The following is a 72,089-nucleotide window of genomic DNA, read 5'->3' as shown; positions in this document are numbered from 1 at the left end:
TCCTTTGTTATGACATCTACCAAAAAATGAAGGGCTCCACCGTCAAACGCCCAACGCAGACACCCCTCCTAATTTCCAACAAACCATTATAATGTGTGTACTTGTACCATTGTTGTCCCCTAACACCTGACAGTGCCTACAAATGCATCTTAGTCGCTGTTGACTCATGCTCCAGATTTCTATGGGTGTGGCCACAATGCTCGGCTGACGCTTGGACTGTTATTAAAGATTTGCAAGTCTTTATCGGTACATATGCAGTTGCGGCTTTCCACTCGGACCAGGGCCCTGCTTTTGCCTCAAGGGCTTCATTAGGGGTTCAACTCCATTACTCGTCTCCATTTCATCCTGAGGGAAATAGTGTTGTGGAGCGATGAAACCGTAATTTAAAGCAGTCCTTAACAGCCAGAGTCTTAGGTACGGGTGGTAGTTGGCTTAATCACCTGTATGGAGTCCAGGGAGCACTTAACAATCTGCCTAGAAGGTCCCTGGGTGGTCGTACTTCATACGAGTGCCTGTTTGGAACTGGAATGTATGTTCCAATCTTGATGGTCCTGGCGTGGATGCGGCAGAAACACCTTTTGACATAAATGAACGTGTCACTGTCTTGAAGGAATTATAACAGTTCTGTGACAACAACGCTTCTGCCAGTGCTGCCTCCACAGGAATTAAGGATGTACTGATTACACCTACCAGCTGGATTCCTAAAGTTGGAGATCTGGTAGGTGAAAAAAAGAGTTTGGTCCTTCTTATTGTGCACCGGTCCCAGTCTTGGGAATACACAGTACCAGAACTGTCATTCTACCACCGTTGGCTGTTGCTAAGGAAAATGTCAAGTTACACCATGTGGCTGATCCTGCACAGCAGACCAAGAGGAGCAGCCAGTAGTTCCTGAATCCCTCTCGCTACTGGTCAAGAAGTCCGTCTACAAGTTTTGAGCAGCAATGCTGACACTTCTCCGAGCTTGGGGAGGATGGAAAATGATCTTGCATTAGTTACACTAACATCTGTTACAACAAACAATACTGAAAGTACTGATCGATTTGACACAACTTCAACACAGATGGATGGCGTCATTTACTATGAACCACCACGGGAGATGCTTACCATTTCTCCTACAAATACGGCTCCAGCTTTTGCACAAAGTGCTTCTGGATACTTTCCCGATGTCAACGACACTTTCTTGGGCTCATTTGCCTCTTCTACATCTGAACTGCCAAAAACACGAAAGCTGATAAACTGGCTTAAAACAAATTACTTTATTTCCCCATGGATCTATCTGTGGCTTTCTTTGACTGTATTAGCTTTCCTCCTTTGGATTGGTTTTGTCATAACATTCTTTCTATTAATACATGGTAATTTTCTTCCTGAAAGATCAACAGTTGAACTGGTGGATGAGGTACTTAAACCCCATTTTCCTTCTCACAATGTCAGCAGAGACTTGTCTTTCGTGAACACTTCCACTATACCAATTCCTGATGGGATTGTTTGGGATAAAGTCACATTTGATATATACGGCCCTACGGAGGTCATTCAAATTACATATGTGTTTAAACTTTCAATGAACGATGTAACAATACTTGGAGTTGTTTCTGATGACTGGGATATGAAAACATTTGATTCTATGATGACTGAATTGCAGTACTTCACTGTATTCGAAAGTGAAGATGTTTATCAATTATGTTTTGCTATATTTATTATGGACACCATTTCATTCACAGATCAAGTACCCCAATGACTGTTTTTAATTATACATAATGGGAACATTGTCCAACTCCACCACAAGGGAGTTCTAAAACATATTCTGAAAAGTTTGGATGTTTTCTGGGCACAATGTTAAAAATGCTGAGCCATATTATTATAAATTGCCACCAATGGAAAATGTACACATATTATTGACAGATATGAAATTCATTTATTTGGATTCATTTGTTTCCCAGTTGGCTATAGAAGGCTATGAACATTGGCTGAAGGCAATTGACTTAAAAAGTGTGTCTGGAACTAGAAAATGGCAAAAAAGGGGAAGAAAGCTTTATTTAGAGCATGCCTGATACCTGTTCAAATTATATTTTTAAATGAAACAGTATAACAAACTAGTTGTTAAGGCTTAGCAAATATTAAGGATTTGAATGCGCCCAGTATTCCTGTCCCCGCAAAATTTTACAAATGGCAAAAATATGTAAATGCAAATGAAGATCAGCTCAATGTATGGTTCCAGAATAGCACATTTAATGCTTCACTGTCACGTGTTGGCAGGTGGTTATTGTGGCCAATAGATACCAATGGGTGTCATAAAAGTCTTATAAACTCCACGGGGTTTTTAAAACTAGTAGGCCAGACCCTCGCTATGTGTCATCTGAACATGCGGGTATAGTAACAACATACAGTGTAGGGAAACTATGCCAACAATGGTTGAAGAGTTCCTCACTAGATGCTGTTAGAGAACACCTCAGTCTCCTGTCTAATAACATTGACTTACAAGACTTCCTGTTAGGCCCCAGAAAACAACGCAGAAAACGCTGCTTATAAGCAGTATGTAATGACATTTGGAAGCTTTCCCAACATGAAGCTGCTGTCCAGCTAAGGCAAATAGATCAGGAAAACTTACAGAAAGCATTAGCTGTTGTAGATAATGGGATTAATACCCTGTCCGACCGAATATACACCTTAAACAACATCGTCTCTTCTGCAATAGACATAATGCAAAGTTATATGTCTTCTTTACACCATGGACAGAGTCAACTATGGTCCATTATGCAGTTGGGTTGGATACTTCAAACATTGAAGGCAGGTCGCGTTTCTTGGCAACACGTTAGCGCAATGGACATATTTTCCACATTTAATTTAATGCGACAACCACAACTAATGGCTAAGAAAGAAGCAACTTATGTCACATTAAATATTGAAAAGTTAGAAAAGTTGCCTTTTACTGTGGCTGAAATGCCATCTGCTGAGTGGTTAATACATGGGGTCATTAATCTTCCTGTTTCAACACTACAATTCACGTCCTGTTTAAAACACATTCCAGTGGGCAGATATGAAAGGCTAGGAGATAGTTACATCCATGAGGTGTGGGAGCTACCCCTCTCGTACAAATGTCTCAGTGGCATGAGAGAGGTCTTTCTTAGCGGTAGTGAATGCAAGACTTCTGTCAGCCATTCAATGGTTTGTAAACAGCTGTTCTTGCAAGGGGCGTGTAGCTAACTTGGTTTGTTATCTGAAGGGAGTTCCATTCCCCTTGATTAGACCTGCGTTCCAGGTGCTTTCAAATGGCAGCTATGTTCTCCTCAATAGTGAAAACTGTTGTGGGATGCGAGCCGGAATAGTTTATGTTGTTTTGTTCTCTAAGATTGTTACATGCTGGGGGAACGTACTTTTTCCTCCCACAAGACAGAGGAAAGAAGCTGAGATTTGGCCCCATATATCTTCTTCCAATGTGAATTTTGACAAGTTGAGCAGACTCAAGGCTTTATTGTTACAAAAACGTGTGGCGTTCACATCTGCACATGAGACCTACGCACTTCAGGTGGCAAGGTCATCAGCAGAGATACATTCCCTTTTAAGTACTAACTTTCCGAGACACTTTGGTGAGCTCACAGGAAGAATATTTAATGCATCCAGTACTACTGGAATTGCAAATTTCTTGAAGGCTGTTGGCTCTGGTTTCTCCTCTGTATTCAGCTTGAGACAATCAGCCATCCACTCAATATTCTCCAGTATTTTCGGGTGATTTCCGATAACTTTGGCTATAGTAGGTGGCATCTTGCTATTGCTACTTTTTCTGCGCAATGGCTGTCCCCCTGCAACAAGGAGGACTGAAAGCGCTCCCACCAGCGCAGCTGTGTTGTGAACGAATGATGCAGTACTTTGGAGCAACACTCCTGGAGCAATTGGAGTGTGACACAGGTTTCGCATTGTGTGCAGCCCATTTTTCGGTGCCTCTGGTAGTCGTCCTAACAAGCACTGAAAGTTTGCCTTTCTATGCAGCGCTTACTTTCATTGGACGCTGATCTGTTGATGTTCTTGCTGAGAGCTTATTACCAGACATGCACATTGAGGGTGCATTCGCTACGGGAAGCTGCTTATGAGTTGCCCTTCTGGAGGATGCAGCTCTAAACTCATTATTGTTCACACAACGGAATGCTGCTGCCTTGATTGACGCTGAGGCTTTGAAACACAAATGCTCCTTGGTCCTTCTTCGCGATGAGTTTCCTACTTCCACCTGCCGAAGTGGAAGATTTCCTGTCTTCAATTATCCCAGATTCAATTGGCAACTTCCAAAATGACTCTGACTCTTGAAATTCAGCCTTTTTTATGCCACAAGTTAATATTTTTAAATTGTCCTCTTATATATGCTCAAGTGTCTTTTAACTTATCATTATTGACATTTTTGTGTATATCTTAGGTTGAATTGTGGTGGTGTTTTATTATTATATATATAATTAGGATTTTAACCACCTTTGAACTGGCAGGGGGGGGTGTTGTGTAGCCGTGTTAGTTATAGCTCCATGCACGTTATTTTAGCACACTAGGCCTGCCACTGTGCACTTTAACCTAGATATATTTTATTCAGCTTCGTTTATTATTTTAACAATAGCCACATTTGCGGTCTTGTTTTATTTCTCTCTATCTAGCTATTCTTTGCCTAGGCCAGCACTGCGTTCTTAAACAAGACATTTCTTTCACTCTGTGCTTTTCTCAATCTGCAGCTGTCTCTGGTATTTATAGAAACATACACATCCTTACGTAGTGACATTTCTCAGAACATCAGCTGTTTCATTATAAAAACACTTCTCTGTCCCATACACGTTAGAGGGAGATTCCAGACAGATGACCACGACTGTATGCTGATTGCTGAATGCTTTGCTACAGCTCCTTATGCAGACTTTAGGCCTCTTGCTCAGGTATGAGGGATGATGTCTTCCCAGGGGAACCTGAAAGGCATAACTAGAGCTTAACATGCTGTGCTCTAACATAGCCTAGGTAGGAATTATTTTAATGACTCTAGTGACAACATGGTTGCGTTATTTTTATGCTTTACTCTCCTTGTCACAATTTTAATCCTGTCATGCTTCATGATCCTGGTTATTGCAGTACATGCTCTATTGTCTAAGATGCAGTATGCTTCATTAAAACCTTATTGAAACATATACTGCCTCTGACTGTATTGCATATGTGAGACTAATGTAAATGAGGGAAATGGATGCGATCTGAGTGATCACGATTTCCCTGAGGAGTCAATTGTGTCATGCGCTCAGCTGCCCAATCATACCTACTCTTGGGTGGAGATGAGGCACTGCTAGTTAGCCGGAGCAAACCCCGGATTAGGCTGACAGGTGTGACCAGTAGTGGGTTGGACTCAGTCCCCCAAACCGCAGGCGATTCTGCCGCTCAAATACAGGAGTCTCACTAGAATAATGAGGGCCTATGCGGCAATAGAACATCTCAGCACAAGGAATCTAGGGCCAGATGTAGGTACAAACCAATTTGCGACTTGCAAATTGCGAGTCCTTCCGACTCGCAATTTGCAACTCGCAACTCGCAAACTGGTATGCAGAAAGGTGTCTCAGACACCTTCTGCGACTCGCTATGGGGTCGCAAAGACCCACCTGATAAATATTTATGAGGTGGGTCGCAAAGACCCACCTGATAAATATTTATGAGGTGGGTCACAGTTTGCGACCCCATAGCGAGTCTAGGCACTCACGGGGATGGTGGCCTGCTGGAGACAGCAGACCACCATGTCCGTGACTGCTTTTAAATAAAGCAGTTTTTTTTCTTTTTGCAGCCTGTTTTCCTTAAAGGAAAACGAGCTGCAAATAGAAAAAAATACCGAAACCTTTTTGTTTCGTTTTTTTCAGAGTAGGCAGTGGTCCATAGGAGCACTGCCTGCTCTGAAAAAATATTTTTGTGAGCATTCACAAAGGGGAAGGGGTCCCCTGGGGACCCCTTCCCGTTTGCGAATGAGTTACCATCCACTTCAAGTGGATGGTAACTGCGAGTTGTATTGCGACCGCTTTCGCGGTCACAAATCAACTCTACATCGCAATGCGGTCGCAAATAGGAAGGGAACACCCCTTCCTATTTGCGAGTCGGAAACACATTTTGCGAGTCGGTACCGACTCGCAAAATGTGTTTCAGCATCGCGTGAGGCATTTTGCGCCATGCAAATGGCGTTTTTCGCCGTTTGCGAGGCGCAAAAAGCTACCTACATCTGGCCCCTAATGCCTTTTTCATGTCAGTAGAGAGTACAGTTGTGTGGGGGTCTCTGTTTCAAAAGCGCTCTAATATGCATGTTATTCTGTGGATATTTAGAATTGTTTTCCATCCCAGAATTAATTTTTTTTTTGTCCTCATGTATAATTCAAGTCATACATGTTAAGGGTCTGCCCATCAGTATCTTGCTAAGGACTTTGTAGTATACATTGAGAATTTAAATTGGCATCTCTGTCTTGTTTGGAAAGAGCTACCATGATTGCCATGAAGCAGAACGAGGCAATCTATGCTCCTGCTTCGCAGCTAGAATGTCATAGTAGTCCTTAACAAAAGTAGCTAACCACCTCTGTGATGTTCTGTAGTTCTAACACAGTGAGTGATACAAATATTGATTCCAAAATATTGTGCAAATTAAATAATGTGTCAAAAATATTAGGCCTCATTATGAGTTTGGCGGTCTGGCTGCTAGACTCCCACGGTGGCCACCACCAAAAGACCGCCGTATTAGGAGTTACACAGCCAAGACTGCCGAAAGACAGCCAATATCTGACACCCATGGGACTCTGGAGGGAGGGAAATAGGCGGACCAATCACAGGCACCACCAGCCCGTCAACCAACCACCCAACCTGTTACGCCTCACAAATCACAATGGTGGTTCTTCCATGGCGGTTTTCCAATGGTGTCGCGAACCGCGGTTGTCACCGGTCATCACAGTAATACAGAACACATTGGATGGATTCAAAATCCACACAGCTGACACATATCTACACACCAGACACACCTAGAAACTGCACTATAAAATACATCTCTTCACACACCACAATCCTTTGCATCAACAACGCCACACATAGAAGCCAAAGCTCAAAATCAGAGTCACAGTACTATAGATTAGGCCCCCCTCCAACTTTCACTTAGCACGTATACCACACCCGCACAACACACCCACCACACAAAATAACACCTCTTCACATCATCTATTAACCGTCACCCCCTCACTACACAGCACCTGCACCCCAGCATCCTATTTTTGTGTTGACTAACATCACCATGTCACCACAAAGACAACCCCATTTCACAGATGAGTTAAGAGTCATGGTGGATGAAATTATCAAAGTAGAGACAAACTTATTTGGAGCCCAAGTCCAGCAGACTACAATTGCGAGGAAAATGGAAATGTGGCAACGAATAGTCAACAGGAGGAATTCTGTAGGCAGCTATCCGCGCACAATGGGCAATATCAGGAAGAGGGGGAACAACCTCAAGGGGAAGGTGTGGACCATGTCTTCCAGGCACCAACTGGTGGTCCTCAATACTGGCTGGGGTTCCCCTCCCCTCCCCCACAGTTCACATCATGGGAGGAGAAGGTGTTGGCCATTCTGCATCCTGAGGTCTTGACAGGAATATCGGAGGGAGTCGACTCAGGTAAGTACCTACATCAGTAATGCTACCAAAATGTATTGTCCTGCATGCTCATTGAACACCTTTTGCCACCTTTGTGTCCAACTGTCCGAATAGCCCTGTCTGACATCACACATGTGAAGTTAACTCACCTGGGGGTACAGTATCTGTGAATGGTGTGGGTAGTACACGTATTAACAGCACTACAACTCCCAGCAAGCACTGTTCTACCATTAAGAAAAACAGAAAAGTGTATCAAATTGAAATAGCCTTGCATGTAAACTAAATAATGCTGTATATTCACCTAAATGGTCCACAGTTTCATAGTTTGTGGGAATGACAGCAATGCTATGGACATCTGCTAGTACAATACCACTAACACATACAACTATGTCCTCTGCTACTCTGTCCATTCCACCTCCCATCACCTATAGTACTGTACTCACCTAAGGAGATAACAATTGTATAGTCTGTTGGCATAGGACACCTATTGACAGGAATGCCAAGGACATGTGCCATTGACATACTGTTCACACACAGCTACAACTATTAGACCTTTCTTACCTGGGTGGATCTCACATCTATGCATTGTGCTGTTATTTGTCACATTTGGCTAGGTAGAATGGTTACTCCAAATCTGATGGGCAGGTCAGTGTGCACCTGATATTGTGCAGCTGTCTGTTAACTCAACAATAAAGTATTGCCAGCTCGGAGGTACCATAAAACCTATTATGCCACACTGCTGCCAAGATATGAGTCAATGAACAGACATCCAAATGCCAAGATACTCTAACATCCTGTAGCAAGGTGACTTAAAAAGGAATTGTCTGTACCCCAAATTTCATCTCTTCCTAATTAAAAGCAGGCGTCACTGTCACAGAAGGGGATCAAACAATGTCAATCTGAATATGGCCCAAAGCATATCTACCTGTTAAAATTGGTGCTTCATGTCACATTACAAACTGCAACTGTCTGTTTCACATCTTCAACAGGTCTACCTGCTACTGGGACCATGGAAAACACTCCGGAGACAGCCACTTTCCCCCTGGATGAAGCCCTCAATGAGGATAGCACTCCTGGATGTGTGGCCAGTGGGGATGGCTCTGGCTCGTCTGGGCAACCTGACGACAACTGTCAGCCTCACCCTACCCACATCAACTCCTCCCAGCTCTGTTGCATCTACATCTCAGGCAACCAGTCACCCCCAAACCTTTGCCCCAAGGACAGTAACAACCATCATGTACCCCTAGGTACCGGAGTTGCAACTCGAAAACCCTGACAATGATGGACCTGGCACCAGTGGCAGGGGGCAGACTGTGCAGAGGATGCAGGCACATGGGAGTATGATGCATGGGAGGGATGGTGTGGGCCAGTGGCAAGAGGCTGCTCGGGATAGTTCTGGCCAGGACACAATCTCACAAATCTTGGGAGCATACCAACAATCACACGGCGTGATGGGCAAGGTACTAGCTATGATGGGGGAGATCAGGCAGCTGCAGAGGGACAACCACCAGGAGGTCGCGCTACAGTGGGGGCCCACAGTGTCCAAATAGTCTCCCTAACAGGGGTGCTGAGAGACATCAACACCTCCCTGAGAATGGAATGTCCACAACACCAGACCCCTTCCATTGGCCAAGTTACACCAGCCCCTTCAATATCTGTAGCAACCAATGGAATGGGGGAACCTTTCAGCCGGAGGACATGCCTCAGACACCCCTGCCTCTGTAGCGTAGCTGAAGAACCCCCATGCAAATGTGGGCATTCACCCAAACAACCAGGAGATGCAGATGGGAAGACTACAACCACTACCAGGAAGTAACCCCAAACTGATTGAATCACTTTGTTGCCTCAGATGCACCCTGTTGACTTTTCTACACCAAGGGGCTTATTTATACTCCGTCTGCGCCGATTGTGCGTCAAAAATGTTGATGCACAATCAGCGCAAACGTTGCCCCGTATTTAAACTTTGACGCCCGAGGACGACAAAATTCCGCAGTGTGCGTCATTTTTTGGATGCGGCAACCCGCCTTGCGTTAATTATATGCAAGGTAGGCGTTCCCGTCCCAAAAATGGCTCAAACGGCCGTGCATCGTATTTATGCTTTCGGGCAAAAATGACGCACGGCCGGGAGGCGGAGCCAGAAAATGATGCACAGCCCAATTTGCGTCAAAAATTAATGCCTGGGTCAGGGCAGGCGTTAAAATGGGGCAAACACACCTGTATTTAATCAGAACACACAGAACAAACAGCAGAGCAGCAACAGGGAGCCATGGAGGTGATTCTAATCCAGCGTGCACGCCGACGCAGAGCCCAGCAGCAACAAAAGCAGCTACAACAACACCAGCAGGGAACCCAAAGGCAGCGCAGAAAGCAGGAGAGGATATTCCACCCAAGAACAACCCTTCAGGGCCTCAGGGAACACAACATCATCCAGAGATACCGGTTGAACTGGCAGACCATTCAGCAGCTGCTGCGCAACATTGAACCGCAGTTGGCCCCCACTTTGGTGACACCCCGCACCATCCCAACAGAAACCAAGCTGCTTGCCGTACTTCACATCCTGGCAAGTGGCTCTTTCCAAACAACTGGTGCCCTGGTTGGCGGAATATCACAACCATCATTCTCTGCCTTTTTGCCCAAAGTACTGGATGCCATCATTGGACTGACACCCCGCCACATCTGCTTCCCTAAAACACTGCAGAAGCAGCAGGAAACAAAACAGGGGTTCTACCTCATCAGTGGCTTCCCACACGTCCTTGGTGCAATCGACTGCACACATGTACGCCTTGTGCCACATGCTGCAACTGAACACCTCTACCGCAACAGGAAGCACACACATTCCATCAACGTGCAGGCCATAGTCGATCACCAGGGATTGATCACCAACATCGTGGCTAAATATCCTGGAAGTGTCCATGACTCATACATCTTCCGTCACTGCACCATCAATGAACACTTCCAGGATGGACGGTATGGCAATGGACTACTTGTTGGTAAGTACAGAAACTTACTTATATACACACTGCACAGCAACCCTCTAGGACACACAACACATACACCACAACCGCGACATGTGGACAGGAACACACTGAGGTTGTGACATTGCTAGCCATGTTTCTTAGCTCACCATTGAACCTGTCACACATCAGAAATTACTGTACAGCCTAATGTTAAGACGTCAAAGATCACAGCGTGTGGAGTGGGTTGCCAAAATGTCACCTTGCAAAATGTAAGTGTCCCAATGACCTTTACATTAATCCATTGCCTAAGTCTAAAGGTATGGGATGTCCAGGGTACATTGATATGAACGTGTTAACAACACTGTCAATTTTAACTGTGCATGGAACTATCATCTCACCCCCAGTGAAGACACACGGACACCTGTATCACAAGTCACAATGCTAGGGAGGGCACACTGTACTGCAAATCACAAAACATACTGCTGACAAACGGTTAGCAGACAAACACTTGTTCTGCCAAGGAAACAACACAATGCAGATGGTACATCCTACAAGCATAGGATGCCACATCATTACACAAAGGAGTCACAGATAACACAAGACAACTACTGCCATGAAAGGTCATGAAAGGTCATTTCAATAGTGCCAGCTACATCAACATGATCCCAATCATTTTCTCTTGCAGCTGATCAGGGGTATGGCATCCAGCCATGGATTATGACACCATTTGGCAACCCAAGTACTGCTGCAGAGCGTGCCTACAACGACGCCCATAGGAGGACACGCAGCATTGTCGAGAGGACCTTCGGCATCCTCAATTCAAGGTTCCGGTGCCTCGACATCACTGGTGGTAGCCTCCTATATTCCCCAGAGATGGTCTGTAGGATCATCCTAACATGTGCAATATTGCACAACATTTGCATCAAAAGAAACATTCCCCTCCTAGAACCAGAGCCACACATGCCTGAAGAGGAGGAAGAGGAGGATGCTGGCCTGCAACAGGAGGGGGAACTACAGAACACGGCCGCTGGTATGCGCAGGCGGCAACAGATCGTCAACAATTTCTTTTGAATATGATCACCTTCACCACTTTAGTTAACAAATTTAAATAAACACCTATTCTAATCACCATATCATGGTCTGAATATTCCTTTTGCACACCTTCATCTCTACTTATCAGAATAAGAGTGTTGCCTCATGGAGCATTGCTGATATACTGAGTAGGACACTGAACATCCCAGAGCTAATGTGATACCTAACATACAATGGTCACATACACACACACTCTTAATGACATATATCATGTACATTTCTCCTTTGAAGGCCAATAGCAGAGGACCACAACTATTTCACACATACATGTTGAAATCAAGGTCCAACGAAGCATATGGCACACAACTAAGACACCATCACTCAATAAGGGGAAAACAAGCCTCATACATGAGGCAGTCAATGTGCTTTGGCATCAGTAACAGGAATGCCTGACCAGACCCTTGACAGCAGTAAGTCCAACTGCATACAATATTTGCAAGGAATATCTGTGACCAGAGTCCCATAGAAGCAGAACAGAGACAGCACAAGTGCCACACATATGAGCAGCATTGCACACATGACATTCCATGTACATATCAGCCCATTTCCTAACTCCTTACACACCCATTCACCTGGTCACAACCCACCTGTTGGAAGAGGTCCCTGGAATACTAAGATGTGTACCCTGATATTCCCACCTCTACAAACACAGACCAACATTAGCAAACCAGTGTGCTACACCCTTTCCTATGGTATGCCATTGTCATAGAACATCTGACTACAAGGACGCCAGGTCAATTTATACACTGTCTTCTAGTTTCAAAGCCCTGTTAGCACATGTAGATAGCTTCCCCTGTGAAAATGTCTGTTGGCCCTTAGAATGCAAGTCTCACCTACAGGACTGGTGAGAAGCAGATGCAGCCCACACCTGCTGATGCCTGGAACGGCATAGGAGTTGCCATTATGTCAAATACACCGTTAAGCATTGATACTAATTAAGTTGTGTAACACAGCCACTGGGTTCATTTGTCACCTTCAAAAACACAGGACATATACAGTTTTACATGTCAACTGTCTAGTTTGTCCTCCAAACAGTCATAGTCAGACCACTGATTATGTAACTTGTCAAGTAGCTGGATCCTGAATCACCTTGCATTCTGTCAGCCTGACTGGCAACTGTCTGTGCGTCACACTAAAGTATCCCTGTGTCTACATATGTACCACACTTGCGTTAGCAAACCTCTCATTCATCAGGGGGTATTGGGCATGGGCTTCTTCAGTGCATACACAAATACATTGTATAGCATCATCTGCCTTTTAACTGTACCATTTGAGTTACATCCTCTTGGAAAAGCAAAATTCATGGCCCATCCCTTGTCTGGGTTGCATTTATGCATGAATGACAAAGTGTGACAGTGTCCCAGGGCCGTAGGCAGGGATTGGGTACAGGGCTTTCAGCACAACCAGCAACCTCTGATAATGTCCATGAATAATACACAAATGGCAGGACCAAGACAGTTCACACATAGAATCACAGTGCGCACAACATAGTGATGGGCCGTGTGTGGTGAATAGCTGCGAGAATAATCAGCACAGTGGCTATGATGTTCCCACATGCAGTGGAAAGTGCAGAGGCCAACCTGTGTACAAATGTTGTTATGACACCTGCCGGAACATGACACCTGAGACATTATCTCACTCAGCACACCAAGGTTGCCCTGTTGACTGTCTCATTACACTGGTGCATGCTATGTCACATGTGGTGTCTACGTGACCCTAAATCTTGGAAGTCCACTTTACGGCTGTTGTTACATGTATGACTAACACATGCCCTCGCTCATTTCCAATATGACTTGCATCTAAGGATTGGACACATGGACGTCACATTCATACAAGCATATGTACAAATATGCTTCATGTGATACACACACACTTGGTCAACAAACACATTAGTTGCCAAAGCACACAATTTGAGCCAAAGGCATTTAGGTATTGTACATATGTGCATCACATTGCTATCCCCTCCTTATGCCAAACTTCCACAATTTGTGCAACACATATATGTAGGCCACACATATGGCCATCTAGTGCATCAGCCAACCGTAAAAATACTGTGAAGGGAGTAGCCGATCATGGTCCATTGCAGTATGATGTCAAACATGTGAACGTACACCATCAACACCATACTGTCTTCAATCAGCCTATCTCTGATGTGTCCCAAATGTAACATAACCAGAAAACAAGTAAAAATGCCCAAAACCAGCTAATGCACTGTAATTTTGACATCCCTAGCATTATGCATCATTTTTTGACTACCAAAACTGTATTTGCGTCATTTTTTTTGACGCACAGGAGTGAAATTCAGCCCGCATCCAGATATTTGTACAGTCCATGTACTATTATGTGGATGCGGGTTCATTTTCACTTCTGTGCGTCCCAAAAAATGACGCAAATACAGTTTTGGTAAACAAAAAATTACGCATAGCGCGAAAAAGACGGGACTTTTCATACAGGAAGTGATGTAATAGGATATCCTGTTTACATATCATGTACAGTGGTTGTACTTTCACTTTCACTTTGCAGTCTATGATCCTTCTAGACTGTGTGGCTGTGTAGAGAGTGTTGTCCTGAGATTTTGTGCTGTTTTTGTCCTGTGTGCTATCTGTATTGTCAATTTGTGAAATAAATATTGTTGCTGTATACTGTACTACTGTGTTTTGTCTACATTTGTCCATTTCTCTTGTGTTTTTGTTGTTTGTGGGAGTCTGTTGTGGGTAGTGTTAGTTTGGGGATAGTTGGGCTCTTTTTGTGTTTAGGTTTACTTTTTATCTGTCTTTGTACCCCTATTTTCCCCCTTTTCCCCTTTCTATTTCTTTTACCCCTATTCCCTTTCACTTCCAAGTATGTGTGGTAGGCCACGTTTTGGCAGGATGGGGGAAGAGGAGTTGGGGGGGTTCATCTGGCTTGTGACGCATTTCTTGCCACTCATGATCCAGGCAGGGGGCAGGGTGATACAGGGGTATCCAACAGAGGTGCCAATCATGTCTATATAGGGTACTATTGATAGAGAAGTACAGATGTACCAACATTTAGGCCAACTTTGTTGAAGCAAATGCTAGACTGACTTTAGAATCACTACATGATGCAGAAAACGAGTGCTGGCTTCACGTCAATTGATAATAGCAAAGTGGTTCAGACATATGTCTCATGTGAGTCTGGTGAGTGTGGAAGGAAAGCGTTCACGGAAGTAATATGAATGTGTGGGATTATTGTGTTCCTTGATCTTTTTGGATACATGTCAGTTCTGGATTTGAAAACATCGTGAAAAGGTGTAAGGTGCCCTCAGCTAACATCTTAGAATGTTTGTTGGAGTTAGTTGTGCCAACTTCCAAATATGAATGGCAGTCCAAGTGTTTGCACATGGCTTCACATCTCCATGGTTGGTGCAAATCACCATAGCTGGGCCACATCAATTGAATAAACTGTAACAACAGGATGGCTTACCAAAGTCCCTGCCCCTCCCTCTGTACATTGGACCTATATGTAATAAATGTGTCATGGCCACAAGGCATGTTTGACTGGTAATGCAGTCCTCAAGTAACCAGGCTTTGGATGTCTCTCTTGGATGCACATGATGAGACGATTACCCTCCATATTTTTTACTGCTCACCAATTTCGGGGCATGTTTGCAACCACATGATAGTTAGGGCCAATGTATGTGGGCAGATATGTGTGTAACTGTCACAGGAGACCCATGCTATGTACAAGTTGGCCGTGATATATCAGATGCAGTACCATCATGTCTGAATGGCTGCCATTTCCTTATTCAGCCTACACATTGTATATGTTTATGAATTTGTTGCGCTGTGCACAGATTTTGAGCACATTTCTTCCTTCCATACCTTACAGGTGGACCGGCACCCTACCCTGTGGGAGAGGTGGCGACATTTGAGGACCCCGACCACTCCAGTAAGTGTTGATATGTCTGTTATGTGTTGTGTTTGCTGGTTATGGACTCATGTGAGTTGGACGCATAGCAAGGTGTGATGCGTTGGGCAAGCTTTTCTCTTGTTCCATGAGTGGGAATTCAGTTTCTCACATGTTTTGAGTTGGCCAATGCGTATCAAATGTTATCATGTAGGGATTGTAGGCCATTCCTGTGGGCCCCACTATGAGTACAGGGGTTAGTCATGTGTATTACACTTGTATCACCAAGATTCGCACTGGAAGTCAGCCCCGATTTAGTCAGCCTGTCAGACCCACATTCTCCAAGATTGGTACAGTAAAATGCTTTCCAATAGACATCTGCTTCCCTATTTACCTACGTAATTTTGAAACAGTAGGTAGAACCTCCTAGCAGCATGTACTTCCACATGTAGTGCTACAAGTATGTGGAACTTGAGTGCAATGACCTAGGTGTGCATGCAATTCATGATCATGGGTGTTCTAGCAACTCTGTGTCTGATGTAAGTCAGGCCTCACTGGAAGTATATGTTCTGTACCAAGTTCTGCATTTCCTGACATGTCTGACTCTATGAGTGCTCTAGGGTTTGCTGACTCCTAATTGTAGATAGACCTTACCTGTGCTGTGTCTGTAGAGACAAACATGTGTGGAGTTTTATATACACTCCTCGGTGTACATGTTGTTGGCAAATTATAGTTGTTTATCCACCCCCCCTTAAACACGGGCATGGGTTTGTGAATGGGGTACCTAGTACTGATGCTACCAGTATGTTACACATACATGGGAATAAGTGACGGTTTGGTTGCAAACTAGTATACACACTCAGGTTTGGCACTTGGTACTATACTGGCAAGTCCAGTTACAACTTGCAGACCATGTGGCTTTAGTTTTGCTTTCCGTACACTGACATTTGTAGCCCAGGTCTTGGCGGAGGATATGCAGCATGATTCTTAGCTGATAACTGCCAGAACTCAGATTGCAAGTCAAAGCCAGTTGTTACCTATCTTGTAGGTTATGGATGTGCTATGTGTGATGTGACCTTTGTAGTCTGGCCTGCCATGTACTTCCTCAGGGACATTCAATGATCTGTATTGTGATATGAGCTGTTACAAGTACAGTTGATGTAATGTCTGATAAACTTGCTGTGACATTTCACACAATGCAGTTACTAATGTAGAATATCTGCATTTGTCTTCACAGCTGCTAACATGACTCCAGACCAGGTCCGTGAATTTCAGCGCCAGGCCATGCAATATCAGCACATCCTGTTGGTGGAGTCGGGGTTCCGGAGGATGGCCTGGCGATATCGCCATGAACCGGCCTCCGGGGCATGGAGAGCCTTCCCACAGGGTGGGCCTACTATGCCCACCACAGCCACCACCAGCACAACCACCAATCCGAGCCAGGTGGCCCCACCCACAGCTGCCACTGTTGGTCCGACATCTGCTGGACTTCCAGGCCCCAGCATTGCCACCAGTGCAGGACAGCCCACTAGGCCTGGCACTAACTCACACAGACCTCCTCCACCGCTACCCAGACTGCCACTGCTCCATCTGTTGACCCTGCAGCCTTCAACCAAATGGATCGTAAGATGGACAAAGTGCTGCGCAAGTTGTGCCACCTGAGCCGGGATGTGCGGCACATTAACCGGCGTATTAAGTCCATTAAGAGGACCCTCCGGAGGGCCAACCTCTAGACTTTTTGCTATGGACATGATTCCCTCTCCTCCCTCCTCTTTCCTTGTTCTTATAGTTAGTGGGCTTAGGGGGCTTAGGGTTAGGTTAGTATAGGCTGTTAGTTTAGTTAGTGTTAGTGGGTGGGGGGTCCTGCTTGTTTCTATTTTTACTTATTACATGTGTGGGTGGGTGGGTGCGTGGGGGGCTATGTTGGGGTTCTTGTGTGTTTAAAAAAAAAAAAAGAAATCCCCCCCCCAAAAAAAAAAATACAAAAAAATACAAAAAAATATATATTTGTATAGGATAGTATAGTATGTGTTTAGGTTAGTATGTGCTGTCCTCCATGTGTCCCGTCTCATAAGGGGGGTGGGGGTAGATGTTTAGAACGTTTCGTTACATGTGATAAGTAAGTGTAGCTTAGTTTAGTTAGGGACAGTTGTGGGTAATGAGTAGTCAGGGTAGATTAGGGTAGGTAAGATTTTTCCCTCAGTTTCCTCATCTTTTATTAGCATTTAATAAATATTTGGTTAACCCTTAATAGTATGTGTTGAATGGTACTTGATCGTGGGTTTGGATTCAGTGTACATCAATTTTGTACTATAACATCTGTGTCCTATGCTACAAACAAATCCCAACTGAGCTGTACGATTGGCAGCTAGCCCAGAGCTACCTTGCAAAGTGTTGACCCTTCGTTGCAACCAGCAATCACAGTTAATATGGATCCCAGTGTGTTTCTGTTGATAAGTGTGTTTTCAAAGTCACAAACAGTGCTTCCAGACTTGGTATTGGGAAAACAGTTTTAGGTCTGACTGCAGTGTGATGATCATGCACACCCTTATAAGATGAGTTCTCATTGGCAATCTTGTATTCTTGTCTTCATGACCCTCATACATCATTTGTGACACAGTTCGGCATGATTACCTATTTGTATGTTAACACAGACACCTTCATTTATGCAGTTTTTTAGTGTTGACTTAGATTAGTGTGGCATGTTTATTGTGTTATTTTTGCATGTTGACAACATTTTGCGGCCACTATTTGATGAGTTAGTTATCCCCTGAGGAAGCCTTCTTCTATCCAACCCAGCATGGTGGTGTATGGTTTCTCACCTCATCAGATTTGTCCCTCAGGATGGGCAGAGTATGATGCAATCATGGGCACTGTGCAGAATTCTCTGACTACATATTATCAGGACGGTTGTATTGACAAGCTACGTAATTTGACAGTAGGCACATTTCAGCTATCTACTTCACAGTTGATATGTCACATTACCCAGAGACAGATTTGTTGTGTAAGTGCTATTTATTGAAACATGCTGTAGTGCTATCTGTACATTGTCCATGATTGTAAGTCCATTATAGTGACACCTTACATTGTGATCCAACACAAGGGGTTACGGAAATGCTTTTGACATGCTGGGGTTGATGTTTCAGACAGTGCAGAGGGACAGGATTTGGCAATGAGTAGGAGAGAGACAATCACTGGGCTGGGTGACAAGATATACAGTGGTTTGCAGAACAGTGCTTGAGTAAAGTTGTTGCAAGACTGGCAAGTTACAAAGCGCAGGACCTTGGTAAATGTGGGCCATGTGGCAGGGACGAGTGCTCCCGGGTAATTTTCCTTGTGAATGTGATCTGTTCCATGTCTTCTTCTGATGTGTGTGTTGCCTCCTCTGTTCTTGGTGGTGGTGGTTGTGAAGGGGCAACACACACCTCAGTGTTAGAAGACGTGGAGTCAGACATCCCTGTCGCTGCTCCCTGTGAAGGTCTTAAGGGCAGTACTGCAGCAAGGAGGGTCTGCTGGTTCTTGAGAATAGCAGCCACATCACGATGGTAGGCAGCCAGGTCGGCCCTGAGGGAGTCATGATTGCATTCGTGCATGCAGTGGAAGGTTTGGGGTGCGAGGTGTTGTGGCAACTCTCTTACTGCAGTGGTGAATTCCTTGACAGTTTCTTGTAGTCCTTGCAGTATGGATGTTAGGGCTTGCATAGCTGCTGCCTGATCTGCAGATGACATCATGCACGAACGAATCCCCTCAAGGCTGGCTGCCATAGTTTGCATCCCCACCTGCACCTCCTTGGCCAGCTCCCGCTGTACTCCAACTACAGTTCTCTCAAAGCTGGTGCCAGTGTCGTCTGAGTCCTCAGCTGTATTGGAGCTGGCAGGTCTTACAATTGGGGTGGTGGGTGGATCCTCTGCGATGGCTGCTTGTTCTGTGCTCCTCCTTGTGACTGAAGGTGGGGTCTGGAGGGTGTCAAGGACCTTTTGGATAGTCTCCTGGGGAATGTTTATCGGCTCGTCATCCATGTCATCAGGGAAATCTGGTACAGGTATATCGGCAGGAGATCCATCTTCCTCTGCAATGAAACAGGGTACAATTAGTGTGTCTGTGTTGTGGCAATTGTGATGTGACGTGCCTGCCTTTTGATGAATTCACTTTGTGATCTTGTTTTGTGTTAATTTCTCCGGTCCTTCAGATGGGCATTCTTCCAGGCCTATGGCCCACCTGTGTGTCACTTGTATGTTATTGAGTTATCAGACTTGTCAGCCTCATTGCCTCTAGGTGTTGGTTTATGCCAAATAGAGAATTGCCACCTTCTTTTCCTACTCAAGCCTCCGTCTACATCCATTCTCATGGTGAGACCTTTCACTGGCTGTGGGTGTACTGATGGCCCTGGCAGCACACTTAACAATCTGGACCTGCCCCAATCTCTGATCTTTCACATCCACTCAAATGTAACTGACATGTGGCATATCCTATGCATGGCAATGTTATGATCCGATATGGATGTTGACATTGGTAATGTGTCCTGCTGATGTTTGGGAATGTGTGTTACATTGGATTGCCCTGATAATCGTATCAGTGTCCTATTTCCTCCTCTGACTGTGCAGGTGTATTTCAGTGACCAGTTACGTGTGTCCCCCCCTCAATGCTGTTGTCTGAGCAGTATGACATTTGGGATGTTGCATTGTTACCCAGGCACAGGATGGACCCTGACATATGCAGCATGGGTGTGTCCTTAGTGCTGTGTAGCTCCTATTGTTGTTTACATTGGCTGATGTTTGCGACAACTATGGGCATTGACATTTGAGAGTACTGGGGCCTTTGTCTTGTTTCTGGGGATTGTTGAAGTTGTCATCCTCACCCCCTAATTTAGGTGTGTATGATCCATGGGGAGGTTACTGTCATTGGCTACTTGAGCTTCACACAGAGCAAAGGTGGTAGTGGCAACTGTTGTCGCAGTTACATTCCAGTTGTCGGTATGGCTAGAGGTTGTTAATAGGGCCCTAGTTAATGTAGGGGGTATGGTGGCTGACGTGTGCCGGGATGTCAGTTTGACGTTGTGGCCTTCCCTCCTGGCGTGGCTTTCCCTTTGCTCCATTGTTGACATGACAGCATGCCCCCATGGGACTGTTGTTGGTGTTGTGTAATGGTGTGCCCCAGGTCTTCTCAGAACGGGCCATGCCCCCATGCCGTGCCCCTTTACCCATGCCACTCCATGTATTAAATGACTTCCATGCATTTAGTGGTCGGTATCCCCCCCCTGCTCAAAGTTGACATTAGTGCATTTTAGTTACCTATGCGACTTACCCTGCATGTGCGTTGTCTCCTGGTAGTCTGCGCTGTCCTGTCTTTGAATCCCTGTGACGATCTCCTCAGGGATGACGGCTGCGACCATCTCCTCCATGTGGTCCAGGGCCTCCTGGTGTGCTGGACTCCCCCCTCCAGTCTGCAGTGCTGCCTTCCTGTTCCTGGCCATCTTTTCCTTGGTCCTGCGCTTGCAGTCATGCCAGCGTTTCTTGCACTCGATGACTGTTCTGCATACTTCAGCCACACTGTTAATCTTGTCGCCAATTTGTTGCCATATTGCCTCTCTCCTACTGATTGGCAACTTTGAGGTGACAAACAGTTGGTGCTGGTGTTCGTCACCTCTTTAACCAGAATTTCCTGTTCTTCTGCACTAAAGCGACACTTTCTTTACTTCTTAAAAGTGTCCTGGTTCTTGTGTGGGTCCTCCTGGCTGGTTCCTGGCCTGCTGTCATCTTCCTGGGGTCTGTAGTGGCATCTCGGATCCATTTTGGCTCTCCTCTGGTGTAATGGCGATGTTTGTGTTTTCGCTATTGCGTCAAAAAACGGCGCATATCCGGTATCGACCCACAGTCATTTCCGCTGCGTTAACGTTGTTTTGTTTTACGACTTGACGCTGCAGTGTGCGCCAAAAATAATGACTCCCACCTGTGGTTTGCGCCGATGTGCGTCAAAGTATAAATATGACGCCCACATGGCGCACCAAAATGGCGTAAGCCAGCAGTAAAATTTTTGCCGCAAAACTGCGACGGCGCAGTTTTGCGTCAAATAGTATAAATATGGGCCCAACTTTCCTATTTTCCAGGATAGTAGGACACTGGACTTGGGACTTCAAATGTTGTGTCTGCTACTCAAATGATAACATCCACCATGACTTATCCCTTCATTGTTTGAACATTATTTCTTTGCTCATATCCATCCTATTCTTCTGTGCACATGAAAATAAACACAACTAATACACTATCTATGTGTGATGGTCATTTTACACCTATATGAGAAGTATAATCTGGTATATATTTCATGCTCATGATTGCCTCATAAGAAGGATATATGAGGAGGGACATGTCACAGGTAATGTCATGCTGGGGATCACTACCAATACAATGACACAAGTGGACAATCACCAATCTCTATTTATTACACTGTGCAGCACATAGGCTGACCAAATGTCAGGACCGTCATAGTCAAGTACGTCTAAACATTTCTTGCTTCTGCCTAGTTGTTAGTAAGTAACATCCCACTGACCACTGAAGTTAGGTACATGTCAGACTGTGTCACTCCGAATAGCCTAACAGATTGGTGGGAATAGTCATCAGTTTAACCCTTATCACATACCTATACCATGCCTACCAAACCAACATGCCCCATATAACAGACAGAGGACAGTAAAACAGTCCATAATCAGAGATCCTTCAACTTACAATGGTCCGACATCTGTAGGCATGTCACTGACCTATGTCAGTGTTGACATACATGCACAGTGGCCTGCAATGAAGGAACACAACCACAGCTACATACAATTCAAACAGGATCATTGTCAATAAAGTGTGAAGGTTGAGTGAACGGACTGCACAGGTTGACGTGTCAAAGACACATGACACCATTAGACCCACATACCATGGCAAACAGGTCTATTGTGTAGCACAGAACTCTTCCATTCCACTGTCCTGACAGCCTGGTCACGGGACGCATAAAGCCCAAAAATATGTCACACAGTACCTGGATCGACCTATGTCCACTTCAAATGTCAGACCAGCTAAAGCCACTTGCCATTGACACAACCTCAGATATGTCCACATGAGGATGGCATTGTGAAGAGACCTAGAATCAAAAAGTGGTAAACGGTTTTAGGCAGATAAAGGCTTACATGAGCTAGACAAATCTGTTCCAAATATTGTTGTTTCTCAGATTGTGCATTTTGACTGCCACAAACAAAGAAGATCCTCATGAGAGTCACAACTCCAGGTATAAATGTGCCAGACAACCTTAGCTCTACACTAAAAAGCATCAAATGGCCTGTCTGATGGTCACACAGAGACCCTTCTCAACCAATCCTGCCCCCCACAGTACCCCACGGAGTCAGTGAAATTACAGTGCATCACATACTTACACTCAGGTGAAGTAGTGATTGATGAGATCTGCCCACATGTCTCCACCTTCATTCTCATCACTCACTTAGCATTCCTGCATTCCCACCTAGTGGAACTGCTAGCTTTCCCTCTCATCGGGGATGTATGGAATCTGTCGCCTTAGGACACGGTTGTGGAGCATGCAGCAGGTCACAATGATCTGACACACTTTAGCGGGTGAGTAGAGGAGGGCTCCACCAGACTTATCGATGCTGTGAAATCTTGCCTTTAGAATCCCAAAAGTATGCACCACAACACGCCGTGGCCTTCCATGGGCCTTTTTGAAGTGGACTACCCTTGGTGTGGTTGGGTTCCTCACTGGTGTAAACAACTAGCGATGTTTTGGGTAGGCAGAGTCCTCTGTAAGGAATTGTGACATGTGTGCAAACATGAGTCCAGGGCATCATCACATTTGGCAGCAAATATAGTATACAAACACACATGACATATGTAACGTACCAAACAGCCAGGCCCTCTATGGGTACTGTGGTGTCATCAGCTGTGGTATAGCGCTGTTCCACATGATGAAGGCATCATGGACTGAACCTGGATACCATGCACATACTTGGGAAATGTAGAGGTTCACCAAACAAACTACTTGGTCGTTTATGGAATGGTAGTTCTTCTTGTTCCGATAAACCTGTTCATTTCCATGTGGGGAATGAAGGCTAAATGGGTACTATCAATGACTCTCACTACATGGGGGATGTGTGCCAAACCATAGAACTCTGCTTTCACATGGGCAAAATCTTCACATTGTGGAAATAGGATGTAGCTGTCCAGGTTTTTCAACACTGCGGAGAGTACATCCTTCAAGACCAGACTGAACATAGGCTGGGACATCAAGTGCAGCGCTGACATGATTTGAACAATGAGTGGTATGCTATTTGGATTATGATGGCAGGCATCAGATCTGTGTCCAACTGACAACCGAGATCCTTGGTTGACTGCCTATCCAGGCAGTAAATTTCTATGACATGTCTATTCTCCATGGTCTGCAAGTCTGCTAGTGTACGGTACACAGGAGGTGGTCTGACCCTTCTCATTCCAGGGTAACTATGGGAGAGAAAATAAGAAGGTATGTCTATCACTCGTTGTGTTCCTTGTAAGTGACATGACATTTGTCACATAAAAACTGTGACATGCCTTTTGATACAATTAAAATATGATACACAGCACATACCAATGGTGAAAGTGGCATGACAACATGATCCTTCAATCAGAACAAATATACATCTTCAGACAATGCATGCACTCAAGATTATGCCGTAGAATTTTTTCCCACATTGCAACACATCCAAAATTGACTTTTCTGACCATCAAAAGGCTTTAAAATGGCAACTGCCTGACCTATAACACTGGACAATAGGAACGTCCACGACCACTGGTGGAAGCCGTCATGGGGTAGGCGGATGCTACTGCAGCAGACATTAAAACTGGATAACATTGCTGCCTATGGTGGTCTGGGGCCAATGGCAGTGTCCGCCGGCAGTGACAGTCGCGTACGTGGTGGATGTGGCCGCCATCTCCTGCTTCTTCTCTCACTTGACTGCTGACACTGCTGCCAGCAAGACCACCACAAACTGAGCTGCTGTGTACTGCCTCTGGGAGCAATCATGCCACGTTCTACATGTGATAGGGCCCCTGCCTTTTCACCAGAAGAGCTGGAGAAGCTTGTGGAGGAGGTCCTACCCCTGTATAGATAGCTCTATGGTGCACCAGAGGAGAAGGTTAGAGCATCATGTGCACAAATGTTTCTAAGAGTTAGTTAACCTAGGTTTCTAGGCAATATGTGTCAAAACCAGGACAGTGCGCATTCTACGGGCAACGTAATGCAAAATGACAAACCTTATGCAATGTAACAATTCATGCATTGTGTGTTGATATTGCATATTATCTTTTTGCATTGCAGGTATTTATATTGAAATGTCATTAATGCTATTTGTAATGTATTGTTCATTTTCAAGCCTTTCCTGCAGCCTGGCTGGCTGTGGCATGCGGGCGGGACTTGGGTCTATTTAAGGAACCCAGCCCAGCTCCATGTGCTCACTTTTCAGAGGTCCCGGTGTAGAGCAGCAGCATTTTCGTGGGCTCCTGTTCCGGAGGCCTACTTGGACATTTCCTGGCCCTGTCCTCATTATCTTGCTGATCTTCAAGCAGGGCAGTAAGACAGAGGTCGGGGTAGGTCCTCGCCTCCGTTTCTAGAAACATTTGAGTTTTTGGCTTTATGATTTACAGTGTGCGCAATTTATTCTTGGCACTTAAACCTTGCAGTTCGGATCGGCAGAGTGCCCAATTATTTCGAGGCATTTGAATCTTGATGGTTGAAACACCAACAGTGTGCACGATTCATTCTTGGCACTTAACCCTTGCAGTTCGGATCGGCAGAGTGCGCGATAATTTTGAAGCATTTGAATCTTGATGGTTGAATCGGCAACAGTGTGCGCGATTCATTCTTGGCAATTAACCCTTGCAGTTCGGATCGGCAGAGTACGCGATCATTTCAAGGCATTTGAATCTTGATGGTTGAATCGGCAACAGTGTGCGCAATTCATTCTTGGCAATTAACCCTTGCAGTTCGGATCGGCAGAGTGCGCAATCATTTCGAGGCATTTGAGTCTTGATGGTTGAATCGGCAACAGAGTGCGCAATTCATTCTTGGCAATTTACCCTTGCAGTTCGGATCGGCAGAGTGCGCGATCGTTTTGAGGCATTTGAATCTTGACGGTTGAATCGGCAACAGTGTGCGCGATTCATTCTTGGCAATTAACCCTTGCGGTTCGGATCGGCAGAGTGCCCGATCATTTTGAGGCATTTGAATCTTGATGGTTGAATCGGCAACAGTGTGCGCGATTCATTCTTGGCAATTTACCCTTGCAGTTCGGATCGGCAGAGTGCGCAATAATTTCGAAGCATTTGAATCTTGATGGTTGAATTGGCAACAGAGTGCGCAATTCATTCTTGCCAATTTACCCTTGGCAATTTACCCTTGCAGTTCGGATCGGCAGAGTGCGCGATCGTTTCGAGGCATTTGAATCTTGACGGTTGAATCAGCAACAGTGTGCGCGATTCATTCTTGGCAATTAACCCTTGCGGTTCGGATCGGCAGAGTGCGCGATCATATTGAGGCATTTGAATCTTGATGGTTGAATCGGCAACAGTGTGCGCGACTCATTCTTGGCAATTAACCCTTGCAGTTCAGATCAGCAGAGCGCGCGATCATTCCAGGTACTTGAGTCTTGATGCGCAGTCTGGCAATAAGGTGTGCAATAATTTCTGGGCAATTGAATCTTGAAACTTAGATCAAACAGAGTGTGATCTTTCTAGACAAAACAAGTTTAGTCAGTTTGCCTATTCTATAGTACCATTCATGAATCCTATAGCAGTTAATGCTTTGTGAAAGAATGTACTCATTGACTCTTGTTGCGATGTAATTGCTATTCTAAGGATTAACTTGAGAGAGTTCAATGTTCAGAGCATATGAGTATAAAAAGGTCACGTTATTGAAAAGTTCTTGATCTCTCATGTTATTAGAGCATAAAAAATTAAAACAAAGTTCATGAAGATTAATGTGAATGACCTTGCTAGTGTGTTCTTAACTCTTGCTTCCACAGGTCTCCTTCCCCGGTGTTCCCAACCTAAACTCCATCCCCCGCTTGGCCATTGTTTAACTCTGTGCTATTATAGCTAGTAGAGTTTGGAGCTGCCAAGAGGTGGACATATTGGGAACAGGCGCAAACCCCGAGGATCCGGTCTCGCTGACAATATGTCAGAATGTGTCCTTAAAGCCCTGTAGGTGCTGTCTGTGTGCTCAAATGTTTGAGTTCCTGAGCATGTACCTATGTGAAGTGACAGGTTTAGAGTCCTGAGGCACTGTGAAGAGTGTGCAATGAGTGTTCCCTGACCCACCTTGTGATTGTTGCACATGGTTAGCAGAGGTGTCATGACAGCCATTACAAGGTATCCCAAGATCAGATGTGCTTGATGTGTGGTCATATGTGGTAACTCATAGAAAGGGGTGTTGAATCATGTTGTTTGCCGGTTTCTCACCATACTTGTGACCTTTGTGTATCTGCACATACATCTGTGGCCACATCAGCATTGTTGTAGTGTTGTACTGAAGCCAGCTAAGGACACCCTATGGCCCTATGCTCTGCACAATGACAGCCCTTGCCAATTTGCTATGGGATACATGAAGTATTGTGATGTATCTAAACTTTTAGGACATGGTATTATGTGTGGGTTTGTGTGGTTTGCCTGTAGAGAAAGTTGCCTTTTCAATTGCCACTTTCTGTGAATATTGCCATCTAGACAGTCACTGAATAGTTTTTGCACTGCAAGTATGAGCCTGTAGCCACACTCTGTTTCCATATATATAGCATGTGAAGCTCAAATGATTAAGCCACACTACTAAGGTTCATCAACTTGAGCCTATGCCCAGTGTTTACCATTGTTATGGCATTGGGTGCATGGTGGAGAGCTTAGATAGATGTGCTCATCACAACTCTGACCATTTGTGTTACATATCCTTGACAGGTCCCATGATCACACTGCTCAGTTGGCTCCTTCACCCAGCTCTGATGCGCTCTGTGGGTGCTCTTAATTTTTTGGGCATTGAATGTCTGCAAACAGTGTGTTGTGCACTGATGTTCCATGATACTTGACCCTGTGTTTTCGACCTGAGGTGGGACATGTCAAATGCAAGACTAGGTGTATCTTACTTTGACCTGGTGTCTGTGTGCACACATGATTTGGAAGTATATTTCACATTTTTTGACTGACACAAAGATCCCAATTTCCTGAAGTAGCATGTGGGTGCATGTGTATATACATAGGTGCACACATGTAGAGGCTTACATCTTGTATGTTGTATTGGCAATATGGGCATGTCTGTATCCTGGCTGTGACCTATGGAGACCATATGCCGCTTGTGATCATCAGGGGTTGTGGATGTAAGCGTGCAATATTACATCACAAAACAAGATAAAATGGTGGACAGAATGTTGAAACTTTTCAAACACACACCCCCAGTCACAAAGATCTGGATTTAATCCATTGTTTTTTTGCTCACCACACCGCCCCAGTTCGGACCCAGCCATATGCAAATCAGTCTTGACTCTGTTCCCCATGGGAACAGTCAGCCCGAACTGCCAAGCCAGGTCCTCCCTGGACAGTAAACAAGCATCCTGGGACTGGTTTCAGAGTATCACCCTTCATCAGCCAGGCTAGCTTCAATCCAGTGTCGCAGCGAGCAAGGGACCCATGTCTGGGCATACATGAGCCCAGGGTGTTTGGGAACTTTATGTTTGAGGATTAACTTATTTGGTGCAGTTGTGGTAGTTCATATACACCTATGTGTAGGTTGGTAAGTGTGACCTGAATGTTGGCTTGCATCATGGTTGGTGTACCAGTAATGTTTGCATCACATATGCTTTGCCTCTGGGAATCCTCCAGAGACAGATGCCATGCTTGCCATGTCTGATGTGTGGGTAGTTATAGTGCATCTCATTCTGTAACAAATTAGTTTACTCTTGTTAGTGTTTGTAAGGTCTGTCTCTTTCCTTCCCGCACAATACAGTTGTCTTTTTGATACATACACAAAATAGCTAACTTTTAAATGTTTGTGGGACATTGGTGTGAGCTTACTTGGTCCTTACATGACTATTATTGTTTGTCTTTTGGAGACATTTATCCTAGATAATTAGGACCTGAGTCCATTGTTACTCCTTGCTACATCTCAATTGGGGCATGTGTGTGTAACACATATACTACCTCCTTGAATAACATTTGGTAAGTGTTACATGTTGATATGTCATATGATGTTATGATGCTATGTGTCCATAGGGATATGGTTGATTCTATGCCAGCTTATGCAGATGTGAATCCATTGCTTGTCTACTGCTCAACTATGTTGTGCAGAATAGGGCACCTGCATTTGGTGGAATAGTCACCTAGTCATGGTATGGTTAGTGTGATAGCTCAACTTAATTCCTGCTATTGTGGGTTTCTGAAAGCTTGCTTTATTGGTGTGTGACAATTGTAAAATTGAGGAACATACATTGTATTCTGTTGTTACGTCACGGTGGCACTTTGCTGGCAATTCCTGCGGGGGGCCAGTTAACATGATGGCATGTGATTACTTTCTGATTTGTGATGGAAGTGTTATCAGGTGTTTGTTATAACCCTACTTCATTATCTATTTCAGGCACCAGCACCGACAGGCGAAACAGATGGGGCACACTGAATGGGGTCACAAGACCACAGACACTGAGGGACCCAGTGGCCCGGAGGGTGAGGGGAGTGCCACAGTGCCGACTCTGTCTGCCACCTCTGTTCTAGCACTGCCCTCCCAGTAGCTCCCCACCCAGTTGGGCATGCCCACTCACCCAAGAGGGTGGGTGTCTCCTTTGCTGCAGGCATCTCTGCCCCAGCCCCTGTTCCCCCTGCTGCCCTCAGTGAGGAGGCTATTGACCTCCAGAGAAGCATCTCTGTGGGTCAGTCCACCACCGTGAATGCCATCCAGGGACTGGCAACACAGGTCCAACAAAGCAATGCATTTCTGGAAGGCATTCATGGTGCAATGGCTGGCCGACGGAGATCTTTTCAGACTCTGACCTTCACACTGACTGCAGCCAGTTATCCCTTGTGTACCGTCCCCCCTTCACCTTCCTCTTCCCAGTGCAAATCCCCTCTTCCCTGACCCAGCCAAAGCAGTCAAACAGACTGGCATGCATCCACCACAATAGACAAGGGAAGCGCACACAAACATAAGCAGCACAAGGCACGCCACAGGCACGTACACAAACAACATCCACCTCCAGACACAGGAACAGTCACAACTTGCCCTGACACCCCAACCTTCCCCAGCATCAAAAACACAAGAACTGGCACACCTGCAGATATCACACCAACATTCACTGATCCAGCCACCACACTTATCCTACCTGCAGACACCACCTCAGCAGACCTCAGACATCCACCCCAGTCACCACACCCGCAGACACCACACTACTGACACACCTACATGCAGCACATCCACCATACCTACCGTCAATACCCCAACAGACTGCCAACCACCCACCCACTATGGCATCCCCCAGCACACCTTGTGTCCTGATGTGGCTATTTTGTACATGTGGTGTGTGTTCAGGAGTTCTTTCAGTGCTGACATGGAGTGTGTTGAGTTGTTAAGTTTATTTCTCCTCATTGTTTCCCCTTTTTATGTATGATGCATTCTGCAGCACACAATGAAAAAGGAAAACACATCCATTGATTGTTTTTGTGCAGTAAGGTGCCCGTTCCTTCCTGCACAAAAATAATTGTGCCAACAACACAGACAACCTTGCACCATGGTACAAGGGTGCCTGCGTAGGCACTAGGCACCAATCTGTGCACCGGCGGAAAGGGCAGGAATGCACTGTATGTCATTAATAAGATGCATTCCTGCCCTTTCCATTTGACATAGGGCAGTGCCGCAAGAAGCCCTGCGGTGCTGCCCTGTGCCAAAAAAGTGTAAATGAGGCCACTAGATTGTCATTTTTAATGTGTAATTTATGTAATAGCGAGTTGTTGGAAATGTAGGAGAATAGGATGGAAAGTTATCTAAGTTATAAATTATTGTTTTTTAATTGTAATTGATTTTATTTAAATATTTATTTATTTGATAATCAATTGTGATAAATAGTTAATCTATTAATTGTTATTTAACTTAGTAAATTGTATTTTGTATTTTTTAGTTTACTAATTTATAATTCAGTACCGGGGTGTAGTGCTTGTAGAGAAATATGGTGGGATGCTATTTCAATAAGACTTTATTTCACAATTATTTTGATGTTAATTATTTACTTGTTCATATTTATGTAAATTGAATAATTGGTATTTACATTTTATGTGCATTTTTTATTTTTATGTATGATGTATTTTTGTGCAGTTTAATTACCAATGTATATTTTAGTAGTGGGTTGTTTTATAGAGGACTACGGTGGTATGTTATTTAAATTATATTTTTTATTTATTATGATGTTATTTAAGTATTTATTTGATCATAATTATGGGAATTATTGAATTGGTTATTTGTTATGTGATGTATTTGACGTACTTTAAATCATTGTGAATTTGCTGATGTATATGCAGTTATTAAGGCAGTAAAATGTACACTTATATAGCATTGGTTTAATTTTTATTTATTTAATTAATTACTATTGTAATGTCATGTTTTATGTTTTCGGTGTCTGTGTGTATCTTTCGATAGTATGGGGGAAAGAGTACTCAATTTTAAATGTATTTTTTTCATTTATATTTTTTAACATTTTTCATTTATCTACAAAAATGTTATTTACTTTAAAAACCTATTTTTTTCTGTTGAATATGTTTTAATTGTGTTTTGTTACTTATTTAAATATGTTTCTAAAATAAGTAGGATTTAAAATGGTATATTTAACCTTTTTCTCCACCATTTCCATATTTCTACTTACATTGCAGTGGAAATAGTCAATGTAACACCTACAAAGTCCAATAAGGATTGGGAGTGGGAATAGTAACTCGAACAACACCACCAATGTCCAGCACTTTCCCTACTGTTGCACACAATGGAGTGGGAATAGTAAATCTAACTAATGCAAAACCCAACACTTTCTCTGATTTTGCTTACATTGGAGTGGGAAGAGTAAATCTACCCCTTCCAAAGTGTAACACGTTCTCTACTTTTATTAAAGTTGGAGTTACATTGCTCATTTTTGCTGCTCTCGTTTCACTTCAATTGCCATTTTGTATTTTTTAATGTTTATAATTTTGATAATTTTTTTAAAAAAATTAAATGCAATGTTTTTATACTCATGTTAGTTATTTACTAATTGTGTTATATGTGTTTCTTAATGTTTTTAATTTAACATATTTCTAGTCATTGTTAATATTACTAATGTGTTCGTAGTTTGACTCTTGCTCTAGGCAAGACTACTGGCTTAAGGATGAGAGTACTTATGTTTGTAGGTGAACAGGCCAGTCCTACAACAAGTCACAGCTGTCGTCACAACCCCCCCAGCTCACAAGCACTACCTCACCAACAACCCAAACAGTAAAAGGTGATTTGTGGCAGCCTTCACACATGGACTCAAGAGTGCGACATCTCAGGGAGGGTTTAGTTAAACAGAGATTACCCCTTTCTCACATGAACAACATGTCTCAGTCAAACACAGGCAATGGAAGAGATGCAGTAAAGTTTTCAATAGGTTTTATTAACACAACTGCAATCTACAATAAATTGCATGGGCTGCAATGATTAGGATAATGAACAATGCAAGAAACAGAACGGAAAAAACGTGAGTCATGAATACAAAGACCCCCACCATCTTGCAATAACATATAATGTGAAGTAGATGTAAAGTAGGCTCTAAGGGCCAGATGTAGCAAGCATTTTGCATGGTGCAAAGTGCGAAAATCGCAGTTTGCGCCATGCAAACTGTCGATTGCGATGCTCATTCACAATTTGCGAGTCGGTACCGACTCGCAAATTGTGAATGCGACTCGCAAATAGGAAGGGGTGTCCCCTTCCTATTTGCGACTCGCATCGCTATGCTAAATTGCTTTGTGACCGCGAATGCGGTCACAAAGCAATTCGCAGTTACCACCAGTGTCACACTGGTGGTAACCCATTCGCAAAAGGGAAGGGGTCCCCAAGGGACTCCTTCCCCTTTGTGAATGTTGCCAAAAAGGGTTTTTCAGAGCAGGCAGTGGTCCAATGGACCACTGCCTACTCTGAAAAACCGAAACCAAATGGTTTCGTAATTTTTTTTATTTTGCAACTCGTTTTCCTTTAAGGAAAACGGGCTGCAAAATAAATTTTAAAAACTGCTTTATTTAAAAAGCAGTCACAGACATGGAGGTCTGTTGTCTTCAGCAGGCCACCATCTCTGTGAGTGCAGGGACTCGCTATGGGGTCGCAAAATGCGACCCACCTCATTAATATTAATCAGGTGGGTCTTTGCGACCCCATAGCGACTCGCAGACGGGGTCTGAGACATCGTTCTGCATCCGATTTTGCGATTCAGAAATTGCGAGTCGCACCGACTCGGAATTTCCGATTTGCAAAATCGGAAAATGCTACATCTGGCTCTAAAACCCTAGGATGATGGACCTAATCTCTAACTTAGAGATCTAGGTGTAATAAACCTAAGAGCCCCCCAACCCGTGTTACCTTGGAATGAGGTCTCTAGATCAGACTCCGTGAGGGCATGAAGACTGGGTCATCATCAAAGCGACATGTAGCATAGATAGTTCGATGGTATCTGATAGGAATCCCTCTGACTGTCTGTGTAAGGTGTAGTTATACAGATCTGATCGGACCCCTGACGTAGGTATGTTCCCAAACAATAGATGAGATGCTTAGGACGGCAATTACATTAACAATTACCTGGAAAGCACAAAGTGGGAAAGTACCTAATGTGAATACCTACATCTTATTTATCTTTGGCGCCGATAGTGACGCTACAGCAAAGTGGCACTGATAACGTGAAACTAAAACATCTTCCTAACTAGAAACAATGCAGCCATCTTGGGAAGATATAATTAAATAATTGTGCTAAAACAGAGCGAGCTAAGTAGGGTAGAAGTCACTAGGTGACAGAGGCGCAAGTCTGCAAGCCAGAAGACTAAGCTAACTCCTGCTTCCCAGTAAAATAAGATAGGATTCATTACACCCTCCCCATTGCTGGAACAAGTATGACACCATAGGATGATACCATCAAAGGTGAATGAATCCAAGCTAAAATGCTTTGGACTAAAACAGGCTAAAACCAGTAAAAAATAACTAAAAATTTTATTTGAAAACATGTTAAAAAATAGCTAAAACATATGAAGAGACACAATGTCGACCATGACAAGCACAGCAGGTCAAAGTAAAGGAAATAGATGCAAATTTAGAATTTGGCCAATCTTCAAATCTTTTTAACATGATCTTGAAGAGCGTCTTCAAAGCCATTAAATGGAAAGGCACTCAGGAAAGAAGCCGCATCATCAGATGTTAGATTGATGACAGGTTAGGCAGACGGATCCACTGAGCAATAGTGCAAAGCAGTCTCTTGTGTAGGACCTCCTGCAGGGGTGGCACCCTCCATAGTGCTGAAAAGAGTCAGATCATTGACCAAGGGCAGCTCGAAGGTGGCCTTGCGAATGAGCCGTAGTCTCGATGGGTACGACCGTGAATGAACACTCATCGGGGACATCAGCAGTTCTTGGTCCACAGGAGCCACTGGCGGAACAGCAAGGCACACTGTAGGTAAATGTTCGAAGAGGCACCACATGCAGCGAAAAACTGGCTGCACACACCATAGGACTGGTCTGAATGACAGTGACCAGTCACGCTCCTCCTCTTGCAGCAACAGAGCATGAAAGAACTGAACTATGCGTTCACTGCACAGCTGGGCTGGTGGCAGTAGCTCCATCACTCCGCTTAGCTGGAAAGGCACAACCACTGCGAATCAGAATCAATAGCAGTAGTATTCCACCTATTACCGCCATAGTTATAGGAAAGCCGCCAAACACATTTGAAAAGAGTGAGTAGATGGCTGAAGGAATGACTCTGAAGACAGTCTGGAAAATGGAAAGAAATCCAGACCCCACAGCCTTAAAGAAATGGACAATCCCCACAGTGCTCAAAGCTTTGAAAATTCTGGATACCAGCTCTCCAAAGTACTTAGGGAAGTTGGTATTTAATATGGATTGTATCTCGGCTGATGATCTTGCTATCTGGAAAGCATATGTCTCTCTGGCCAATGTCAATGCCACTTTAGAAAAAGTAGCGCCTTTAGGCTGCTCAACTCGTTATAATTTACATTAGTATTATCAATGTGAGACCACATTTCTGCTACTCTTAGCTCTTGTGTGGGGGGGAATAAAACGTGTCTGCAACACGTTGCGACCTTAGAGACTGAAATTGCGTAGGCAATACCTTGTTGCATACTGCAAAAGCATTGGTCGCTCAGCATCACATAACTTTCATTCGAAAGTACATGAAATGCTGGTTGAATCAAAGAGACAGGAGAACCCTTCAGAAAACTGGGCAAGTTTGCGAGCCCTGAATTGCAAAGGCCATGAAGGGACACTTTTTTGCAAATCATTGATTAACTAACAGTAGTCGAACATTCGTTTACGCTAAGAAAGACCTCTTTTTCTCAGTTCAAACATTTATATATATATATATATATATATATATATATATATATATATATATATATATATATAGGACAACTTCCGCTCTTCTTTAATATAGCTTTTGCCTAGCCGCTTTGCCCACGGCAAGATGTTTCAGGCATTTTGAGAAACAAAAAATGGAAATGGGCAGGTTTATAATGCCATGTGGGAGCCATACTGTTGATTGACTCTCTGCAACAGTGAAAAGCAACTTCTCTAACTTTTCTATGTGAAGCATGGTGAAACTCGCTTCCCTTTTAGCCATTGTCTGTTGTTCCCTGGATAAATTTGAAAGCAGCAAAGTCACTACCGTTAATATATTTCCATGGAATGCTGTAGTGTCCAACCTAACTGCATTAAGAAACGCAGCTGACTTTGTCTATGGTGTAAAAGGGACATGTCATTTTGAATTATGTCTATTGCAGATGACACTATGATGGTCATTACAACCCTGGCGGACGGTGTTAAAGCGGCAGTAAGACCGCCAACAGGCCGGCGGTAAAAAAATTGGAATTACGACCGTGGCGGAAACCGCCAACAAAGACAGCCACTATAACACTCCGACCGTCACGGCGGTACAGACAAACAGCTTGGCGGTCACCGCCAACAGACAGGTGGAAGACAAAGTACCGCCCACAGTATCACAACCTACCAATCCGACACCTTTTCCGGGGCGGATTCTCCGCGGACAAAAACATGGTGGAAACAGGACTTCGAAGGGAAAATGCTCACCTCTACACACCCCACGAGGAATCCGGATGCCATGGAACCCGAGCTGCACATCCTGCCAGCCCTCATCTTCTTGCTCCTCTACCAGAAGTGCGAACGACGGCGGTGAAGACAACGATGAAAACTGCACTACGACACAGGGGAGGGGGTGGGAAAAAACAGGGACACACACATGCAACACCCCCATGCCCACCCTCACCCACTACAACACACACACTAATACATATTTATACATTATAGTTGCACCACCCAACCCCCACGGAAGAATTCAAAGACAAAAGGAAATGAGTGTAACCATTGTAATATATTAAAATCAAGTACGCAAAAATATATATATATACACCATAAACAAAATATACACCAAGCTTAGTAGTCCAGGTAGTGCTCCAATGAAGTCCGTGGAACACTGGGCCCACACGGAATGGGCAAGGCCCACACAAGATCCCCAACCATGACAGACAGAACACTGCAGTGGCATCAGAGAGCAAGAAAACAGGCACCTTAGGGGGAGGGAAAGGGGGGACACCTCAGCCGGTTGAGTGTACGACACCAAATCCACAAGGGGGCCACATGCCCACTGTTCAATCCCGGGGAGTGCAAAGCCACAGTCTCTCAAGTCTATACAGTGGGTGGGTTGCCCACTGTGCAATCCTGGGGAGTGCAAAGTTACAGTCTCTCAAGTCTCTACAGTGGGTGGGTTGCCCACTGTGCAATCCTGGGGAGTCCAAAGCCACATTCTCTCAAGTCTCTACAGTGGGTGGTTTGCCCACTGTTCAATCCTGGGGAGTGCAAAGCCACAGTCTCTCAAGTCTATACAATGGGTGGTTTGGCCACTGTCCAATCCTGGGGAGTGCAAAGCCACAGTCTTTCAAGTCTATACAGTGGGTGGGTTGCCCACTGTGCCATCCTGGGGAATGCAAAGCCACAGTCTCTCAAGTGGATGACAGTCTCCACTGGTTCTGGAGGGGGCATGGTGCCTAGAGTGCTTCATCCTGCTAAGGACAGAGGTAGTGGATGTATCTCTCCACTGGTTCTGGGGGGGCATGGTGCCCAGAGCGTTTCATCCTGCTAAGGACAGAGGTAGTGGATGTATCTCTCCACTGGTTCTAGAGGGGGCATGGTGCCTAGAGTGCTTCATCCTGCTAAGGACAGAGGTAGTGGATGTAGCTCTCCACTGGGTCTGGAGGGGGCATGGTGCCCAGAGTGCTTCATCCTGCTAAGGACAGAGGTAGTGGATGCCTTTCCTCACTGGTTCTGGAGGGGGCATGGTGCCCAGAGCGCTTCATCCTGCTGAGGACAGAGGTAGTGGATGACAGTCTCCACTGGGTCTGGAGGGGGCATGGTGCCCAGAGTGCTTCATCCTGCTGAGGACAAAGGTAGTGGATGACAGTCTCCACTGGGTCTGGAGGGGGCATGGTGCCCAGAGTGCTTCATCCTGCTAAGGACAGAGGTAGTGGATGCCTTTCCTCACTGGTTCTGGAGGGGGCATGGTCTCCAGAGCGCTTCATCCTGCTGAGGACAGAGGTAGTGGATGACAGTCTCCACCAGTTCTGGAGGGGGCATGGTGCCTAGAGTGCTTCATCCTGCTAAGGACAGAGGTAGTGGATGTATCTCTCCACTGGTTCTGGGGGGTGCATGGTGCCCAGAGCGTTTCATCCTGCTAAGGACAGAGGTAGTGGATGTATCTCTCCACTGGTTCTGGAGGGGGCATGGTGCCTAGAGTGCTTCATCCTGCTAAGGACAGAGGTAGTGGATGTAGCTCTCCACTGGGTCTGGAGGGGGCATGGTGCCCAGAGTGCTTCATCCTGCTAAGGACAGAGGTAGTGGATGCCTTTCCTCACTGGTTCTGGAGGGGGCATGGTGCCCAGAGCGCTTCATCCTGCTGAGGACAGAGGTAGTGGATGACAGTCTCCACCAGTTCTGGAGGGGGCATGGTGCCTAGAGTGTTTCATCCTGCTAAGGACAGAGGTAGTGGATGGGAATATCCACTGGTTCTGGAGGGGGCTCTGTGCCCAGAGTGCTTCATCCTGCTCGTGACAGACTCAGTAGCGTCAGTGCCTCTGGCACTCATGGGCCAGCGGTGTTTGTGGCGGCGGTGCCCTGTTCAGCGGTGCTTGTGGCGGCAGTGCCCTGTTCAGCGGTGCTTGAGCCGGCGGTGCCCTGTTCAGCGGTGCTTGAGGCTGCGGTGCCCTGTTCAGCGGTGCATGAGGTGGCGGTGCCCTGTTCAACGGTGCTTGTAGCGGCAGTGCCCTGTTCAGCGGTGCTTGTAGCGGCGGTGCCCTGTTAAGCGGTGATTGAGGCGGCGGTGCCCTGTTCAGCGGTGCTTGTAGCGGCGGTGCGCTGTTCAGCCGTGCATGAGGCCGCCGTGCCCTGTTCAACGGCGCTTGTAGTGGCGGTGCCCTGTTCAGCGGTGCTTGAGGTGGCGGGCTCCTTTGCAGTGACTCAGCTGCTGGCGGTCCTCTCTGTCCCAGCGGGGCTTGTGCTGGCGGTCCCCTCTGTCCCAGCGGGGCTTGTGCTGGCGGTCCACTCTGTCCCAGCGGGGCTTGTGCTGGCGGTCCTCTCTAGCCCAGCGGGCTTGTGCTGGCGGTGGCCTCCTGGGCAGCGGGGATGATGGCGGTGGCCTCCTGGGCAGCGGGGATGATGGCGGTCTCCTCCGCCGCGCTGTTCTTCCCAGACTTTCTGGGTTTCTTGTGGCCCTTCCCCACCTTGGAAGGTGTCGCAGCAGACTCCACACTCCCACTGGGACCCCTGGGAGCGGCTTTGGTGGCTTCCCCCTCTCCTGCCGGGCACCGGCCAACTGTTTATGCTTGACAGGTGAGGGACTGTCCGTGATGTGGCTCTGTGCCACACTGGCTGCCCTGGTGGCCGGTGCACTCCAGATTCCAGTGACTAGAGGCACCACTGGTCCTGGAGATGTTGTGGCTGAGGTGCTAGGTTGGGACCTGGAAAGTCGGGCCCTAGGAGACGGACGGGGTGGGGGAGGTGTGGGAAAGAGGTCAAGGTTGGACAGGAAATGTTTTTTGGAGACACTGGGACGGGTATCTGGAGGGGGCTTGGGAGTGGAGGATGAGGTTTTCGTTGTAGGAGGTTTTCGTTTGGTGAGTTTGGGTGAAGTTGCATGCGCTGGAGGCTGTCGTGAGTTGGATGGCTGTTGGGTGGGTGTGTGCCTGCGTTTGTGTATCTTGGGAGGTGGCCTCACAGACACACTGGGAGAGGACACAGGGGACGTGTGAATGGTAGGGGGGGTGGTGACTGCACGTGAGCGGGGTGTGGTGGTGGGTGTGTTGGTGATGGCAGTAGTGGCTGTAGATGTAGTGCATTCAGGTGTGAGTGTAGACGAGACTGGGAGGGAGGAGGGAGATGAGGAGGAGGGGGACACAGTGGAGGCAGTGGATGTTGGTGTATCTGTATGTGTGTGATGCTTGCGTGAGCACCTGTGGGATGTGTGGTGCTTATGTTTGCCTGAGCTTCCCTTGTGTGTTGACGTGTGTGCATGCTGGTCTGAAGGTGTGCTTGTGATAGGCTGGGGTACAGGGGATTGGGTCTGGGTGGAGGAAGTTGGAGGGGGGAGGCTAGAGACAGAGACAATGGCTGCCATCAGTGCTGAGGCCAGAGTCTGAAAAGCTCGCTGAAGGGCCGCCTGACCAGAATGAATGCCCTCCAGAAATGCATTGGTTTGTTGCAACTGCCTTTCGACACCCTAGATGGCATTCAAAATGGTAGACTGCCCAACAGTGAGGGACCTGAGGAGGTCAATGGCCTCCTCACTGAGGGCAGCAGGGGTGACTGGGGCAGGGCTTGAGGTGCCTGTGGCGAAGGTGATGCCCACCCTCCTGGGTGAGCGGGCACGGGGCAAAGGCTGAGGGGGTGCTGGGAGGGCGGTGCTGGTAGGGGGGGTGACGGCTGTACCTGTAGATGCGAGGGGCACAGTTGTTGCCGCCACCACAAGGGAGCTCCCATCAGAGGACGAGTCCGTGTCGCTGGTGTCAGCTCCTGTCCCCGCCGTGGAGTTCCCACTGGTGAACTTCGAGTCCTTAGTGTCGCCCTCCAGGGCCATGTGGGATGCAGCTCCCTTGTGCTCCGGTGCCACTGCTCCTCCGCCTGATGATGCTAATGCACACAAGAACAGGGACACCACAAAAAGGGGGGGGACGACAGAAGAAAGACATGTTCAGTGCATGCATTACCGCTACTGTTGGCGGACACGACAGACACAGAAGCCCCCTGCACTGCGCCACGCTCTTAGGCTCCACTGTTCAATCCCTAGGAAATGGCCTACTAGGCTATGGACAACATCTGCACACATGGATGACACAGGAGCATGACTAGGTGCACTTGGCACTCTACAGAGGTGGGGTGGGGTGCCACAGGGCCTGAATTACGGAGGGACCTTGCCTACTAAACTCGCCCTGGCCTAGGGAAACCCACAGCCCACCTCCCCCACCCAGACACCTCCGCTGCGCACAAAATCAGCAGGATGAGAGTGTACTCACCCCCTTGTGGCTGCTGTGATGTCCTCAAGCGCCCATCCAACTCTGGGTACGCCACCACCAGGATCCTGAACATCAGGGGGGTCATGGTGTGACGGGCACCCCTCCCACGTTGGGAGGCCATCCCCAGCTGAGCCTCTGCCATCTTCTTGCTCCAGCGGCGAATGTCCTCCCATCTTTTCCAGCAGTGGGTGCTCCGTCTGTGGTACGCCCCCAGGGTCTGGACGTCCTTGGCGATGGCACGCCAAATATCTTTTTTCTGGTGGGCGCTGACCTACATGAATTGTTCAGGGGGAAGAGAAACTTATTACCAACTGCACCGTCACAGTCATTGGCCCCCATCCCTACCCTTGCCATGTGGCACATGCACTCACAGTTGTTTCATGCACGCCACAATCTCCCACCCCACTTCTTACATCCACCCCACTCCACACAGGCATAGCCCACACAGCATGCTCCCCGTGTACTTACCTGTTTGTCTGGAGGACCGTAGAGTAGCGTTTACTGGGGGAGGACCCCGTCCACAAGTTTCTCCAACTCCTCTGATGTGAAGGCAGGGGCCCCAGACACTCGAGCCATTGTCTTTTCCAGACCGAGGTCACAGCAGCACTTGCAGTGTAGGTCCTCTCCTGTCGAAGATCAGGTATCGAGTGATTGAACAGATAGAAAATGTCAGTCACGTCCGCGGCTCCAATGTTAACCAATGCAGCATTGCGCCGCAGTCTTCGACCGCCTACCGTGATGGTGTACAATGCCAGCACAGTTACCGCACATCCCATTGTCCCACTTTAGAGGTCAGGCAGCCGCCATTTCAGGGGCCCACATGGCTTCATTTTTAACTGCATCACACATACCTAGGTCTAGACTCAACACACATACAGGCCACTTTTCGGATTAGGATTCGTGTTCTGTGTAAGATGTGGGTACGTACCTCTGAGTTGTTTGACTCTGTGCTCGCTGTTGTCCTTCATAGGCACCACCCGCTGGAATATGTGGGCAGATGGCGGCATCCTCCGGTGTACAGACTGCTGGTGGAGCTGTCGACAATGGAGGAAAGACATGTGATCATCACATACAGGCTTGACCGTGCCACAATCCAGGAACTGTGTACCGAGCTGGAGCCAGACCTGCTGTCAGCTATTCGCCATCCCACAAGAATCCCCCCTCAAGAGCAGGTGCTGTCAGTACTCTGTTTCCTTGCAAGTTGGTCATTTCAAACAACAGTGGCCATAGCATCAGGGATGTCCCAGCCTATGTTTTCCAACATGTTGTCCAGAGTGTTGTCTGCCCTGCTGAAACACATGCAGAGCTACATCGTTTTCCCTCAGGTGGAGGATTTGCCTACAGTGAAAGGTGATTTCTATGCCCTGGGACATATCCCCAACATCATAGGTGCCATTGATGGGACCCATGGGAACCATGTGGCTTTGGCCCCCCCCCCACAGGAATGAACAGGTGTACAGAAACCTGTGCAGATGGTATGTTTGGCAGATCAGTACATCTCCCATGTGACTGCCAAGTTCCCTGGCTCAGTGCATGACGCCTACATCCTGCGGAATAGCAGCATCCCTTATGTGACGGGCCAACTCCAGAGGCACCGTGTGCGGCTATTAGGTGAGCACTTGGAAGCAAGACAGTGGAAATGGTTGTCTGGGTCTGGGGTTATCCCTGCAGGTTAGTGTGTGTCTAACAGTTGTCCCTCGCCATTTGCAGGTGACTCTGGTTACCCCAACCTGTCATGGCTACTGACCCCAGTGAGGAATCCCAGGACAAGGGCAGAGGAACGCTACAATGAGGCCCATGGGCGAACACGGCGGATAATCGAGCGGACCTTCGGCCTCCTGAAGGCCAGGTTCAGGTGCCTCCATATGACAGGTGGATCTACTCACCAAAGAAGGTGTGCCAGATCATCGTGGCCTGCTGTATGCTTCACAACTTAGCTTTGCGACCACACGTGCCTTTTCTGCAGGAGGATGGTCCAGATGGCGGTGTTGTTGCAGCTGTGGAGCCTGTGGACAGTGAAGACGAGGAAGCAGAAGAAGAGGAAATGGACAACAGGGACTCTGTGATCCTGCAATATTTCCAGTGAGACAAAGGTAAGAATACAAACCTGCCTACTACATGTACTTTAACACTACTACCTCTCTACTGTCTGTCGTTTTCACCCAGTGTATGGTCACTGAGTTGTCACTTTCCCTTACGATTTCACAGATGTGGGTCCCACTGTGTGGCATCTGCTTTGATTTCTCATGGACTAGAGCTGTGTGACATGGGTATGTTGACATTACAATTGAAATAGCTTTTTGCCACAGTAATTGCTAATACACTAGTCCGAAATCACAGAATGACTCCAGATTGTTTTGTGCTTCAAGGGTGTTTATTTAAGTGCAAAATATTGGAGGGAGTTGCAAAATGGTGAGGGGTGATGGTGGAGGAATGTCCATGGCAGAGCCCAGTCTATTAGTCTCACAGGTTCATTGCCCAAATGGGCATAGGAAGTGGAGCTGGGGCAGTTGATGGATGGACAGGGTGACAAAGTGGGAAAGAAGGATGACATTCAGGGTGGTCTCATTTCTTGGCGGGGGTCTTGGCATTGTTCTCTGTCTTTGTCCTGGATCTCAGGGACCGTTTGCGGGGTGGTTCTCCCTCTGCAGGGGGTGGGGTGCTGGTGTAGTGGTCCTGTGGCGCTGCCTCCTGTCCACTAGCGCCGGTGGAGGTGGTGGGCAGTTCATTGTCCAGGCTAGTGTCAGGGGTCCCTTGTTGTGCCACAGTGCCCCTCCTGGTGTTGAGTACTTCCTTCAGCACCCCTACGAGGGTGCCCAGGGTGGAACTGATGGATCTGAGTTCCTCCCTGAAGCCCAAATACTGTTCCTCCTGTAGGCGCTGGGTCTCCTGAAACTTGGCCATTACCGTTTCCATCGTCTCCTGGGAGTGGTGGTAGGCTCCCATGATGGAGGAAAGGGCCTCATGGAGAGTGGGTTCCCTTGGCCTGTCCTCCCCCTGTCGCACAGCAGCCCTCCCAGTTCCCCTGTGTTCCTGGGCCTCCGTCCCCTGGACCGTGTGCCCACTGCCACTGCCCCCAGGTCCCTGTTGTTGTTGGGGTGGTGGGTTAGCCTGGGTTCCCTGTAGTGGTGGACACACTGCTGATTGACGTGTCCTGGGGACAGAGGTATGGGCCCGCTGGGTGGGTGCTGTGCTGGTGTTTCCAGAGGGGGGAAGCTCTGTAGTGGCCTGTGACTGTGTGATGGGAACCGACTGTCCCGAGGTCCCCGAGGGGCCGGGCTGGTCATCTAGATCCAGTTGGACAGAACTGCTGTCATCACTGTGGGCCTCTTCTGTTGGTGGTGTGGACATGTGTGGACCCTCCTATCCGGTGACGATGGTAGGGGTCCTGCAGGGGTATAAAAGTTTGTTTATAACACCTGTGTGTGGCATGGTGTGCAATGGGTGGGTGATCGTGTACCCCAGTGCTTGCATTCCTGTGTGGGACCTTGTGTGATGATGGTTTAGGGAGGTGTATGGGTTTGTTTAGTGGGCATGCTTTGGTGATGGGTGTCCATGCTTTGGTGTTACATGTAGGGCTTAGTGTTGGGATGTGTGGTTTGTGATTTTGGGACATTTGTGAGGAGTTGGAGTGATGGGGGTGAGGGTGGGGGTATGTGATGGCATGCAGGTAGGATGGGGGATGTAATAGTTAAGATTTGACTTACCAGAGTCCATTCCTCCTGCTACTCCTGCGAGGCCCTCAGGATGCAGTATAGCCAAGACCTGCTCCTCCCATGTTGTTAGTTGTGGGGGAGGAGGTGGGGGTCCGCCGCCAGTCCGCTGAACCGCCAGGTGGTGTCTTGAGACCCCGGAACGCACCTTCCCCCGTAGGTCGTTCCACCTCTTCCTGATGTCATCCCGATTTCTTGGGTGCTGTCCCACTGCGTTGACCCTGTCCACTATTCTTCGCCATAGCTCCATCTTCCTTGCAATGTGTGCTGCACCTGTGATCCGAATAGCTGTGGCTCTACCCGGACAATTTCCTCCACCATGACCCTGAGCCCTTCCTCCGAGTACCTGGGGTGTCTTTGCCGTGCCATGGGGTGGTGTGGGTGATGTGTGGGGTGGTGTGTGTGGTGATAAGTGTGCTGATATGTAGTGGGATGTTGTGTGAGGTGCGTGGAAGTTTTGTGGGTGATGATCTGGTGTGCCTGTGGATGCTAGTATTGTTGATGGTGGTGTCTCTCTCTGTGCTTCTTTCTCAATTGTTGTCGTAGGGGTTTGTGGGTGATGTGGGTTTATGTTTTATGTTGTATTGGATGTGTGGGAGTGGGAGTGGTGTGTTTATGTGTATCAGGTGTGTGTATTTTGAATTGTCCAATGTGGCTGTGTTATGTATGTGTGTGTGTATTTTGAGCGCGCGGCGGTGTGTGCCGCCAATGGAATACCGCGGTTGAAAGACCGTTGCGTGGATTCGTGTGTCATGATAGTGTGGGCGTATTTCTGTTGGCATGACGGTGGAGGTTTTGTTTTCACTCGTTTATCACTGACCTTTGGTGTAGCGGACTTGTGTGGGTGTCTGAATTTTGTCGGATTCTGTGCTGTGGGTCATAATAGCTGTGGCAGATTTCCGCGGCTGTGGCGGTGTATTGGCGGTCTTCTGCACGGCGGTAAGCGGCTTTTACCGCCAATGTTGTAATGAGGGCCTATGTTATTAAGGGAATAAACCCTGCTGGACAGAGTGTTCATGCTGCTGTCCAAAACAGCTAAAGCCTTTTTTAAATTATTTTCTTTGTTTATAAGCCTTAAACGTGTAGCAGCTTCTATTTGAGAAACCGTCCAGATCTCATTTTATATGGCACATATTCATCTTTTGGAACGTGGCTTTCTTGGACCTAACAAGAAGTCCTCCAAGTCTATATCTTCAGAAAGAGTATTAAGATGTTCCTTAACTGCTGCCAATGTGTTAGTCTGTAATCACTGCTGGCACAGTTTACCCACACTGTATGCTATAACTATATCCGAGTGTTGACCTGAGACAAAGCGAGGGTCTGGTCGGTTAATCTTGAAACCCCCCAGGAATTCAAAAAACTTGTCTGTCACCCATTTGTGTCTATTGACCACAATAACCACCCACTGGGACTGGAAAGTGAAAAGTTATAGGAACCTTGGCATCTAGTTCTTCCTCCATGACATTCAGGACGGATTTCCATTCATTACATTTTGCAGGGGTGGGAATACTGGGCACATTTATTTCTTTCATTTTTGCTAATCCTACACACAAAGTCTGCTGAATTGTATAATTTGAAAATAAAATTTGCAAAGGAATAAGGCCAACTCTAAATAAAGCTTCCCTACTCTGAATCTGCCAATCTTGTGTTGCCCATGCATTCTTTACATCAATAGTGTTCTTCTAGTATTCGTAACCTTCAACTGCAAGACGGGAAACAAAGGAACCTGAATAAATACATGTTGTGTTAGTTAGCAAAAGTTTCCTAATTTTAGGTAACCTGAAATAATATGATTCTGCGTTTTTAGTGTCATGCCCAGAAAAATAAGTGAATTTATCTAAATAATGTTTTGGGCTCCCCACAGGTGAAGTTGAACAGTGCTCCCAGTGTGTGTAATTGAATACTGATCTATGTCTAGTTGCACGGTGCAGGTAGTAATGTCCCCAGTTGTTATAGCAGAACATTTCCCCATAATTCTTTGTGTTGGTATACACATCATCACTTTCAAATACAGCATACTTCATTTCAGTTTACATAGAATCAACTGTCTGGACATCCCAATCATCAGATACAACAACAGGTGTAAGTACATCAATCACTGAAATTTTGAAGACATATGGAATTCGAATAACCTCGGTAGACCTGTATATCAAATGGAACTTTATCCCACACAATCCCTTCAGGAATCGGTACTGCCGAAATGTTCACAAGGGACAAATCTCTTCGGACCTTAAGCGAGGAAAGATATGGAGTTAAGACTTCATCCACAGGCTCAACAGAGGAGCATTCAGGAAGGTAATGACTATTTATAAGGAGAAAGAAAACACTCACAAAACCAATCCATAGAAAAAATGCAAGCAATGTCAGAAATAGCCACAGATAGTTCCATGAATACATTAAATAGTTATTTTTAAGCCATATATACAGCTTACATGTCTTTGAAACAGTTTCAAAAGCAAGAGTGGATGAAGTTGAGGAAAAATCATCAATATCGATGAAGTAACCAGAAGCAGTCTCTACAAACACAGGAGCAGGTGCATTACCAGTGGATGGATCCACTTCGCATGGAGGTTCATAGTAGACGATATCTTCAGTTGGTAACTGGAATCAGCAAGAGCTCATTTTCCACCCTCCCCATGCTCGAGGAGGCATTTGTAGCATCGTTGGGCATGCTTGTGTAGTCAAAAGTGTTGTTGTATCTTCTTTGAAGAGGTATGTCCTGTTGGGTAGTGAGAGGGGACCAGGAACTACCCAAGGGACCGCTGGGTCTACTGTGCAGAATCAGCCACATGATGGAGTTTGATGTTGTCAATAGACAAATCTGTTTGCTTTGGAACCAGGCAGTGGTGGTAGAATGACAGTTCTGGTACTTGGTATTCCCAGGACTTGGACCAGTGCTCTGTATGATGGACCAAATTCCTTCTTCACAGCGATCCCCAACTTTAGGAATCCAGCCTGTAGAAGTTGCTGGCAAATCACTCATTCCTATGGTGGCAGCACTGGTGGATGACTTATCATCACAAAATTGCTGAAGCTCCCCTAAGACAGTGAGACGTTCATTTTTGTCAAAAGGTGTATCTGTTGCCACCAAACCAGGGCCATCTAGATCTGGGACATACATAGGTATACCAAAGAGAACCTCATAAGGAGTGCGTCCCCCCCAAGGACCTTCTTGGCAGATTATTCAGTGTTCCGTGGACCCCAGATAGGTGATGAAGCCAGCTGCGGCCAGAACCTAATACCGTCGCTGTTAAGGACTACTTTAGATCACGATTCCTCCTCTCCACAACCAAATTTCCCTTAGGTAAGGAGTAATGGAGTTCAACACCCATCGTCCCCATGGTATCCCTGAATGCCTTCGAGGCAAAAGCAGGGCCCTGGTCTGAATGGAATGCTGCAACTGCATATGTACCGATAAAGATCAGCAAGTCTTTGATAACAGTTCGAGCGTCAGCTGGCCGCTGAAGCTATACCCACAGGAATCTAGAACAAGAATCCACAGCGACTAAGATGTATTTGTATGCACCATCAGCTTGTGGGGGACCACAGTGGTCCAGGTGCACACATTGAGGTGGCCTATTGGAAACTAAGGCCCTCATTACGACCCTGGCGGTCGGTGTTAAAGCAGCGTTAATTCCGCCAAAAGGCCGGCGGTAAAAAAATGGGAATTCGACCCTAGCAGTAACCGCCATCCCAGACAGCCACTTTAACACTCCGACCGACAGGGTGGTAACGGGTGCTGGGCTGGAGACTTCGGTCTCCAGCATGGTGGCCGTCACAATCCCAACCTCGGGATTATGATTCGGCCTACCGCCATGGTTTTCGTGCCAAACTTACCGCCACGAAAACCATGGCGGTAGGCACTATCAGTGCCAGGGAATCCCTTCCCTGGCACTGAAAGGGGTCTCCTCTGCCCCCTCCCCAGAGTTCTCCCCCGCTCTCCCCCTCCCTCTCCTGTCCCCCGCACATGTACACACTCACACACGCACCCATATACACACATGAACACACGCCTACCCACCACCACCCACGCATGTACACATACATACCCACACCACAACACACACCAACATACCTTGTTGCACACATGCATTCACAACACACAACATACACTCACATTCAGTCATTCACGCACACATTCAGCGCGACTCACACCCGCATGCACGAATTCCAAACCATACACACACACCCCCCACATACACACAACACCCCCCATCCCTCTCCCTGTAGGAGAACCCGACTTACCTGCTTGCAGGGGGTCCACCGGCTGGAGACGGTCCGCGGCGCTGCTGTATGTTCATGTATGACTGTTTAAATGTCTGTAATCTAAGACTATTCTGTATGAATGGTCTGGTTTTGCAACAGGGAATAATGAGTTATTCATTGTAGAGACACAGGGCGCTGTTACACCATGGTACTCAAGCAGAGTGAGGATCCTTTAGCTTCATGTTTAACAGGATATTGTGGCTTAGGCTGGGGTGTCGACCTAATAGATATTACATGGCAAGGAGAATCCTTGTCCCAACCTACATGATTATGGTATAACACGGGTTCCTGCGCTAAAGCCCAATTGACAGCGAAGGCTTGTTTTACCACTTCGGAACAAGATCAGAGAAAGAAGGCAAAATGACATCTTCCCCATGTGGGAGCTTATGAACGTGGTGAGGTGGCCAGTCCCTCTCGGGCCAGTGGGATATCACAACTATGTTAATTTCAGAATATCCCACGAATGGTGCGCTCTATGTCTCCCTCAATTTGGATATTTAAGTCATAAACCCTGTCGGGTGGGAGAACGCACCCGTCCGTAGTTTCGACTGCAGTGAAGTCGCTAGTTGCTGTCGCATCCAGATGATCTTTCAGACTTTGGGGACATATCGTGACCTATGCTGTGCTGTCTAGCAGTGTCACTGCCCTCATCTTGTTCTTCAGCAATGTTCTTACGTGTACTGGCATTTTTAATTGACAGTGCTGCCACCTTTTTCTTTTTAAACTGTGGCTTTTGTTGTGGGGACTTATTTTCTTTTTTGTCTAAAGACTGTGGTGAGTCTTTCTTCTGTCTCACGTAGTCAGGACGTCGCTCTCACCAGTCCACTCTCTTGCTACGTCTATCCGGTGCCTCCTGTGGAACAAGAGGGACGTGAATCAGTAGATTTGTCAGGAGCTTTTATATGTTCTCTATTTCTGAGTTAATATCTCCTGTCGGAGATCTCCCGGTGTGGAAAATCTGCTCCTTGACTTAGTCTGTCTTTAATTTGCTTTTGTCTACCCCAGTGCATTTTAGAACCCACCTGTGCTTGTTTAGTACCTTCCTTAGGGATTTTACTTTGTATTTTGAGCTTTTTCGACTTGGCTTCCAAACTATCCCATCCTATACTGGTATAGGTGTCAGAAATTATTTTCACTGGCTGCTTCTCTTGTTCCAGGTGTGGAATCTCTCGGAGGCCCTGGCATATAGCTAGTGCTATTGCTTCTCCATTAATGTTACTGAGTATTATTGAGGAGACTGCGTCAAAGTTACGCATTAATTTCATCCCCAGGTCTGAGGCTGGTGCAGCCCCGTGCTCATTCTGAATTTGTTTACACTTCCGGTAAATTTGCAAGTGTCAGGGTACCATGTGTGGTAGTATAAATTGCAACGAAGACTGTACCCCATGTGGCACAGTCATCCGCCGAAGGAATCATCCTGAAGCGCAAGCATATCATGAGAATCCTATGTTTTTCCTTTAGTCCTGTATGGGGAAACACAGCTTCCAGCTGATTTGTTTTCTGGGCTATCCGGAACGGGATTTTCTCTCATTCTGTGGGTACTTTACCCAAGATAGAATGTACTGTTTGTGGATTAATCCCAGTAGTAACCAATTGGTATCCAGCAGTTGCTGGTGGTGCTGGATGCACTGGTGTAGTATTCAGAATTCGCATTACGAACTGACAAGTCATCTATATAGTGTTACTAGCTCAATGTATAGATTGTGCAGATGAGCTAGCTGCCTGCATGTTTTGTACACCGGGGTGAAGTGTATATGTGGCAAACATAGGCCACATTAGTACTTCATTACCTAAGGGACCTAATCTCACGGGTTGTATTACATATGGTAGGGCTGATGTTCATGATAAGTAATCGGAATTTCAAGTAATCGGAATTTCAAGATGCTGGTATGCGTGGTACCGTTGAGGTACGTTTGCAATTCTGTATGAGTAGAATGTGAGTGATCTTTGGTCTTCCTCAGGAAAGGTAATCCAAGAGTAGAATGTTTCTGTTCGGTAAGCTTCACTAGCTTCTATTCTGAATGTGACATCCCCGCCCTCATCTGTTAAGTCATGTGCTTCTAGGCGTTTGCCATATTGTGTGATGGGTAAAGAGATGGAACACCAAGTGGGGGGAAAAGTCCTTTTAACAGTTTCGAGCCTGAACAACCTACAGCCTAATTAGGTGCTCTCTGTTCAGCAGAGGAGGAGCTTCCCCAAGACCACGAACATCGCCGTATAATAGTACTTAGGGTACCTGTTGTATGTGAGACAGTGATAGTCGGGGTATCCGTAAATTAGTGCCTAAACACCATCGTTGGTGGTGCCATGTCGTAGTTTGACTGTTGCTCTAGGCAAGACGGCTGGTTTAAGGATGACAGTACTTATGTTTTTTAGGTGACTAGGACTACCCTCGCAGCTCACAAGCAGTACCTCACCAAAAGCCCAAACAGTAAAAGGTGATTTGAGGCAGCCTTCATGCACGGACTCAAGAGTGCGACATCTCAGGAAGGTCATGGATAAATGGAGATTACCCCTTTTTCACATGAGCAACATGTCTCAGTCAAACAAAGGCAATGGAAGAGATGCGGTAACATTTTCAATAGGTTTTATTAACAAGACTGCAATCTACGATAAATTGCATGGGCTGCAATGAATAGGATAATGAACAATGCAAGAAACAGAATGGAAAAAACGAGTCATGAATACAAAGATCCCTACCATCTTGCAATAACCTATAATGCGAAGTAGATGTAAAGTAGGCCATAATACCCTAGCATTAGGAACCTAATCTCTAACCTAAAGAGAGCTAGGTGTTTTAAACCTAATCTGTCAGCACCACCTCCATGATACGGGCCCCCCAACCTTCGTAACCTTCGGATGAGATCTCTAGATCAGACTCTGTGGGGACACGAAGACTAAGGCCCTCATTTCAACCTCGGCGGTCTTTTTCCAAGACTGCCGAGGGACTGCTGTGCTGAAGACCGCCAGTGCAGGCGGTTTTCCGCGCAGCAAATCATGATTGCTGGCAGCCCTCCGTCCTTTTTCGGATGGAGAGCCTCCAGCAGCCATACTGGCGGTCGGCGGGGAAGTGGAGGCTGCTCTACCTCCACCGCCCTGTCATCAGAACACCGCCCACCGATTCCCAACCCAGGATTCGGTGTGGCGCTGTTCTGGTGACGGGGAGCTGGCGGCGGAGCAGCCCTAATGGATCCCGTCCCCTCCCAGAGAATCACCGGACAAGGTAAGGTGATCGTCTGTTAGGTGGGGGGTGGGGGGTGTTGTGTGTTGTGTGCGTGCATGGGGGTGTGCATGTGAGTATGTAGAGGGGTTGTGTGAGTGTGTGTATGCATGGGGGTGTGTGGTGTGTGTATGGAAAATGTGTGTGTGTGTCGGTCTCTTTGCATGTCTGTTTGTATGTATGCGGGTATGTGTCCGCCATGGTCATAATTCCATTTTTGGCCAATATTACCGCTACTTCTCCCCCACCCGCCAGGGTCGTAATGAGGGCCTAAGTCACCGTCAAGTTGACGTGTAGCATAGATAGCTTTGATGGTGTCTGATAGGAATCCCTCTGACTATCTGCATGTGTAAGGTGAATTTAGACAGATCTGATCAGACCCCTGACGTAGGTATGTTCCCAAACAATAGATAAGAAGACATGCTTGGGGTGGTAATTACATAAATAATTCCCTGGCAAGCACAAAGTGGGAAAGTACCTAATGTGAATACCTACATCTTATTTATCTTTGGCGCTGATAGTGACGCTTTAGCAGAGTGGCACTGATAACGTGAAACTAAAACATCTTCCTAACTAGAAACAGTGCAGCTATCTTGGGAAGATATAATTAAATAATTGTGCTAAAACAGAGCTAGCTAAGTAGGGTAAAAGTCACTAGGGGATGGGGGCATAAGTCTGCAAGCCAGAAGGCTAAGCTAACTCCTGCTTCTCATTAAAATAATATAGGATTCACTACACTGTATTTTTTTAAATTATTTAAATACTTGTTTTTACAATTTTGATATATCTATATCTATATATATATATACATCTATATATACATATATATATATATATATATATATATGTATATATTATTTACATCCTTAGTTCACAGCATTATTTAAAAATCTTTTTCATATATTAATTTTCAATCATGAATTGGGTTATATTTATGTGTTGGTTTTATATGTGTGTGTGTATGTGTTACTTACTTTTCACTTTACATTATTGTTAATATTGTTCATTTAATGTATCTAGAAATGGTTTAATATTTATTTTATATTTTAAAGAATATATATTTATGCATAGAAATGTGTAATATTACTCATCAGAACAATTTTATTTTATATCAATTATTAAATCAAATTATGTTATTATTTATTATTTGAATATTTCAACAAAAAAAAATTCTAATGCTTCACATATTAATAAGCCAATGTTTTCCCTTTTTTTGACAATATTCTGTTCTGCAATATTTTTGATACACTATTTTTTCAGCTTACATACAAAGTACAAAAATGAAATATTTTTGTAGACAATACTTTTGACACAATATTCATGTGATTCAATATTGTTGTTCTCGATACTCTGTCATAAACGTTCAACACATCCCTCTCTACTCTGCCATCAGCCAATATCAAGCGGGATCTGACTATTTAAAGGAAGACGCTGTTGAAGATTGTGAAGTGTGTCACAGTGCCTGCTTTGAGACTGCAGCAGCATCTCAGCAAAATACCAGAATGTTTCCAAAGCACACCAGCCATCCAGAAACCACAAAAAACGTTCCACCTCTTTAAATGCTGGAAAGCAAAGCCTGTAAAACTAGTGACCTGGCCAAAGGACAAGAAAAATTGAACATGGCCCCTGACTTTTAATAAAAAAGGACAAAATGAAAACAGAACTATCTTAATTCTCACAGAAATAATCAACACAACAAAAAGAGGAGGGTGTATTACAAAACAGGATATAGATTACCTACCTACAGACTACTAAAATACACATTACATAAATGTATTAAAAGGTAAAAGAGTGATACAGAATATTGAAAACTTAAACAAGAAAATAAAAAAGCTTAAAAAACTTTGACATAAACTTATTTAAAAAATATTTAAACAAGCAATATGAAAAGACTTACAGCTACAAACTTGAGATGAACTCTTATCAAACTTTATCTATTAGTTAAGAAAGCCAAGTGGAGAAGAATATAAATCGTCAACATAGAGAGGAATACTAGGAAGCATGGATAGACATTTAGGGCCTAATTATTAGTCTGGGGGTCACTAGACCGCCAGACTCACGGCAGCGTTCCAGACCACCACAGCTTTGACGGTCCATCCATCAAATTAAGAGTTTTGTGGTCGGACTACCAAAAGAACGTCGTGTTCACCAGGATCAGTGATCCCTATGGAATGACACCAGTCGTGGCTGTAATCAGCCACTTCTGGGCTGAAGTCAGCGCCACCGTGCTAATTACAACCTTTTTCTCCGACAGCCTTTTCATGGTGGTCTGACTGCCATGAAAAGGCTAGAGAAGAACAATGGCATGGACAGTGCAGGGGTCCCCCTGCCCAGCACCCCTGTAATTCACACTGTTTGCTGTGCAGACAGTGTGCATTTGAAGGGTACTTGTGCACCCTGCATGCAGCAGCATTGCCGCTGGCTCAATTATGACCCCAGAACAATGCTGCCCCACCTTTCCCACTGGGCTGACCATCAGAAACCGTGATTTCCGCTGGTCAGCTGAGTGGGAAAGTTGTAATGGGGCCGGTGGGAAGACCGCCAGCACCGTGGCAGTCTCCTCGTCTGGAGTTTGGCGGTTGGATGTTTCCGTCCGCCAAACTACTAATGACCTCCTAAATTGGGGTAGAATATCAGTACACCTGCTACAGAGACAAACAAAATTAGTTTTTATAAAATAACCCAAACAATGATTGCTAAACAAAGCATCTTAATCTACAACAGCAAGTACAGATTTCAATCTAATTGTTCAAACATCAAATTTCAACTCTTTACAAATGAACATCTGTGGGTCAAATAACATATTCAATGCTTCCATCACTACAAAATGATCATGTGGCAGCAAATTTGCCACAAAGACATTATGTAATCTATTCAGATTATGATTAGGATTACAAATGCTGAATTAAAAAAAAAACATTTTAATTCAAAATAATAACCACACATCTTAATATGTTACAATTACAGAAGGGTGTTTGTTACAAATACAGTTTACCCAACTGCAAAAATAAACTCCATTTATTTACTGTTATAATTAAAACATATATTTCTCAGTTCAGAAAAGTGTACCTTTAATTCTTATGAACTAAAAATCCTAAAAAAACTTGATCATTATAGTGAAACGTAATTTATTCAATATGCAACATAAATTTATAGATGGGGTAGGCATCAATTACAGAGTTGTTTTTTTACTTTGGGACTCTGAGTGACGTAGACAACTCAATCTTTGGTCTTATTGTCTATACCATACTCAGAACCCCTCTGTGAAAAACATCCTCATACTTTATGGCTACTCATCTGTAATTTTATATACACTGTGTTATGATGTTATGTTAGATTATGTTGTGTTATGTAATGTCATGTCTCCTCAAGTCATGTTATGTTACCAAGGGTGCATTATATTTTGTTACGGTTTGTTATGGAGCTTTACTTTCACCATAGAGTGGTCTCTTGCCACTCTTAGAACAAGGAACCCCAACAAAAATGGAAACAACAGGACTCTTACTTTCTTAGCCAGGAAGAATTTAATTTTTTTAATTTAAACCTAAAAGAGAGATGGTTGTCAGTGAGCATAATCAATTTCTGCAGGAAATTCCATAACTGAGTTGCCTACACTAAGAACATTCAATCGCCCTATATTTGTTTCCAAAATACTGGAATGGTTATCGGTGGTAGAGTGGCAGAACTGAGTGGTCAATGTGGACAGTATATGATAAACCTTCGTTGAACAAAACAAGGGTCAGATTTGTGTATGCCATTGTGTATCATGCAAACAGCTGTTTCCTGTATGCTCTCTGCCATCTGCAACCACTGTTAAGACTGTAAGGGAGGTAGCATGTGGTCTTACTATTTCTGAACTTAATCAGTGTAGGCTCTTGTATTCAATTTCTGGAGATTTCGGGCTTCATTACGAGTTTGGCAGTCCCACCATGGGACCGCCAAATTCAAGGGAAGGATGCCACTACCATAGCGGTGACGTACCCCCCAGTGTATTACAATGTTCCCACAGGGCTGACCGGCGGGAACATTGTAATATGCATTCCCACCGGGCTGACCGACAGGAACAGTGTTAGGATATTGGCATCGGCTCTCTTGAGAGTGCCGAGGCCAGTATCCTAACACTCCAGCACCCTCAGAAAGTGCACTGTTTGTCCAACAGTGCTGGGCAGGAGGAGCCCTGCACTGCTCATGACATGGCAAATTTCCTGTCCCTGTGGCCAGTAGTAAGGTGTCTTTTAAATAAACACCATATTGTTCCAAAAGGAGCCCGACTTTTTACAGTTTTTAAGAAGTGACATTGCTGATGCATTTGTTGCTGGAAATGTCCACAAACCACAAATAATGGTCATAGCTATTATGTCTTGCAAAGCCGTTTAGGAGCTGCAGTCCTTATGAACATTAATTGCAATATTTGCCTCTGGCAACTGCATCAGCTACAGCTCTGCCTCTCCACTCAGATGGATGGACCACTGCATCATCCATTTCATCATTTCCATCGCTCGAGCTGCAGCTCTCATCAACGCCTATGTAATCAGCTGGAACTGGAGCAGAATAACGGAAACAGACTGGTACTACACTCTCAAAGGAACCCAACCCAACACTGCCATCAACTTATGTAATCAGCTGGAACTGGAGCAGAATAACGGAAACAGACTGGTACTACACTCTCAAAGGAACCCAACCCGACACCGCCAACAACCTAGCTGAGGACGTCACTAACTTCATCAAAGGAATCTCTAACTGCACTCTCACACCCATCAAAACTCACAAACATCACAGAACAAACATCTGGGCCTTTTGGTACATGGAAGAACTCAGAGACTCCAAAAGCATCTGGAAAAAATACATTAAAAATAAAATCAAGGAAACCTACAATAACTTCAAAAAGCAACGAACCCAGAGGACATCATCAGCAGTCAACACATCTACCACTCAAAAAGATACCTAATCACCTGGAGAACACTCACTGAGGAAAACACCACTTCAATCAAGAAGATTATTACTCCAGGGCTCCCACGTACCCATGCCCACACAACATCTACAACCAAAGAGGACCTATGATCAGCAAGTTCCTCACCCATATCATTAACTCCTCCATTGAGTTCATACCTTCCCAGGGGAGTGGAAGCATGCTGTAGTCACAGCCCTTCTAAAGAGAACATCTGCTGACCTCAAAGAACTCAGCAACTTCTGACCCATCTCCCTACTACCATACCCAGCAAAGAAAGCAACTCACCAACCACCTGGAACTCCATAACCTTCTTGACTACTCTCAATCTTGATTCTGCAGCAATCGCAGCACAGACGGCACTCATCGCCATCACAGAAGGGATCTGCTCCCTCCTCGACCGAGGACCCTCATTCTGCTAGATCTATTGGCATCTTTCGACACTGTCTCACACTCCAACCTCATCAAAAGTTTACTTGACATACGCATCAAAGGCCTAGCCCTTGAAGAGATATGCCCCTTTCACACAAGGAGAATTGAGTGAGTCAGACTTCCCACTGCACATCGGAGCACAAGAACCTGATCTGCGGAGTCTTCCATGGGTTATCCCTCAGCCCCTCCCTAGTCAACATTTACATGACACCGCTCACAAACATCACGAGATCCCAGTGCATCTTAACAATCTCCTACGTTGATGACACCCAACTCATCCTTTCCATGTCAGACAAATCCCCCATGACCATATTTAACTTCACTGAATGCATGATTCACATAGCAGAATGGATGAAAAACAACTGCCTAAAACTCAACATGGATAACAAAGAAGTGTTGATCTTCCGGAACAAAAGCTCCTCATGGGACTCCTCCTGGTGGCCCTCAGAGTTTGGACCAACACCATAACCCCCCCAAACCACATGCAACCTATGAACCACATTAGATGACAAACTCAACATAGCTGCACAGGTGACCGCAGTTAGCTTCACCTGTTTCCACATGCTATGCATCCTTCAAAACAAATCTTCAGATAGATTCCCAAGTGCACCAGGCAAACTATCACTCAAGCACTAATCACCAGTAGACTTCACTATGGCAACACATTCTATGTCAGAATCCCCAACCACCTCCTCCACCATCTTCAGGCCATCCAGAACACCTCCCAGAGCACCCGCATCACAATCTACCTCAGGCATCTCCACTGGCACTGATACACAAATACTGCCCATTCAGACTCCTCACTCATTCATACAGGGCACTGCACAACCTTGGCTAGGCATACCTCAACTCTCGCCTCCACTTCCATCAGACGCCTATGCTTTACCTCCCCACATATCCTGCATTCACAGAAGCAGAACTGGAGTACTAGCCTTCTCATACCTTGCACCCATAACATAGAACATCCTCCCTCTACACCTAGGGGGCTTCTCCTCACTTCTGAAAGATCTAGCTCTTCAACGAATGACCCTAAAGAACTACCTTCACACCGGCTCCAGTGCCTGAATACCTTTTGGGTGATTATTCATGGTTTACAAATCAATGTAACATAACATAGACATTGTGGGATTTGCAGCTGCAAAAATGCCTTTTTGCAATGAAGAGAACCCTATTTACGAATCAGAAAATGATTTCTGACTCTTAAAAGGACTTTTACAACCCTTTCCAAATTGCAGAGGGCATGAAAGGGATTAATAAAGAGCTGTTTCAACTGTTTGTGACTACTGTTGCAGTCGCAAACTATTCATCAGTTACTGACCACTGAGTTTGGATTGATTCCTTTGGGGATTAGAGGGAGAGGTCACCTGCCAAAGACTACTGCCTGACCCTCCATTATCTTTTCAAATGGAAAAAACATTTTATAAAGTCGCTCCTGTGTCTTGGGCAAGTCTGCAAAAAAAAAAACGATTTCCTGTTTGGGAAAAAAAATGTAGGAACTAAGGTCTGCTGTCCCTTGCAGGCCTCTCTACCTGCATTTGCAGCCATTCACAGAGAATCCCAAGCTACGACCTCCCTAATTGCTGTTCCAGACTTTTCAATGAGAAAGCCTTATTCTTCCTCTGGTAAGGACAAGATATTCGTTAGTAGAGCAAGTATTAATATAGTTAGTTTTACATTTATTTTGTGTTGCCACATAAGGTGCTTCACTTGGATTTTTTTTTTATATGCAATCATTATTATAATATGGGATTTGCTTATCGTTTCATGACCTTGGAAGGAAGAAAGGCTGAGAAGACCTTGCTGGAATTTAATTTAGCAAACAGAAGATCATACACAGATCTCAGCAGCCAGGGCTCAACTTGCTGTGCCTCAATATATTTAATTCTGCCATCCGTATTTATTCAATTTACAGATGTATTCCTCGAATTATCTTTTTGTTGACCTCTACTAACTGCATTATTTACTAACAAATGTGCAGCTTTTGAGCAGTCCCAAGATCACAAATCAGTTCATTATGCTAGATTTGGGGCAAGTGAAAAAAGTGAAGGTGACCGAGGGGGTCCATTTTGACTCCTGTGAAACCTTCCCCCATCACATAGTGCAGTACTCCTATTACAACTGTGTTGTGGTGTTGCTAATAAGTGTAAATGTGCCTGATTCCTGTTCGTCTACCACAGATCATTATAAAGCCTGAAGGCCTCTTAAAATGAAGCTAGAGCCCTTAAGACTATGAGAACCATGCTTCTGTACACAACAAATATTTGACCTATCTATATTGTGTGCTTTTCCTTAGGATAAATCTAATTAGTATTTTAGAGAAATTCTGAAGAATTCCAAAAACATTTTCTTGAAGGGCCAGGAGGGTCGTCACAGAATCTGGACACGTTGTCCTATGTCTCAAACATGACTCTGCCATTTTCTAGGTAGTGTCCTAGGACCAGATTTCCAAAACATTTGTGTCTGGTTTGTGTTGCTTTTTAACGCAGACCCAATGCAAAGTCTTCTGATTGAATCTACAAACCAATGGAAATCACGATTTGCATTGCTTTGTAACCCAAAGTAACGTAAAGCAGTGCAATGTGCTGCCTTGAATTGTTGTGTCAGGGAGGTATTCCATGGGTGGTGCAATGACATCCCCTCATTGGTTTTGGTGTAAATTCATACCTACAAAGTCTTTCAGACATGGATTTATGATAAAATCCTGTGATTCCCTCAGGATGGCATAACAAGGAGAAATATTATTATGTCTGCTCGTTTTTTTCCTCTTTGCATGTGTGCTCAATTACACAAAAGGAAATAGCCTCTAGAGATAGCTTTGGTGTGAGGAGAGAACCATTCCTCCCAAAAAAGTATTTTGAACATGGTGGAGACATTCCTGCACTATTTTAGCCATATTTTAGACATGTTAACTACCACTGCTATTGTGTACTTTAGCCCAGTTACATTTTATTCAGCATTGCTTTATTTTTCTAGCATTAGGCACATTTATGGTATTGTTTTATTTTTCTCTATCCAGTTCTTTTGCCCAGGAAAGCATTACATTAGTAGCAGAACATTCATTTCACTTTGTGCTTTCCTCAAGGCTGCAGTCAGATAGGGTTGCCAGCAAAAGTGGTATGCTGTGTCCCCAACATTCACAGAAACACACATATTCCTACATGGAGACCTTTTCTTAGAATGTCAACCGTTTTATTATAAAAACACTCCTTTGTCCCATACACATTAGAGGGAGATTTCCGCCAGATGACCACGATGAAACACAGTGAGAGAGGTGGGCAGTCAGAGTACGTGAAACCGAGAAAGGACTCACAAAGCTCATCTGAAGTTTCTGTTAAGAAAGAAGAGAAACTTCCCCAACAAAATCCACAGTTCAAAAAGAAAAAGATGGTAGCAGTTGCAATACAACATGCCATTCAGGAAGAGGGCTTTACTGGAGAACAGGAAGTGGGCACTGGCACTGCTAGACATTGCGGCGGAGGTCACAATTGTTCACCGGGATCTTCAAGAGCATCTGGAGGTGAAAGCAACTGATGAATTCTTACAAGTTGAGAATGCGGACATGCGAGTCTCCGCGCCCGACAGGGTGTATAAAGTAACTATACAGTTGGAATGAGTATTTGAAAGCACAATACATGCTATCTATTGGGACAGCAGGTAGCTCGTATTGTTTTAGGATTTGCCGAATTCGGCTACAAATTCAATTAAAAAAAATAACCTTCCTTAGTATCCTGTTCATGGGATGTGAATTGTCAGATGAAGGCAAGAGCCTCGCAACCCAATTTTTAGAGAAATGCGCACAACTACAACCTCCAAATACAATAAAAAAGCTCCAGTCTTTATTGGATTTTTTAAATTTTGGCAGAACTTATATTCCAGACTATGCACAATACATTAATCCTTTATATGACTTCATACTTCCTGACTTTACCAGCAAATACTGGACAGTCAAACACACATGCATTCTAAGAGCATTAAAAGACATACTTGCAGCAAAACACCTACGTACAAGGGACAACAAAAACATCTGATCATCAGAGTAATTGCTGGTGGCATTAGTTTCATCTATGTAACATTCAATCAGGGTGAGACCGTCCTGATTGCATACAAATCACATTTGTACTCTACAGCAGAACAATGCTTTGCTCCCACTGAGAACATTCTCACTGCTGTTCAGATGGCTGTCATTAAAGAGAACCCTCTGGCCCAGGGGAAATGCATCATTGTTGTATCCGCCATCCCAGTCCTGGAGGCTGTTACCAAAGCTTTCGTTCCTAACGGTCTCTGACCGCCACTGATGTTGACTATATTTTTGACTCAAAATTACAAACTCAATAATGTTTGCAATATGAACTTGAATACCCAGTTCTAGCAAACACATTGCCTATTGAACAATATCAAACAAATCTGTATACTGATGGTTCAGCTCAACCAGCAATAGGCACTAAACATCAATATTCCGCCATTTGCGCAGTCGTGAGTGGATACATGAAAGATGGCAAGTTCCAATCACAACATACTTACACACAGGACTGCATCACACAACTAGCAGAGCTCAAGGCTCTGGTGATGGCACTGGAACACATGAACCCTGAACAGCTGACACTGATTGTCTGTGATCATAATATTGTGCCCAGTCCTTTAATGAATATCTGCATTATTGGCGCCAGAATGGTTTCAGAGATTCAAAAGGAAACAACATTAAACACAGACTTTTGTGGGAGAAAGTAGCGAATCTGAAGGAAACACTACCCAACGCCCATGTTGTACATACACTAGGACATCAGCGTGTTGGAATACATGTTGCGGGCAACACCTTGGCTGAGAAAGCAGCCACATCAGCAGTAGCTATGGCTTGTGTTGCTGCAGTAACTCGTTCTAGAACGAAATTAGATGATGAAACACTGGCAGCCGTAAAAGCTTCAACTGATGGCACGCCCTTACCAAAAGCATATCCTGCTAAATATTCCTTCCGCATTCCATGCCTTAATACAGTCCTAGCAGTTATGGCAGGGGTGGGTAATCGTGTGATTCCCAATAAAGACCAAAGACCAGAATTGATCAAACCAGCGCATGAGAGAGTTGCTTCTGCCCATGCTGGTGTGGCGGCTACAATATCATTGTTACAAGCATGTTACTGGTGGCCAGGTCTCTACAAACAGACCAAGCAGTATGTCCATTGTTGTGACATTCTGCCAGCAAATAAAAGGATCCAGAGTCAAAAGCTCCAACCAACACAAACACCCCTCTTCATATCGAACAAACCATTACAATGTGTGTAATTGTAGTCCCCTGACACCTGATAGTGCATACACATATATCTTAGTCACTGTTGACTCATGCTCCAGATTTCTATGGGTGTGGTCACAACCCTCGGCTTATGCTCTAACTGGTAATAAAGATTTGCAAGTCTTTATCTGCACATATGCTGTTGTGGCTTTCCTCTCGGACCAGGTTCCTGCTTTTGCCTCAAGGGCTTTCAGAGATGACATCGCTTCATTAGGGGTCCAACTGCATTACTCGTCTCCATTTCATCCTGAGGGAAATAGTGTTGTGGAGCTACGAAACTGAGATTTAAAGCAATCCTTAACAGCCAGAGTATTAGGCGTAGGTCATAGTTGGCTTACACACCTGTATGGAGTCCAGAGAGCACTTAACAATCTGCCCAGTGGGTCCCTGTGGGGGGCGTACTTCATAAGAATGCCTGTTGGGAACCCAAATGTGTGTTCCAAATTTTGATGGTCCTGGTGCGGAGGCGGCAGACATAACTGTGGACATAAATTCATGTGGCACTGTCTTGCTGGACTTACAACACTTCTCTGACGACAATGCTTCTGCCACTGCCGCCTCCTTAGGAATAAAGCATGTACCAATAACACATACTGGCTAGATTACAAAAGTTGGAGATCTAGTGCGTGAAAAGATTGCTGTGAAAAAAGAGTTTGATCCTTCTTATTCTGCACCGGTTCCAGTCTTGGGACTATACGGTACCAGAACGGTCATTTTACGACCGCTGCCTGGTTCTAAAGAAAATCACTTCATTTCCATCGACAATGTCAAGCTACACCATAGGGCCGATCCTGCACAGCAGACCTAGGTGACTCCTGAGTAGTACACAAATCCCTCTCACTACAGACCAGGATGTTCCTGTATAGGTTTTAACAGCAAGCTGACACCTCTCCGAGCTTGGGGAGGGTGGAAAATGAGCTTTCATTGGTTCCGCTAACTTCTACTACTACAACTAACGCAAATAATGATTGATTGATTTTATTCAAACTCTAAACAAACAGATGGCATAGTCTACTATGAACCACCGAGGGAGACTTCTGCAAGCTCTCCTCTTCCAAACACGGCTCCAGTTTTTGCACGAACTGTTTCTGGATATTTTGTCGACATCAATGACACTTTCACTGACTCCTCTGCCTCTACTGCAACAGAACTGTCAAGAGCATGTAAGCTGATGATTTGGCTCAAAATTAACTATTTAATTCTTCCATTGACTTATCTATGGCTCTTATTAACTGTACTTGCCTTTGTCCTTTGGATTGGGTTTGTCATTGTTTTCTTCTTACTCATACATGGTCATTACCTTCCTGGTGGATGAGGTCTTAAAACCACATTTTTCTGCGAACAAGGGGGCATATTTATACGACGTTTGCGCTGAATGTGCGTCAAAAATTTTGACGCACATTCAGCGCAAACCGTGCACCATATTTAAACTTTGACGCCCAGCCTGCGGACGTCAAAATTGCGGCGTGTGCGTCACTTTCTGGATGCGGGAAACCGCCTTGCGTTAATGACATGCAAGATAGGTGTTCCCGTCCAAACAATGACTCAAACACCCACGCGCCTTATTTATGCTACTGTGCAAAAATCCCGCACGGCCGGGAAGCGCAGTCGGAAAATGACACACATCCCGATTTGCGTCAAAAATTAACGTCTGGGTCAGGGCAGGCGTTAAAAAGGGGCAAACACACCTTTATTTAATGAAAACACACAGAAGCAACAGCAGAGCTCCAAAAGGAAGTCAAGGAGGTGCTTCTCATCCAGTGTGCACGCAGACGCAGAGCACAGGACCAGCAACAGCAGCTTCCACAACACCAGCAGGGACCCCAAATGCAACGCAGAAGGCAGGAGAGAATATTCCGTACCAGGACAACCCTTCATGGTCTCAGGGAACATGACATCATCCAGAGGTACAGGTTGAACTGGCAAGCCATTCAGCAGCTGCTGCGCAACATTGAGCCACAGTTGGCACCCAGCTGGCAGACACCCAGCACCATCCCACCAGAATCCAAGCTTCTAGCTGTACTACACAGATTGGCAAGTGGCTCCTTTCAAACTACTGGTGCCCTGGTTGCTGAGATCTCACAGGCATCATTCTCCGCCTTCCTGCCCATGGTACTGGATGCCATCATCTCACTCACACCCGCCACATCTGCTTCCCCAACACACAGCAGAAGCAGCAGGGGCAAAACAGGGGTTTTACCTCATTAATGGATTTTCATACGTCCTTGGTGCCACTGACTGCAACATGTACGCATTGTGCCACCTGCTGCAACTGAACATCTATACCGCAACAGGAAGCACACACACTCCATCAATGTGCAGGCCATTGTGGATCACCAGGGATTGATCACCAACATCGTCGCAAAGTATCCTGGGAGTGTACATGATTCATTCATCTTCCGTCACTGCACCATCAATCAACACTTCCAGGATGGACGATATGGAAATGGACTACTTGTTGGTAAGTACAGAAACCTACTTATGTACACACTGCACAGCAACCCTCTAGGACACACAGCACATACACCACGACATTGACATGTGGAGAGGAACACACTGACGTTCGTGACACCGCTAGGCATGTTTCATATCTTCATCCAATGGGAGAGACACCTAGGGACAAATTACCATTCCAAATAACAACTGATGCCACTCCACAGACACATGGGTAAAATGTAAAACAACACAACAACAAACACATGGCCCCAACTGACATTACATCTGCGAAGATTAAACTTCAATAACACATCAATAACACTCAATCAAACACCCTTCAAATCAATACGTACTGTGTAAGGGATGTGGAATGCCAATCAGAGCTGTGCATTTCCCTGCACGAGCTCATCTTTGTTTGCGAATACTTCGCAGCCAGAGATAAACAAATTTGAATTTTCCTAGATTTCTCAAAAACTACTGAACTGATTCACTCCAAATAAGCGAAAGTGTAATCTGGTACAAACAGCTAGCTTTCTGCCAAATGTGGTGTAATTCTGTCCAGTGGTTCAGCCTGTTGCTGCAGGTCAAACACCATGACACACATAGCATTATGATGACTACAATAAAGATCACGTGCAATCATTGAGGCTGTTCCAATATATCACATCACTCCTGCTCTCACATTGCCCACTAACAAGAGGCAAGTGGACTGTGCGAAGAACACATCTTGATGGGACAATATGGAAAGTGCACATTCCTACACATACGCATTGTGACAAATTAACACACACACAACAGATGTACTGCCATACGGACCTTCTGAAACTCAAAATGACAACCTCACAACCAAGTTAGCCAGCTGAACTGGACCATGTGCAGTAGTCTAGGTACACGTTACAACCTGAGTCAACTTGGTTGGGCAGAGAAATAGGTCTGCAGTGAACTTGTCACACATGTGAAATTAGTGTACAGTCAAATGTTAATACGTCAGTGATCACAACGTACGGAGAAGTTTGGCTAATTGTCACCTTGCTAAATCTAAGGGTCTCACTGATGGTTAAATTAATCTATTGCATATGTCAAAATGTATGGGATGTCCAGGGTACATAGATGCAAACGTGTTACCACCACTGTTGATTTGATTCTGTGTATGGAACTATCATCTCACCCACAGTGAAGACACAGGGACACCTGTATCACAAGTCACAATGCAAGGGAGTACACACTGTACTGCAACTCTCAAAATATACTGCTGACATCCGGTCAGCAGCCAAACACTCGTTCAGCTAAGGAAACAACGCAATGCTGATGGTACATCCTAGAAGCCTAGGAATCAACACAATAACACAAACACAAATGAGTCACAGACAACACAAGGGAATTATTGCTATGCAAGGTGATATTAATGGGGCAAGCTACATCAACATGATCTCAATAATTTTCTCTTTCAGCTGATCAGGGGTATGGGATCCAGCCATGGATTATGACCCCATTTGCCAACCCAAGCACTGCAGCAGAGCGTGCCTATAATGAATCACATAGGAGGACACGCACCATAGTCGAGAGGACCTTTGGCATCCTGAAGTCAAGATTCAGGTGCCTCGACATCTGCAGCATCCTATACTCACCAGAAATGGTCTGCAAGATCATTTTGACCTGTGCCATCCTGCACAACATATGTGTACGAAGGAACATTCCCCTATTAGAACCAGAGCCACAAATGCCTGAAGAGGAGGAAGAGGAGGATGCTGGCCATCAACATGAGGGGGACCAACCAAACACACCTGCAGCATTGCGTAGGCGCCAACATATTGTCAAGAATTTCTTTTGACTCAACTCACCATCACCACTGTTTTAACATATGTAAATAAACACCTATAATAATCACCATATCATGGTCTGGGTAATCATTTTTGCATAACATTTTCTCTAACTATCAGAATAAGAGTGAAGCCTCATGGAGCTTTGCTGATATACCGATCAGGACACAGAAAATTCCAAAGCTATTGTGATGCGTATGAATTACAGTCATATTCACATACACTGTAAATTACATATATCCTGTACATTTCACATTTGAAGGACAATAGCAGAGGACCACACCTATTTCACACATACATGTTGGCAACATGGTTCATTCCAACATATAGCACACAACTAAGATACCATCAGTCAATAATGGAACAAAAAGCATCATACATGAGGCAGTGGATGTGCTATTGCATTAGTAACAGGAATGTATGACCAGACCCTTGACAACAGTAACTGTTACATCACCTATCTTTGCAAGGACTATGTGTGACTAGAATTCCATATAAGCAGCAAATAGATAGCACAAGTGCCACAGCTATGACAAGCATTGCGCACATGACATCCCATGTACATGTCAGCCCATGTCCTACGTCCTGACACACCCATGTTCCCCGTCTCACCCCACCCGTCTTCAGAGGTCCCTGGAATGGTAATATGTGTACCCAGATAATCTTCCTCTACACACTCCCAGACTCACAATGTTAATCCAGTGTGCTTCCCCCTTTAGTATGGTATGCCATAGTCATTGTACTTCTGTCTGCATGGATGTCACGTTAAATAGTGCACTGGCTTGTAGTTTATAAGACCTGTTATCACCTGTACAGTGATTCCCATGTGAACGGTACTGTTGGCCCTTTGAACTTGAATCTCATATACAGGACTTGGGAGAGACTGATGCCGCACACACCTGTGAGCACCTCCATGCAGACCAGCCATTTGAACATGCACTGCCCTTGCAGATGCTTGGAACAGCATAGAAGCTGCCATTTTATCAATAACTGTGTTATGCATTGCTGTGTAACTCAGCTGTGTAACACAGCCCTTGGGTTAATGTGTCACCTTCCAAAACACAGGACAAACACAGTTTTCCATTTCAACTGTCTTGTTCCTCCTCTGACCAGTCTCAGTAAGACCAATGAGTATTTACCTTGTGAAATGTCTGGATCCTGATTGACCCTGCATCCTGTTAGCCTGACTGGCTCCTGTCTGTGCGTTACCCTAAATGTTCCTTGTGGCTACATTTGTATCATTGTTGCTTTCCCAACCCTCACATTCCTCCTGGGGTATTTTGTCAGGTGGGTCTACAATGCATACTCAAATACATTGTATAGCATAATCTGTTTATTTATCGTACCATTGTTGGGAACTTGTCTCCAAATACCCAAATCATGGCCTATCCCTTGTCTGGGTCTTATGTATGCATGAGTGACAAATTGTGACAGTGTACCATGGCCGTATGCAGGGATTGGGTATGGTGCCTCCAGCAGAACCAGCAACGTCAGATAATGTGCATGAAATGTCCACACATGTTAGGACCCTGACAGTCCACACGCTGATTCACATTGCCCACAACATATTGATGGGCCGTGCGTGGTGAATAGCTGCAAGAATAATCAGCACAGAGGCTATGATGTTCCCAGATGCAGTGGGAATTTTAGAGGCCAACCTGTGTACAAATGTTGTGATGACACCTGCCGGTACAAGAATCCTGAGATATTATCTTACTCAGCACACCAAGGTTGCCCTGTTGACAGTCTCATAACACATCTGCAGTGACAGGGTTGGACCATTCCCATGTGGGTTCTCAAATCCTCATTGGCTTTACTTCCATTGATCTCCGAAAGATACTTAGTAGATACAGGAATAGCCGCCACAGATTCATGACTAGAGCTGGACGCAACTGTGACAACGTAGACCCCTAAAAATATACAGGCTAAACATTGGCCCACACACATGAACCAAACACCTCTGTGCATTTGACCACTGGAAATATGTGGCCACATGCTGCTTGGTCTGCTGGTCCTCCACTGCCACAGGAGAGTTGTTGCTCAGTTATATGACCTCAACTGTGGCGTGACATTGCAAATGTGGTTTATCTTTGGCTCTCCGTGTCACAAACACGGTACCCACTTAGTATATACACGTGCCTGACTCATGGTGGGTTCACCAACAAGTGCCTAGGAAGTAGTATCCAACATTACATGGACCATTGACATGAACAACCATCTGCTATCTATCCAGTGCATGCTTTGTCATTTGTGGTGTTTATGTTACCCAAAACCGAGAAAGTGCACACAGCAGTTGTTGCTACATGTATGACCAACACATGTCCTCATCCATTTCCACACTGACTTGCATCTGAGGTTTGGACACATTGACTCCACATGCATACAAGCATATTTGCTATAATGCATCTTGTGATGGTCACACAGTGGGTCAACAACAATATTAGGAGCCAAAGCACACACATTGACCCATAGGCATTGAGTAATTGTACTTATGTGCGTCACCTTGCTATCCTCTCCTGACGCCAAACATGCCCAATTTGTGTAATACATATATGTAGCCCACACGTTTGCCCATCTATTGCGTCAGTCAAGAATGAAAATCCTGTACATCAAGTAGGGGATCATGGTCCGCAGTAGTATGATGTGTCACATGTGCCCATACACCGTCATGCCCAAAGTGGGTGCAATCAGCCTATCTCAGTATTGTCACAACTGTAATGTACCATTAAAATGGTAAAATGACCCAAACCCAGTTAATGCCAGAAATTATGCCGCATACGCATAAAAAAATGATGCACATGCGCCTAAAAATTATGCTTATGCCGGAAATATGACGCATAATGCCCTGAAACATCCATTGTCCCTGAGCGGTATTTTCCACACTGTACCCCCGGAAATTGGTTACGTTTGAAACAATGTTGAAACATATGGATGCAGAGTTATTCTACTCCTGTGCATCAATAAAAAATGACGCACAGACCGTAAGCATCATAATATTTTGACACATGACAATAAAAACGCACCGCACTTTGGGCAGGAAGTGATGTAATAGGATATCCTGTTTACAGAATTGGTACCGTGGGTGTACTTTCACTTTCACTTTGCAGTCTGTGATATTTCCTGACTGTGTGGCTGTGTCTCGATTTGTCTCTGTGCATTTAGTGATTTTGTCTCCAGTGTGGTCTTTTATTTGTCTTTTTGTGTATAATAACTGTCTGTGGTATCCTGTCTGAGTGTTTTTTTGGTCATTTGTGTTGTCAACAATTGTCTTTGTTGTGTTGGGAGTCTGTTGTGGGTAGTGGTAGTTTGGGTATAGTTGGGCTGTGTTGTGTTTGTCCTACTTTCCCCCTATTCTCCTTTGTTCCCCTTTATCCCCTATTTCTTTTTTGTACCATTATGTTGGGTAGGCCTCGTCTTGGCAGGATGGAAGAGGAGGAGCTGGGTGGGTTCATTTGGCTGGTGTGCCATTTCCTACCCCTGATGATTGAGGCAGGTGGTCATGTGATCCAAGAATATCACACAGAGGCACGGAGGCTCCGGTGGGCAAAGGTGTTGCATTATCTGCAGAGGATATACAACACACCACGAAACGACCACCAGCTGAAGCACCGCTGGGCTGACCTTGTATCCAGGGAGCAAGATCTGCTGGACCACCTGGGGATTGTGATTGGTGGCCCTGTTGGTGAGTACAAATCAGGTTAATGTGCATGTTTAAATGCTCTGTAGTGACATTAGCTGATTTTTACAATATCTGCTGGCAATGTTGTTGAGCATGTGGAATGCTAGTGAAACATACAGGGCCACATTTCTACTTTGTTAGCACCGCAATTGTGACCTGTTTGGAAGCAAGAGCTCCGCAAACTTACTAAATACATTTGTATTTAGTAAGTTTGCGCCGCCTTTGTGTCAAACAGCAAAACAAATCTGGTGCAAAATATGTATAGATATAGGCCACAGTTGCCTGTGGGGTATAGAAATTTCTGACACATTACCGTCATTTGTTGACGCAACAGCTAGACTATCTTTATAAGCAAAACAGGAGCCTGAAAATTAGTGCAGGCTTCACGTTAATTGATGATAGCAATGTGGCACAAACATATGTTTCATGTGTGTTCGGTGAGTATGTCAGGAAACAGATCATGGAAATCCTGAAAATATTTGGAATTATTGTGCCCCTCCATTCTTTTCGGATACATGTCTGATCTGGATTTGGACACATACGTAACAAGTTCTAGCTGCGCTCAGCTAACATCTTAGACTGATATTTGGAGTTTGTAGTGCCACATTTAAATTAGGGATGGCAGGCAAAAGGTTTGCACATGGGTTCATATCTCTATGGTTGGTGCAACTCATCATAGCTGTGCCACATCAAATGAAGAAACTGATACAAATTGAGGGCTAACAACTGTCCCTGGCCCTCTGTACATTGTACCTGTGTGTCATAAATTGGTCATAGTCACAATGGCTGGTTGACTGGTAATGCAGTCCTCACGGAAAGTGGCTTTGGATGTCTCTCATGGATACACATGATGAGAAGAATACACTGCATGATTTTGTCTGCTCACTAATGAAGGAGCATGTTGGCCATCACATGATAGTTAGGGCCACTGCATGTGTGCAGATATGTCTGTATCACTCACTGGAGCCCCTGGGTCTGTACATGTTTACCGTGGTATATAGGATGCAGTATCATCATGTTTGAGAGGCTTTACTTTCTGATTTAATCTTACATATGTTATTTATCTTTGGCATTGTTGTACTGCACAGACATTGAGCACATTTCTCCCTTCCATGCCTTACAGGTGGACCGGCACCCTACACTATTGGCAAGGTGGCTCGATTTGAGGACCCAGACATCTCCAGTAAGTGTTCATATTTCTGTTATGTGTTGTGTTTGCTGGTGATGTGTGATGGACTCCTGTGTGTTGGACTCCTGTGTGTTGGACACATAGCAAGGTGTGATGCGCTGGCCAATCATTTTTTTTGTTCATTGAGTGGAATATCATTTTATCACCATCTTTGAGTTGGCCAATCCTAATCGTATTGTCATATTTTGGTATTTCTAGGTCAGTCCTGTAGGTACGGCAATGTGAATAGGGATGAGTCATGTGTATAAAACTTGATTCAGAAAAAGTAGCAGTGGGCCATATTAGTGAATTAGTCAGCCAGTCAGACCTGAATTCTCCCAGAATAGGGATGCCAAAGTCTTACCCACAGACTTCTGCTTCCCTATTCACTAATGAACATGTTGAACTGTATGTTAAACTTCCTAGCAGCATGTAGCTCCACATGTAGTGCTACGAGTATGTGGCACTTGAGTACAATGACCTAGGTGTGCATGCAACTCATGGCCAGAGGTGTTCTTGCATCTCTCTGTTTGTTGTAAGTCATGGCCTACCGGTAGTAAATGATGTGGACAAAGGTCTGCATTTCCAAACATAAGTGTTGATGGGATTGTCCAAGGGTTGGATGTCTCCTATTTGGAGTTCCTCCTTACCTGTGGTGTGTGTGCTGGGCCAAACCAATGTCCAGCTTTCCTAAGCTTCCTGGGTGTCCTTGTTGTTAGAAATTATTAGTTGATTGTCCACCCCCCCTCAGA

The sequence above is a fragment of the Pleurodeles waltl genome, chromosome 3_1 (genome assembly GCF_031143425.1).
Source record: "Pleurodeles waltl isolate 20211129_DDA chromosome 3_1, aPleWal1.hap1.20221129, whole genome shotgun sequence".
In the NCBI taxonomy this organism is placed as follows: domain Eukaryota; kingdom Metazoa; phylum Chordata; class Amphibia; order Caudata; family Salamandridae; genus Pleurodeles; species Pleurodeles waltl.
The sequence above is the reverse complement of the archived record's forward strand: the minus strand, read 5'-3'. Positions refer to the sequence as shown.